This window comes from Nicotiana tabacum, chromosome 14 (assembly GCF_000715075.1).
Source record: "Nicotiana tabacum cultivar K326 chromosome 14, ASM71507v2, whole genome shotgun sequence".
NCBI lineage: Eukaryota > Viridiplantae > Streptophyta > Magnoliopsida > Solanales > Solanaceae > Nicotiana > Nicotiana tabacum.
This window is the reverse complement of record NC_134093.1, coordinates 67,523,565-67,595,653: the sequence shown is the minus strand read 5'-3', so window position 1 is coordinate 67,595,653 and position 72,089 is coordinate 67,523,565. Positions and strand designations below refer to the sequence as shown.

The 72,089-nt window shown below is 40.0% G+C and overlaps 1 protein-coding gene across 1 annotated transcript; it reads left to right on the top strand.

Annotated features, from left to right (window-relative positions):
* Nucleotides 1-24,327: 24,327 nt before the first annotated feature.
* LOC142168972 (uncharacterized) lies at nt 24,328-24,867 on the top strand. Its single transcript, XM_075230159.1, has one exon. It carries the CDS (start codon nt 24,328-24,330, stop codon nt 24,865-24,867), a length of 540 nt encoding a protein of 179 aa, XP_075086260.1.
* The last annotated feature ends 47,222 nt before the right edge of the window (nt 24,868-72,089 follow it).

Below are 72,089 nucleotides of genomic sequence, written 5' to 3'. Positions count from 1 at the left end.
TTTTAGGATTAATATAAATAAAATTTGTTTCACTGTATTCTTTAATCTTGTCTACTTGTTGTGATTTTATTTTGTTGGGCCTCATGTTGGTTTCACTAATTATCATCTTTATCTCTTTGTGGTCATGTTTGAATTGGGGCCTGCCGAGTTCTTTGGAACTCAAGCCCAAATTCCAATCTATGACCCATTTGCTGAATGAAGTCTGCAGCTGCTTGTAGATCTACTAGGCCTGATCCACTAGCCCAATATCGAGAGTCTAGTTCCTTTTTCCTTCTCACTTTTAGATGATAGATCTGATTGTTTATTCTGTGCATATGTTTGATACTAACACTATTATTGGATACTTTTGGTATATTTTGAATTTTTTAGGAACCTAGGCAAACCAGGCCCATAGGTAAACAAAAGAGAATCCAAGTTTAGCATTATGTTCACTATAATACATCGATGCATTGATCACTTATTTTTCTTAACAAATAAAATACTTCATTTTTTTTATCACTAACCACTTTCAATAAAGCTCTTGAGTTTGAACAGTTTTGAAAAGCGAACGATCTCTCTTTGGAAAAAATCAGAATCGAAATGATGTTTACAAGGCTGATTTTCAAGAAAAACAAAACTAACACGGCTGGTAATCGCGAACTAACAAACTTCAATGAGTTTTCCAACATAACTCCGATTGAAACTGATTTTCCCAAAAGGTACACCCATGACTAATGTTTTCTAGTGATCTTTTATCCCACAAAGTTACATGAACAACCACATTTTAAGAGATAAAGAGTTTAAATCTTCTTTCAAAAACATAGAAGTATTTCATAAGTCTTTCTCAACTTTTGTAGGTATGAACATTTCAAAATATCTTTCATAAGTTATAAACTTAGGCTAGATCTGAAATTTTGGGGATGAGAATCAAATTTGCCCCACAATTAAACAACATGGAAAACCTTTCAACACACTCATAACTCGGGACTACACACCACATCAAGACAGAAACCAAGCACCTATCAGTCCTTTTTACGCCTCAAGCAAACTTTTCTCCTCACATTCAGGTCATCTGAACACAGCCCGCAGTAAAATCCTACTCATCATTTAGTCATCCAACCACTCACCGACCACAAATTTCACTGACACTACCGAACGTATAAGACCAAAGGAACATGCACACACAACCGAAATTCCCGTGCTCAAGCTGCAGTCAAAACCCAGCCTTATGTCCTCCAGACTGACCCATCATCAGCACACAGAAATCACATCTCGCACCTCATCCATAGAGTCACAAGTCGTCGATGCACAGCCGATACCGAGCGCTCACATGCGCATACAAATGCGTGGAGGAAATTCAAAGAGTTACGCTTTAAGCTAAATCAATGTCGCACGATAAGGAAAGAAAGATGGAAAGTTTATCCTAAATGCACTGTAGCCTCTCGAAGATAGGTATGGACGTCATCATACCGATCCGCAAGACTCTACTAGACACTTGCTCATGACTCATAGAACCTATGAACCTAGTGCTCTAATACTAACTTGTTACGACCTAAAAATCACTAGTCGTGATGGCACCTAACTCGACCCGCTAGGTAAGCCAACTAACAGACAATGCAATCCAAATGAAATTATAGGAAAATAGTGAGGAATTATCTGAACATTTACAAATTAACCCAAGAACTGGTAGTACAAATCATGTGATTTTAAGACTTAGAATTTACAAAGCTGATACAAATATTTACACGATCTGTTTGAAAGCTACATAAACAGATTAACAAAATATAAAGCCACTAAGGACAAGTGGCAGTTATATTCGAAATTCATGAACATCTTCAGGGTCAACTCCCGACATCACCAGCAGCTCTGCTCCAAAAGTCTGCACGCAAGGTGCAGAAGTGTAGTATGAGTACAACCGACCCCATGTACCCAGTAAGTATTTTGTCTAACCTCGTCGAAGTAGTGACAAGGCTTTTTAGTAAAAAGATGCTCACTAATAAAAATCTGTACAGAAATCTAGCAATAGAACTATACTACAGTATAACAGTATAGAGTACACGGAACGAATGTACAAAACAATAATAGAGTACTAGAAGAGATCACAATTCAACAGTTTCCAATATCTCAACTACTCTTTTCCTTAGAGCGAAACCAATAAACCACAATAGTCACCCCATAACTTTCATAACGTGAGGAATATACGCTGATATCAAGTCAATTTCACGGCAACACCCTTCATGTATTTATCTCATCCTAACCAAATATGCATACAACAGTACCAACCGGATGGCAGAAATGCCGATAACAATAATGACAAAGTAGGAAATACGCAAGTAAAAATAATGAACGAGAATGTACATAAGGGCATCAGTAACAGACTAGGCGGAAAGCATAGAGGTGATGACAACAATCGGGAAAAGGAATGTAACTTCAACTAACTAGCATGGTGGAGGCATAAATACAAATATAACGAATAAGAGGGGAACACATGATATTTATGCATTAACAAGTAGAAGCATGAATGGCTAACACGGTAGAAGGCATGTACGAAGTGCAACCAAAATAGATACGACAAAGATACAATTATGATAGCAGGAAGTAGGCATGGTATTTGCAAGTTTAGCAAGTAGAAGGCATGAGTGACACAATAACAAATAAGATAAAGAACAAGAACATGGCATTAATGACAAGTCATATAAGAACCATAAATACAACAATAACAGCTCAATGTAACAGCATGAACGTATACATAAAGGAAAGATATCACAACACAATGCATGTCCCTTGTCCTCACCTGCACGAAAACACCCATTATGCCATGAACTCATGATAATTTAAAGCATGATAATATAAATGAAATGGCACGGCATCACCCTTCGTGCTTTTACTCACAAATGAAATGGCACGGCATCACCCTTCGTGCTTAACACTCTCCCTCACATGATAATGTATAAACAAAGGCACGACATCACTCTTCGTGCTTTACACTATTCCTTACCCAGCATATGTATATCAATGACAAACAAGGCAGGAAGCATAAATAACGTCAACGAGAGGGTTTAAACGAATATTTCAAATGAATCCCAATCACAACTTTCATAAACCCGCAATAACCTTATTATTCAAGTATTCCAACAAATCTCACAAATGATTTACAACACAAGTATAGAATCTAGTATCTCAAGAATATCGATCGTAGCAATGTAATAATGATTATGCATATTGATGACCGAATTAAACACACCAATGTATTCTCAGAAGTCCATCAAATTTGACCAAGTTATAATAAGCTAAGTCTTAGTTCTAACATTTAATACTATGTTCTTAGTATCTAAGAGTCAAGTAAGGCATGAGGCAAGAAGGTCACGTGATTCTACAAGACACAATTTATAACATAATTTACCCCCGAGCATGGTTAACCCTGGCACATGCATATAGGCTCATCACCTCATATATGTATCACCCCCGCATGTAGCAAACAATGTCAAATAGTAGGAAAAATTCCCTCAACCAAGTTAGGCAAGAAACTTACCTCAATTCGGCTAACTCAATACTCAATTTAGCTTTTCCTTTACAAATTCGCATCTTCTCGGCTCAATCTAGCCAAAGACGACTTAAATACATCACACAATGCAAGGAAAAACAATTTCAATTAATAAAGCTGTGATTTTTATACAATTTCTTAAAAAGTCAACAAAAGTCAACTCCTAGGCTCGCCTGGTCAAAACCCGGGTCCAAGGGTAGGTCTTGTCTACCCATAGCCTCACGAGTCCAAAGACGTATTTTATTTCCAAATCCGAGTCCTATTCGACTCTCAAATACCAAATTTTTATTTTTCAAAGTTTTGACAAAATCCCCAAATTTTTCTCTAGATTCTCGTGAATTTGATATTAAATCTTATGTAAAATCATGAAATGTAGTTGAGAATTGATTAGAGGTACTTACCCAATGATTTGGTATGAGAATCCCTTCACAAAATTGCCTCCCATCAAAGCTAGGGTTCAAAATATAAAAAAATGAAGCTAAGTCTCACAATTCTCAGCAATATGCAGGCTGCATATGTCGCATTTGCGACATGGGGTTCGCAAATGCGAACAGCTAATCGCAAAAGCGAAGTTTCGAAATTCCCTACTGCCTTCGCACATCCGAACACTGGTCCTTCGCAAAAGCGACCAGTTGGTCGTAAAAGCGAATTTGACAGACAAGTCATAAATACAGAAATGAACCTATACCGGGTTTCGGAATCAAAATACAGACCCGATATCAACAATTTCAAACATCGATAAAACCTTTAGATTCATTAAGCCTTTAACCTTTCAAATTTCAACAAAATGCGATAACTCGAGCTAGGGACTTCCGAATTCGATTCTGGGCATACGCCCAAGTCCCAAATCACGATACAGACCCATCGGGACCGTCAAAACACGGATCCGAGTATGTTTGCTCAAAATGTTGACCAAAGTCAACTCAAATCATTTTTAAGGTAGAGATTTCATTTTTTTATCAGTTTTTAACAAAAAAGCTTTCCGAAAAAACACCCAGACAATACACGCAAATTGAGGAGGGCTAAAATGAGGTATTTGAGACTTCAAAATACATAATTAGATTCTAAAACATAAGATGACCTATCGGTTCATCACATAATACATAATGCGGGGACACTTGTGCCATCAAACTACCGAGAAAAGTGCAAGTGCCCAAAATGACCAGTCGGGTCGTTACATCCTCCACCCCTTAAACATACGTTCATCCTCGAACGTGCCAGGAGTCATTCCAAAGCTATCAAATCACGGTGTAACCTTACTATGCATATACGTGGGGGTGATCCCACGTCACCCTGCCCCATATAAGCCTGCCAACGCAACATAACTAGAGATCCTTATTTCAACCTTGGTCCTTAAACCTTAAAACCCAATCTCTAACATCCTGAATTCATTACAAGACCCGAATCTCACATCTACACACTGTATAAACCTGAACATATTGTATTTGGTCATAACCATAACCCCAAGATGAAATCACATGGGATACCTCATAACTTAGACACTCGCAGCAGGAACTGCTGACCACCATTACTGCCCAAAAACAAATCCGGTGTCGGTAGCAAACCTCATATCTTTTAGAGCCTCGTTCAAAACCTTGATACCCTGCCGATGATGAAAGAAACACGCATAACCTCTTAATCACCCATCTGATCTATAAGACAAGAAACTCACTCGTCCAACCGGGGCAATTGCCCAAATCCTCAGCAGTATTTAGTATTATTCTTCCAAACCTTCCTCATCCCAATACAATAGTGCCATTCTCAAGTCTAGAAACCTCATCTCAGTCAATACAAGCAGCCCCACCGACAAGTAATAATTCCGGCATGACATATAACAGTAAGAGAGCTAAATAAGAAGACTACTAAACAAGTTAAGCAGGCAGGGAAATTTTAGCATTTTCCTATTAACTATTTTCAACAAGGTGAAAGCAAAACTACACGAAGTAAGCATCAGGAGTTATATTTCATCACAGTATCATTGCAGTGTGCAACCCGACCCCATCATATCAATCCGCATAGGGTACCCATCGAGCCATAATACTCGGGCTCACTGATCACATATGCGTCAATATCAAACACAATAGAGTGCACAAAATATAACTGTGAGAAAAATTATTAGGAACACACAATACTAAGAAGGACAAGCACAACTATGGTGCAATAAGCATATCAACATCACGAAGGCCATCTTGCCCATAGCACCGTGAGGCCTAAATTGAATTACAATATGCGTACGTAGAACCATATAACCCTCACAAGCCGTCATAGCATAAGAGAGGAGCACAAAACACAGACCAAGGCGTGAATAACATCTATTCTGCCCGATGATATACCTGTGGTAACAGCTGCGTATGAGTAATCAAATCCGATCTGATACAGAATACGCATCCTCATTCGGCCTACCAATGGGCCCCCAAATCAACTCTGGTCATCTCCAAACGGACAAATAGCCCTCCAAAAGTCCACAACCATGAAACAATTAGCTTCTGAGAACTCCCAGTCTCCAAATCCATAGAACACACAAATCATCCTATCTGATCCCAACTCCACCGCCCAAATGTCTAACACACCTCTCGTATACAATCATCCGGCGAGGAATACTTCTATAATTCTTCTGTGCCACATAACAAAATCTGAATCTTAGCAGTCAACTAACCAGGCGAGCACCACAATATCAATGCTGCATCCGTAAGTCAAAACACAATGCGTCTTCTGAAATGCACACCCTTCTCCGGTAACACCAAATAGTGATAGCATCCATCTAGACATCTGAAATCGTCTGTGCCGTCTAAGAATTCATGACCTTCCCTTCGAAACTGAACCATGGCCTTGCATGTGTAAAACTCAACCCCGATCGGTTAGAAACCTTCTATTTGATCTCGTCAGGGAGGAAATCCCAATACGCAACATGTTCCTCACACCAGTATGAAACATACACCTCGAGACGTGATAGAAATCATCGAGAACTCCTTGGAATCCATTTTCATATAATCAAGCTATCAGAACCGAATCCCTCTAACTCAACCAAGCCATGCAGTTGCAAAAAACCGATGAGCATTGCCACAAAACACCTGTGGAGACCCACCACATCATAAGTACCCAAAGACCGATCATACCATTATCGTGTTGATCCAATTTACTATCAAACTGCCCTGTTTCCTTCGAGTTCCTTCTAAATTACTCTCAAGTTGATACCCCTCCTTGATAGAACACCATGATCCTTACCCCAATGCTCGCCATAAGAGATTCTAGCATAAAAACCACACCGCCCTAAGGCCCATAAGCTGCTGTTTTTCCTCTAAGCACCCCAACGTACCACAACCGAGACACCCACTCTGAAGAGACCTTCTGTGAATCTAAAGCCATTTCCTCCACCACTTAGTCTTCCTGATACTGAAATGCATAATCCACAATGATATAAAAATACCACGAGCCTCGACACCATCCAACGTAAATCTTATATTCTAGCCACAACTTCTATGCCACCACTTAATCTTCTTGAGTCTGAACTCGTCAATAAGGCATGAGAATCAAATTCGCCCCACAATTAAACAACATGGAAAACCTTCCAACACACACATAACTCGGGACAACACACCATATCGAGACAAAAACCAAGCACCTATCACTCCTTTTTATGCCTCAAGCAAACTCTTCTCTTCACATTCAGGTCATCTGAACATAGCCCGTAGTCATATCCTACTCATCATTTAGTCATCCAACCACTCACCGACAACAAATTCCACTCATAGAAACACTACAGAATGCATAAGCCCAAAGGCACATGCACACACAACCGAAATTCCCGTGCTCAAGCTGCAGTCAAAACCCGACCTCAAGTCCTCCAGATTGACCCATCATCAGCACACAGAAATCACATCTCGCACCTTCTCCATGGAATCACAAGCCGTCGATGCACAGCCGATACCGAGCACGCACATGCACATACAAATGCATGGAGGGAATTCAAAGAGTTACGTTTTAAGCTGAATCAATATCGCACGATAAGGAAAGAAAGATGGGAAGTTTATCCTAAATGCCCTACAACCTCTTTAAGATAGGTATGGACGTCATCATACCGATCCTTAAGACTCTACTAGACATTTGCTCATGACTCATAGAACCTATGAACCTAGTGCTCTGATACCAACTTGTCACGACCCAAAAATCACTAGTCGTGATGGCACCTAACTCGACCCTCTAGGTAAGCTAACTAACAGAGAATGAAATCGAAATGAAATTATAGGAAAATAGTGAGGAATTATCTAGACATTTACAAATTAACCGAAGAACTGGTACTACAAATCATGAGCTTCTAAGACTTAGAATTTACAAAGCTGATACAAATAATTACACGATCTGTTTGAAAGCTACATAAACAAATTAACAAAAATCTATACCGAAATCTAAGCAATAGAACTATACTACAGTATAACAGTATAGAGTACACGAAATGAATGTACAAAACAATAACAGAGTACTAGAAGAGATCACAATTCAACAGTTTCCAATATCTCAACCAATCGTTTCCTTAGAGCGAAACCAATAAACCACAATAGTCACCCCATAACTTTCATAACGTAAGGAATATACTCTGATATCAAGTCAATTGCATGGCAACACCCTTCGTGCATTTATGTCATCCTCATCAAATATGCATACAACAGTACCAACCGGATGGCAGAAATGCCGATAACAGTCATGATAAAGTAGGAAATATGCAAGTAGCAATAATGAACGAGAATGTACATAAGGGCATCAGTAACAGACTAAGCGGAAAGCATAGAGGTGATGACAACAATCAGGTAAAGGAATGTAACTTCAACTAACTAGCATGGTGGAGGCATAAATACAAATACAACGAATAAGAATGGAACACATGATCTTTATGCGTTAACAAGTAGAAGCATAAATGACTAACACGGTAGAAGGCATGTACTAAGTGCAACCAAAATAGATACGGCAAAGATATAATTATGACAGCAGGAAGCAGGCATGGTATTTGCAAGTTTAGCAAGTAGAAGGCATGAGTGACACAATAACAAATAAGATAAAGAACAAGAACAGGGCATTAACAACAAGTCACATAAGAACCATAAATACAACAATAACAGCTCAATGTAACTGCATGAACGTATACACAAAGGAAAGATATCACAACATAATGCATGTCCCTCATCCTCACCTGCACGGAAACACCCATCGTGCCATGAACTCATGATAATTTAAAGCATGATAATATAAATGAAATGGCACGGCATCACCCATCGTGCTTTACACTCACATAACATGGCACGACATCACCCTTCGTGCTTTTACTTACAAATGATATGGCACGGCATCACCCTTCATGCTTTTACTCTCAATAATATGGCACAACATCTCCCTTCGTTCTTTACACTCTCCCTCACATGATAATGTATAAACAAAGGCACGACATCACCCTTTGTGCTTTACACTCTTCCTTACCCAGCATATGTATATCAATGACAAACAAGGCAGGAAGCATAAATAACGTAAATGAGAGTGTTTAAACGAATATTCCAATTGAATCCCAATCACAACTTTCCAAGCCAACAATAGTTCAATAAACCCGCAAGAACTTTATTATTCAAGTATTCTAACAAATCTCACAAATGATCTACAACACAAGTATAGAATCTAGTATCTCAAGAATATTGGCCGTAGCAATGTATTAATGATTATGCATATCGATGACTGAATTAAACACACCAATGTATTCTCATATGTCCATCAAATTTGACCAAGTTATGGTAAGCTAAGTCTTAGTTCTAACATTTAATACTATGTTCTTAGTATCTTGGAGTCAAGTAAGGCATGAGGCAAGAAGGTCACGTAATTCTACAAGATACAATTTATAACATAATTACCCCCGAGCATGGTTAACCGTGGCACATGCATATATGCTCGTCACCTCATATATGTATCACCCCCGCATGTAGCAAACAATGTCAAATAGTAGGAAAACTTCCCTCAACAAAGTTAGGCAAGACACTTACCTCAATTCGGCTAACTCAATGCTCAATTTAGCTTTTCCTTTACAAATTCACCTCTGCTCGGCTCAATATAGCCAAAGACGACTTAAATACATCACACAATGCAAGGGAAAACAATTTCAATTTGTCACGACCCAAATCGATGGGCCGCGACGGGCACTCGGCGCCTTACTCAACCGAGTACCAACATTACATATCATTCTTATCGTACTGTCATTAGCAAATGAACCAAACAGGCCGTCATGGATAACCACAATAAACATAAGGGAATACTCAATAACAGATGACCCAATCTGACATAAAAACATATACATGTGACATAGGGCCTATAAGACCAAAATTACACTGAACATAGGCCGATAAGGTCGTACAATCTTTCAGGTACACGATATATGTCTACAAGCCTCAAAGGATACATAAATATAATAAAGGTCAGGACAGAGCCCCACCATACCAATCAACACATGTCCTAATCATACTGACCAATAGCAACTCCGGAGCAAATGAGCGCACCAGCATCTTCCGCTGAGTTGATAGCCTACTTGGAGGACTCTCGACCTGTCTATCGGGACTTGCGGGGTATGAAACATAGCATCCCCGGGCAAAAGGTACGTCAATACAAATAATGTACCGTGTATGTAAGGAATGAAAATCAGTAAACAATAGGCATGAGAAAAACATGAAGTAAAAGACTCGACATGTATGTCTGAATAACTCTGGGAATCATTAATATTTACAATGTCATGCATATGCATATAAATATCATACCATGTTTAGGTGTATGCGTTCATAGCATCATCAAGCCTCTGAGGGCATCCCATTATATCATCTTGGCCACTGTGGGCAAATCATCAACGTATACCAGCTGATCAGGTGGTGGTGCGTATATAACGCCATAACCTTTTTCCATATCCCATATACATATAATATACACGTATATAATGCCATAACATTACGTAGTCTCGTATGGTTTTTGTAGCATAATTCATGTTGCTAACATTTTTTTTGAATGAGTTGCTATAGTATTGAGTAATATAACCCATATGAATGTTGCTGAAGGAAATCGTTTCTTGTAGCTTTTGCCATAAGCATCTCAATTTGCTATTTTGAGAGATCTTTGTTCCAATTGCTAATCTTGTTGAAGATACTATGAGAATCTTGTTGAATTTCTAATCTAATTGAAGATACCATGAGAATCTTGCTGAAAATTCTTATGAAAATCTCACGTTACATATGATCTCTCTTTTAAGGTAGAGATGACTTTTGTTAGAATAGATGTGGGCCCACCTTATGTGGTGTCATAACCACATACCCTTAATCTTGCCACATAAGACCTATGACTTAAGAGTCATAAGGTTTGGGATGGCTTGCTGCCACGTGGGGTTCTATTTATCCAAAGACTTTTAATTAATCTCCCACTAAAAATCTTTAATTACCCAATTATGCACATAATTAAGAATTATCTCATCTTACTTAAAATACTACTCACTTTTAACATACCTTATACACCTTACTATCATGGTCATGTGGTACTATCATTGTCATGATCCAAAATACGTATAAAGCTATGATTTTTATACAATTTCTAAAAAGTCAACAAAAGTCAAACCCCGGGCCCGCCCCGTCAAAACTCCGGTCCAAGGGTAGGTCTTGACTACCCATAGCCTCACTAGTCAAAATACGTATTTTGTTTCCAAATTCGAGTCCTATTCGACTCTCAAATCCCAAATTTTTATTTTTCAAAGTTTTGACAAAATCCCCAATTGTATCCCTAGATTCTCATGAATTTGATGTTAAATCTTATGTAAAATCATGAAATGTAGTTGAGAATTGATTAGAGGTACTTACCAAACGATTTGGTATGAGAACCCCTTCACAAAATCGCCTCCCATCGAAGCTAGGGTTCAAAATAAAACAAAATGAAGCTATGTCTTAGAATTCTCACCTATATGCAGGTTGCAAATGCGAACAACTAATCGCAAAAGCGAAGTTTTGAAATTCTATACTGCCTTCGCAAATGCGACCAAAAAGGTCGCAAATGAAAACACTGGTCCTTTGCAAAAGTGATACTTAGTCCCGCCCAGGCCTTTATCGCAAATGCGATACTTAGTCCGCAAATGCGAACTCAACAGGCTTCTCAAAAGTGGAATTTTTTTTGCAAATGCGAGTCCTTTCCCCAGCAGCCCAGCTTCGCAAATACGAGGCTGCTTCGCAATTGCGATAATCACATTTGCGACAAAAACATCGCAAATGCGATGACACCAGTACCAGCACTCAAGATTCTTACCAAAACACTCTGAAGCTAATTCGAAACTCACTCGAGCCCCCCGATGCTCCAAACCAAACACCTACACAAGTCTAAAAACATAACACGAACTCGCTCGCGCGACCAAATTGCCAAGATAACACTTAAAACTACGAATTGAGCACCAAATCAAAAGAAAGATCCAAGAAAAACTTTAAAACTTCCATTTCAACAACCGGACGTCCGAATCACGTCAAATCAACTCCGTTTCTCACCAAATTTGATAGACAAGTCATAAATATAGAAATGAACCTATGCCGGGTTCCGGAACTAAAATATGGACTCAGCATCAACAATTTCAAACATCGATCAAACTTTTAGATTCATTAAGCCTTTAAACTTTCAAATCTCAACAAAATGCGATAACTCGAGCTAGGGACTTCCGAATTCGATTCCGTGCATACGCCCAAGTCCCAAATCACGATACGAACCCATCGGGACTGTCAAAACACATATCTGAGTATGTTTGCTCAAAACATTGACCAAAATCAACTCAACTGGGTTTTAAGGCAGAGATTTCATATTTTTATCAGTTTTTAACATAAAAGCTTTTCGGAAAAATACCCGGACTGTGTACGCAAATCGAGGACGGCTAAAATGAGGTATTTGAGGCTTCTAAACACGGAATTAGGTTCTAAAACATAAGTTGACCTCTCGGTTCATCACATAATACATCATACGGGGATACTCGTGCCCTCAAACTACTGAGAAGAGTGCAAGTGCTCAAAACGACTAGTCGGGTCATTACAACTGTCATCACATTTTTCCTATCGAGTCTTGGCCGTAGACTATCACACACAAATGACTCGCGAGGATTGTCTTTTACACCCCTCCTAACCTTCTTTCAAAATTCTCTAGTTTCAAAGAATGGCATTGTCAGGTTAACTGACATAATGTCTCGCAATGTTCAGTCCAACTCTAAAATTAGGAAACACTCTACTCTAGAAAACATAAGTCATACTGCATAAACCTTTGGTGAGTCAATCTTAGGTATCTACTCACGATTAGGAAAGCCACCTTAATGTCATGGGTCATGCACCCAACGACATGCCTTTTGTGGAATGATGAACCGATCCAGATAAGATGCTAAAAATCCGGAACATACACTTACCAAAACTTTTCACTTCTTAGATGGAAATCAACTGGAACATCTCCGAGATTAAAATGGTCATGGGTGCACCACACAAGCTGAAGTAGTGGTGGAAAAATATTCGCTGGGAGCATGGGGATGATATCAGAATACACTTGGGAGTACTGACCGCTTTGATGAACATTCGAGCCAACAAAGTCCTTACTAGACGGCTGATAGAGTTTTGGGACCCAACTAAGGTGGTTTTAGAGTTTGTTGATTGTGAGTTAATGCCAACACTGGAGTAAATCATTATCTTCAAGGAGTTACTATTTTCCGGCCGAAAATCAATACTGCTAGTTGTCAGGCCTGACCGCAGGTTCCTTCATGCATTGGGTCTGATAAACAACAGAAATCTGAGAAATGTTGAATACAAATGGGTCAGTTTAGTCTATTTGTTCGACAGATTAGGACATCGAGAAAGTTACGAGTGGGACCTTGAAGAATTTAAATGTGATCGAACAACATGGGAGAGTCTCCGCCCCTTAACCTTTTCTCTTGGATTTTTGGGATTATTGGTCTTCCCGCAAAGAAAGGGACGAATCAAAATCAACATGTTGCCCCTGGTCTTGGCATCATTTTAGGCGAATCAGCATGTCACCCTTATTCCCATGATATTGGCAGAGATACTCCGGGCACTGCCAGCATGTCCCAGAGGTTGTGATTTTTTCAAAGGCTGCAGCCTACTACTAAAGTTATAGGCCACAAAACATTTCTTTCAGAAGGAGCCAACTATATTTTATGGGCATCAGTAACATGATCAGAAGCCATAACAAGAGGATGATAAACTGGGTGACACCGCACGGGCAATGGGAGCGGTGAGACATATTGACCCATCTGAGTGGAAAATGAGTGAACTGGATGCTTTCATGGTTTAGTGGCAGGGCAATCTTGAGGAGCCTGGGAAAATATTTCATTGAGTTAGTAGGACTTGAAGGAATTCAGTACGCACCACTGAGGGTTCTAAGGAAATTTGGTCTGATTTAGGACGTACCCCTCTGGTCGAGGACAACTTTGTATGAAGATGATTACAACAGACAAGTTCCGATCCCGAGGGTGAGGAGGCTTGAAGATTAATGGAACAACTTGATCATGATGCCATTGTGTAAGAATTCCTGGTGCATGCTTGAGTACTTCGTGTGGATAAATGTTGCTCCCAAACGCACACGCAAGTATACGCGGTCGACAAGTAATATAGGATTGTAAGTCAAGATATCGTACCCACAGGGACTTATGATTAACTATTTACTAAATTCAACTAAGACAATTAATCTATTCAAGCGATTCCTAAAGTATGAATATTTAACTACAACTAATCTAGAGTAGCAAACTAAGAAATTAAAGACACAAATTGGCAATATTCGAGACGAATTCAATGAGAGACAATATTCTAGAGCCATGGGTTAGCTAACAATCTCGTTGAGTTTTTCACTTAAATCGTCTAATAAATTTATCTGGTTTATTGGTTGACGGGGTTAATATTGCTCGTGGCCTTCTCCCGAAGTGCTACTCGCCTATTCAAGTTAACCTAATGCCTATATTCCTATGGAATTAGGATTAACAAGAATGCATTAATAATTCCCGTATAATAACCAAGCAAGGCGATTAGGTATAACCACAAATCTGTTCCCGATGCTCGAGTTCAAGATCTTGCTCTACTCAATCTTATATGCAATCTAGAATTCCCTCTCCCGAGTTCAATCCTAGATTCGTAGATAGTATTCAATTGGTGATCAAGCACTCAAATAATTAAGCGCAAGATAGAATAAATAAACCAATATAATAAAATAATAAGAACAATTCAAGCTTCAAACTACAACGTTCATGTAGCACCCAAAACTCTAGAACTAATGAACTATAAAATTAAAGGAAGAGAAGAAAAACTAGTTGAAAGCCTCCTCCAAGAGTGGTGTGTGTTCCTCCACGTGAATTCTCCTTCAAAGTATGTTTGTTCTCCTCCAAATTAGATTTAGAACCCCTTTTATACGAGTTGGGACCGTGTAGGACCAAAAATAACCTTGTCCCAGACGATATAGGAAAACAAAAATCCCTTTTCCAGCGTCCAGGGCAGCGCCTCGCGCTGGCCCTGGCGCAGAAAGCAGTATGTTTTTGCGAATTCAACTCTTTGACTTGAATTGTTTCTTTCTTATTTTTGTCTTCCACTTGGGGGGACAAAACCCAAAAGGTGTCCCCCCCCCCCTTTCTCCTCCTTTATTTATTCTTTTATTTTCCTTCTTTTTTTCTTCCGCGTTTTATTCTATTTTGCTCCAAATCTCTTCATCTTCACATCGCTTTATTCCTACACAATTAAAATATGATATTAAGAATTAAAATAATATAATTAATACTCAAGAGATGATTAAAAATACTAGAATATGGGGCAATAATGGTTAAATATATGCATTTTTGCTCGAACATCAACACCCCACACTACGACTCTTGCTCGTCCTCGAATAAGCATTAGAACCATTATCAATAAATCAAGCCTAGAAACACCACCACTTCATTTGATACTAATAGTTAGGCCATGTAGCAACTCAAACCATAAGATATACACTTTCCTTATTATCGTACAAAATATACAAGTCACAAACAAACAACAAACTTCTAACCTCCTAACCTTAGAGATGGACTAACTTATCAAATTTAAACCTGCTCACCTACTCTGTCAAAGGAGCTAATAACATCACCTATCTATCATGAAACAAGTGCCCTCACAAGAATAAATGGTCCATACACTCAAATCAAAGAATGAATATAATTTAAGGACTTAGCATGAAAGAACAACTCTCGCACTCACAAGAAATTCACATGTAAGTATTCTCGCACTCACAAGAAATTCACATGTATGGACAAAGAACCATAAGCTTGCCCATTATGTACATCTCTACTAATTAAGTATTCTCGAATAGAATCAAATAAGACTTTAACGGGTTGTAATATTGGATAAGGGACGGGTAGGAGAACTATACAATAGTGACTTACACATCTCTAAGCACTTTGCACTTTTAGAGTTCATCACCCATTATTTTCTACTCTTAATTTTATTTTTCAGGCCTTTCTTCATCTATTATTTCACAAGTATTCCCCTCATATCAAGAAAGTTTCATTTTTTTTCAAAGCAATTTTTTTTCTTTTTTATTTTATCATGTAACATTCTTTTCAAGAGGGCCTTTTCATTACTTTCAACTATCGTTGGTCACCATTTTTTTACTTAATCATCCCTTTCTTTAGATTTATCAATTAATATCACAGTCTAAGCAACAATGCTCAAGGAAGTAGTGTGCAAAAACTAGGGATTCAAAAAAATGAATCAAGGCAACAATACGGCTTCCAAACAAAAGGCTACAGGCTCAAAGGGCTAACTAGTGGTACAATATCTGAAAATGCTAAAATTTACAAGACATAACAAAGAAAGCCTATTATCATCTTCTAAACAGAGCAACAATTTTATTTCGCTTCAATAACATGCAGGGCAAGTTCTAGACTAAGATACAAAATATGGAATATATGTAAGAAATCCTCACCACACATGGCACAAGTATCAATCAAGATGGATCAATTCTACTCTAAGAAAGATAGGATCATAGAGAACGACCAAATACGAATAAGTTAGATACAGTGTCACAAACCTGAGCTTAGGTGACAGAAAGTCATTTATTTTATTCATTACTCAAGCACTAAGAGGAAAGTACTACTCAAGCTCAGGCCTAAATGTACTAGTATCAAACAAGTCACAAAGATTTTTCTTCTCCCTCTTTTACTACTCCTAAAACAAAGGAAAAATAATCTAATCTTAAAAATAAAAAAGTTTACCCGGTTCAAGTTACATCCCATGGAAGAGAACCGATGCAAAAAGAACAAACCAAGGGGGATTATTACCTAACTAAAACTAACTAGGACAAAAAAAATCTTTTTGTATTTTTTTATTGGACCTTAATCCCTCAAGAAAGCTGTCCAAAAAATCCATTATCAGGAAAAGTCCAAATATTCGAAGAAAATAATTCAAATTTTTTTTTTTACATTTTCTTTTGTTTTGCAAAAATACTACACTAAGAAAGAATACTACAATTAAGCTAGGGTAGCACAGAAAATCACCTAAACAATCTCCTTACCCCACACTTAAAATTGTGCAATGTCCTCAATGCACACTGTAAATAACAAGAGTGTAAAAGAGACTCCTTGGTAGGCCAAAGGCCGAAGTATTAGTAGCTCATGGGATACTCAGACTTCTCCCAGGTATGGTACTTTGTGCGGGTACCTCACACTCAATTTCAACCACCTGCTCGCTTTTGCACTCTCCTATTGGCTTTGACTCCATGCTCCTACTCCTCCCAACAAGCGCCTTATTTATAGTCGTGGCACGATGCTATCACTTTCACCACTTTTTCCTCCACTTTGAGGATATAAATTGCGCCCCCAATTTTGTATCAATTGTTCTGTCACGTTCCTGGGGGTAGTGTGAAAATAGAGGAACCAAGCAATAGATATCGCATCTTGCACTTCTTGGCCCTTAAGTGAGGGATGCTATTTTGTCTCCTTGGCATCACAAATTTAAGAATATATGCACTTTGTTCCCCATTCATTGACTCCTCCCTAGACTTGAATGGATCAATTCTCGTGTCACCAACCAAGCACAATATTGAAAAGTGTTTAGAATGAGGTCCAATACGCTCCAACCCTAGAATCGCTTCACTTTTAACATCCTCATTTTTGCATACTTCCTCAACCTTGTCATCATCAATAACATTGTGATCGAATAGTTGGAATTCCTCTTTCCGTTCTACAAGCTGGCCAGTATCCACAAAATTGGTTGTAGGCCATCAGACGCCTCAACCTTTTTATTCAATTGATCCTGCAGTTCATGGATATCTGAGCCAAATTGGTCTATCTCTTTCCTGAACTCAGTTCTTTTGTCGATTAACTGTTCTGCCATATTTGAAAGACCATCATGTAGAACCCCATGAAATTTTACCAGTTGAGCTTGTTCCTCTAGCCAAGATTGGCTCAATATATCTGCTTCTTCAAAGTTATCTTCTTGTGGGAACTCGCTCTCTTCGTCGAGTTGAGGTTCTTCTTGAAAATTGGCCATTAATTCGTCTATTCTAGCCTGCAATCCTTTGATCGCTACCACAGTCTTTTTGTGAATTTCATCTTGTTGCTCGGCTACTTGCCTCATCATGTCCATAATACAGGCAAGGCGTTCCATATCCTCCACTTCATTGCTCCTATCAAACTCATAAACATTATTAGAAATATCATAATAAGAGCTATGAGAAGGATAATGAGAATTAGGACAAACATCCCAATGGCCACCTTGACCACCACACATTCTAACCTCCTAACCTCAGAGATGGACTAACTTATCAAATTTAAGCTTGCTAACCTACTATGTCAAAGAAGCTAATAACATCACCTATCTATCATGAAACAGGTGCCCTCACAAGAATACGTAGTCCATACACTCAAATCAAAGAATGACTATAATTTAAGGACTTAGCATCAAAGAACAACTCTCGCACTCGCAAGAAATTCACATGTATGCACAAAGAACCATAACCTTGCCCACTATGTACATATCTACTAATTAAGTATGCTCGAATAGAATCAAATAAGACTTTAACGGGCTGTAATTTGGATAAGGGACGGGTAGGAGAACTATATAATAGTTACTTACAGTTTCCTAAGCACTTTGCACTTTTAAACTTCATCACCCATTAGTTTCTACTCTAAATTTTATTTTTCAGCCCTCTCTTCATCTATTATTTCACAAGTATTCCCCTCATATCAAGAAAGTTTCATTTTTTTTTTCAAAGCAATTGTTTTTTCTCTTTACTTTTTTCATGTAACATTCTTTTCAAGAGGGACTTTTCATCACTTTCAACTATCGCTGGTCACCATTTTTTCACTTAATCATCCCTTTCTTTAAATTTATCAATTAATATCACAGTCTAAGCAGCAGTGCTCAAGGAAGCAGGGTTCAAAAACTTGGGATTCAAAAAAAAGAATCAAGGCAACAATACGGCTTCCAAACAAAAGGCTACAGGCTCAAAGGGCTAACTAGTGGTACAATATCTGAAAAGGCTAAAATTTACAAGACATAACAAAGAAAGCCTATTATCATCTTCTAAACAGAGCAACACATTTATTTCGCTTCAATAACATGCAGGGCAAGTTCTAGACTAAGATGCAAAATATGGAATATATGTAAGTAATTCTCACCACACATGGCACAAATATCAATCAAGATGGATCAATTCTACTCTAAGACAGACATGATCATAGAGAACGACCAAATAAAAATAAGTTATATACAGAGTCACAACCCTGAGCATAGGTGACAGAAAGTCTACTATTTTATTTATTACTCCAGCACTCAGAGGAAAGTACTACTCAAGCTCAGGCCTAAATGTACTAGTATCAAACAAGTCACAAAGATTTTTCTTCTCCCTCTTTTACTACTCCTAAAACAAAGGAAAAATAATCTAATCCTAAAACTAAAAAAGTTTACCCGGTTCAAGTTACATCCCACTGAAAAGAACCGATGCACAAAGAAAAACCAAGGGGGATTATTACCTAACTAAATCTAACTAGGACAAAAAAAATCTTTTTGTATTTTTTTATTGGACCTTAATCCCTCAAGAAAGCTGTCCACAAAAATCCATCGTCGGGAAAAGTCCAAAAAGTCTATAAAAATAAATTTAAATTTCGTTTTTTTTTACATTTTTTTTGTTTCACAAAAATACTACAATTAAGATAGGGTGGCACAGAAAATCACCCAAACATTCTCCTCACCCTACACTTAAAATAGTGCAATGTCCTCAATGCACACTGTAAATAACAAGAGTGTAAAAGAGACTCTCTGGTAGGCCAAAGGCCGAAGCATTAGCAGCTCATGGGATATTTAGACTTCTCCCAGGTATGGTCCTTTGTGCGGGTACCTCACACTCAATTTCAACCACCTGCTCACTTTTGCACTCACCTATTGGCTTTGACTCCATGCTGGTACTCCTCCCAACAAGCACCTTATTTATAGTCTTGACATGACGCTATCACTTTCACCACTTTTTCCTCCACTTTGAGGATATAATTTGCGCCCCCAATTTTGCATCAATTTTTCTGTCACATTCCTGGGGCGGTGGTGTGAAAAAAAAGTAACCAAGCACTAGATATCACATCTTGCACTTCTTGGCCCTTGAGTGAGGGGTGTCATTTTGTCTCCTTGGCATCAAAAATTTAAGAATATATACACTTTGTTCCCCATCCATTGACTCCTCCATAGGCTCGAATGGATCAATTCTCGTGTCACCAACCAAGCACAATGTTGAAAAGTGTTTAGAATGAGGTCCAATGCACTCCAACCCTAGAATCGCTTCACTTTTAACATCCTCACTTTTTCATACTTCCTCAACCTTGGCATCATTAATAATATTGTGATAGAATAGTTCGAATTCCTCTTTCCGCTCCACAAGCTAACCAGTATTCACAAAAATTTGTTGTAGGCCATCAGACGCCTCAACCTTTTTATTCAATTGATCCTGCAGGTCATGGATATCTGAGCCAAATTGGTCTATCTATTGCCTGAGCTCAGTTCTTTCGTTTATCAGTCGTTCTACTATATTTGAAAGACCATTACATTGAACCACATGAAATTTTACCAGTTGACCTTGTTCCTCTAGCCAAAATTGGCTCACCATATCTGCTTCTTCAAAGTTATCTTCTTGTGGGAACTCGCTCTCTTCGTCGAGTTGAGGTTCTTCTTGAAAATTGACCATTAATTCGTCCATTCTATCTTGCAGTCCTTTGATCACTAAGGTAGTCTTTTTATGGATTTCATCTTGTTGCTCGGGTACTTGCCTCATCATGTCCATAATATGGGCAAGGCGTTCCATATCCTCCACTTCATTGCTCCTATCACACTCATAAACATTATTACAAATATCATAATAAGAGCTCTGAGAAGGAAAATAAGAATTAGGACAACCATCCCAATGGCATCCTTGACCACCACACACATTACAAATATTCCACTCATAAGATCGAGATTCACAATTTTGGCACAAGTGTGGTCCTCCATAATATGGACAAGGATCACCATTATAAGAATAAACAATATTCGATCAATTCTCATTCCAAGATGCCATGTCAACAAAGATAATAAAATATTAAACTAAGATAAAATAAATAAATAGAACTTGAATAGACAAAAAGTAAAAATCTAATCTGGTAAAATAGTTAATTTCTAAGTCCCCGGCAACGGCGCCAAAAACTTGTTGCTCCCAAATGCACACGAAAGTATACGTGGTCGACAAGTAATATAGGATTGTAAGTCCATATATCGTACCCATAGGGACTTGTGATTAACTATTTACCAAATTAAACTAAGACAGTTAATATTTTCAAGAGATTCCTAAAGTATGAATATTTAACTACAACTAATCTAGAGTAGCAAACGAAGAAATTAAAGAAACAAGTTGGCAATATTCGAGACGAATTCAATAAGAGACAATATTCTAGAGCTATGGGTTAGATAACAATCCTGTTGAGTTTTTTACTTAAATCGTCTAATTAATTTATCGAGTTTATTGATTGACAGATTTAATATTGCTCGTAGCCTTCTCTCAAAATACTACTCGCCTATTCAAGCTAACCTAACGCCTATATTCCTATGGAATTAGGATTAATAAGAATGCATTAATAATTCCCGTATAATAACTAAGCGAGGTGATTATGTATATTCCTATCCTAACCGAAAATATGTTCCCGATGCTCGAGTTCAAGATCTTGCTCTACTCAATCTTATATGCAATCTAGAATTCCATCTCCCAATTTCAATCCTAGATTCGTAGATAGTATTCAATTGGTGATCAAGCAATTAAATAATTAAGCGCAAGATTGAAAAAATAAACTAATATAATAAAATAATAAGAACAATTCAAGCTTCAAACTACAACGTTCATGTAGCACCCAAAACTCTAGAACTAATGAACTATGAAATTAAAGGAAGAGAAGAGAAGAAAAACTAGTTGAAAGCCTCCTCCAAGCGTGGTGTGTGTTCCTCCACGTGAATTCTCCTTCAAAGTATGTTCGATCCCCTCCAAATTAGATTTAGAACCCCTTTTATATGAGTTAGGACCGTGTAGGACCGAAATAACCTTGTCCCAGACGATATTGGAAAAATAATCCTGCCTCCAGCGTCGAGGGCAGCACCTCGTGCTGGCCCTGGCGCAGAAAGCAGTAAGTTTTTGCGAATTCAACTCTTTTCCTTGAATTGTTTCTTTCTTATTTTTGTCTTCCACTTGGGGGGACAAATCCCAAAAGGTGTCCCCCCCCCCTTTATCCTCCTTTATTTATTCTTTTATTTTCCTTCTTTTTTTCTTCCGCGTTGTATTCAGTTTTGCTCCAAATCTCTTCATCTTCATATCGCTTTATTCCTACACAATTAAAATATAATATTAAGCATAAAGTAATATAATTAATACTCAAGATATGATTAAAAGTACTAGAATATGAGGCAATAATGATTAAATAGCACCCATGAAGAGACTGAAGTAATCAACTTGGGGAGTAAAGAAGATGTGAAAGAAATTCAAATTAGCACCCATCTGAAGACGGCACAGAAGAAAAATTTAGTAGAGCTCCTCCAACAATACATCGATTTATTCACTTGGTCGTATCACGACATACCTAGATAATGTACTAGGAAGTAAAGAAGATGTGAAAGAAATTCAAATTAGCACCCATCTGAAGGCGAAACAGAAGAAAGAATTAGTAGAGCTCCTCCAACAATACATCGATTTATTCACTTTGTCGTATCACGACATACCTAGATAATGTACTGACATCGTCACACATCGATTGCCCACCGATCTTGCTAGACCACCAGTCAAGCAGAAACCTAAAAATTCAAGCCGGATTTGAGTCTAAGTATAAAAGAAAAAGTCACCAAGATGATAGAGGCGAATGTGGTGAGAGTCAACAATTATCCTACATGGTTGGCAAACATCGTACCAGTACCAAAGAAGGAGGGAAATATTAGGATATGTGTGGACTATCGAGATCTCAACAAAACCAGTCCAAAGGATGATTTTCCTCTACCAAATATTCATATCCTTATCGACAACTGCGTGAAGCATGAGTTGCAATCGTTCGTGGATTGTTTCGCCGGATACCACCAAATTCTGATGCACGAAAAAGACATAGAGAAAACAACATTGACCATGCCATGGGGGGTTTATTCTTATAGGGTCATGCCATTTGGTCTCAAGAATGCTGGTGCTACTTACGTGAGGGCCATTACGACCCTCTTTCATGACATGGTCCACAAAGAAATTGAGGTATATGTGGATGACATCATCATCAAGTCTCGGAAAAGTGTGGATCATCTTAGTGACTTAAGGAATTTCTTCGAACATTTGCGGAGGTACAGTTTGAAGTTGAATCCTATGAAGTGTGCATTCGGAGTCCCCACAGGAAAACTGTTAGGTTTCATTGTCAGCGGGAAAGAGATAGAATTGGACCCTTAAAAGATCAAGGCCATTCAAGACTTGCCACCACCCATAAGCAAGAAGGATATAATGAGCTTCCTCGATAGATGAAATTACATCAGCAGGTTCATAGCCTAGTCAACAGTAATTTGTGAACCTATTTTCAAGTTGTTGAATAAAGATGTTGCTACAAGTGGACGGAATAATGTCATAAAGCTTTTGACAGGATCAAGGAGTATTTGTCGAATCTACCAGTATTAGTTCCTCTTGAACCGAGAAAGACGTTGTTACTATACTTGTCCGTTTTGGATAATGCATTCGGATACGTGTTGGGACAATACGATGAGACTGGAAAGAGGGAGCAAGTTATCTATTACCTGAGCAAGAAGTTTACACTGTATGAAACTAGATACACCTTGTTAGAACCGACCTGCTGTGCTTTACCTGGACCGCTAAGAAGTTAAGGCACTACCTATCAACATATACCACATATATAATATCCCAACTCGATTCGCTTAAGTACATTTTCCACAAGCCGATGCCTAGAGGAAAGTTGGCCAAATGGCAGATTCTTCTCAGGAAATTCGATATTGTGTATCTGACACAGAAAGCTATCAAGGGACAAGCATTGGACGATCATCTTGCAGAGAACCCGGTAGACAAGGATTACGTGCCACTCACCACATACTTCCCATACGAAGAAGTGTTGTTCGCAGGAGAGGACATTGCAGAGTCACACCCGGGGTGGAGAATACTTTTTGATGAACCGGCAAAGATAAGGTTAGCATTACCCGACTTCGGCCAGGATAAGAATCCCTTGCACAGATAATATGGAGGAATATGAAGTATGTATCCTTTGAATCAAGATGGCAGTCGACATGAACATCAAGAAACTATTTTTCATAGGATATTCTGATTTACTGATACACCAAGTTCAGGGTGAATGGACCATCAAGAATGTCAAGATCCTTCCATACTTGCATTGCGTGAAAGAGTTGTGTAAGAAGTTCACCAAGATCAAGTTCAAACATGTTCCCATAATCCATTATGAGTTTGTTGATGCTCTTGCAACCTTGTCATCTATGATCCAGCATCCAGATATGAATTACATCGACCCCATCGAGATAGAGGTTCGAGATCAGCATGAGTACTGTTTTCATGTTGATGAAGAGACAAATGGTAAGCCTTGGTACTACGACATCAAAAGGTTCCTCGAAGTAAGAGAATACCTAGAGAATGCCACCAATGGTCAGAAGCGAGCACTAAGAAGTCTAGCAAATCACTTTTTCCTTAACGGGGAAGTCCTGTATAGGAGGACCCCGGACTTGGGTCTGTTAAGGTTTGTAGATGCCATTGAAGCAACAATCTTACTGGAAGAGATAGATGGAGGAACAGTTTCACTTTAGCCAAGAAGATTTTAAGAGCCAGATACTTTTGGACGACTATGAAAAGTGATAGTATTTGTTACATGCATAAGTGTCACTACTGCCAAATTTACGGGGATTGCATCCGGGTTCCACTTAATGAGCTGAACATAACGAGTTCTCCTAGGCCGATCGCCACTTGGGGCATAGACGTGATTGGACCTATAGAACCTGCCGCATCAAACGGACATCGTTTCATCCTGGTAGCCATCGACTACTTCACCAAATAGGTCGAAGACTCTACATACAAAGCCGTCATAAAGAAAGTAGTGGCAGATTTCATCAGTAATAACATAGTACGTAGATCCGGGATCCCAGAGTCAATCATAACTGACAATGTAGCCAATCTCAACAAATCATGAGGGAGATTTGTGAGAAATTCAGAATTGTCCAGCTTAATTTCACAGCCTACATGCCACAAATGAATGGAGTGGTTGAGGCAGCTAACAAAAACATCAAGAGGATCTTACGGAAGATAGTGGGCAATTACAGGCAGTGGCACGAGAAGTTGTATTCGCCTTACTAGGTTATCGCACCACTATGAGAACGTCCACTGGGCATTGCCATACATGTTGGTATATGGCACAGAAGTTATGATACCCGCAGAGTTCCAGATACCATCTTTGAGAGTCATTCAGGAAGCCAAATTAGACGACGCAAAATGGATGCAAGTCAGGCAAACACAACTCATGCTCATCGTTGAAAAGAGAAAGGACGAAGTATGTTGCGGTCAGCTGTATCAAAATAGGATAGCCAATGCATTCAATAGAATGGTGAAACCTCGGTAATTCACACTAGGGCAGCTGGTTTTGATGAAGATATTCCCTCATCAAGATGAGGCCAAATGAAAATTTGTGCCAAACTGGCGACGTCTTTACGTGTTCCATCGAGTATTTTCGGGAGGAGCATTGACCCTAGAAGAAATAGATGGCAGAGTCAGCACGAGGCCTATCAAATAAGATGTAATCAAAAGATACTACATTTGAAGATAGTAGAATTAAGGTTTGGTTATAAAAGAACTACGCCTGACCTGACTTCCCACAGTAGGATACGTAGGAAACCCACGAATGGTCCGATCTCCCTCTCCCCTTTGTATTAGAAAACCCAAATGTCATTCTGTATGTATTCTGAACTGCGCCACGACTTGATTTCCTTTGGTGGAAATACGTAGGCAATCCACGTCGGATTCATTCATCTATTGTAATTGAACTATTTTTTGGCCTTATTCCATTTGGATACGTAGGCAGTCTGAGTCAGACTCGGCCACATCATTTCAATTCATTACAACTTTACATCTATTGTAACCGAACTACATTTTGACCAGATTCCATTAGGATACATAGGCTTCCTGAGTCAGGCTCGGTGATTCTAACATAATTCATTCATCATCCTCGAACTACATTTAGACCTGATTCCATTCAGATACGTAGGCAACCTGAAAATGTTCAGCCATAACTCTAGGAGAGCCTTTGTAATGCATTTAGATTTAGGACATGATCGCGATGGCAAGAAGCTACATCATCAGGGACATCTCCAAAAATCATCATCAACGGGGTAGAATCACCCAGAAATGATACATGCGTCACATGGAACTACTAAACATATCATAATCTGGAACAACGACATTTGCCATGAAAATAAACGATTTTCAAAACATTTTTAAGAAGACTCTATGTTTCCACTTAGCGAACTTCGTGAAGTAATCCACCAGATCCGGGGCAAGGCAAGGCCTACAATCAATGCCCCCCCCCAACTAAGAAGTATTCTTTGAACGTAGGACCAATAGGAATTGAAGGATACTAGAGCACACTAGGAACAATGACGGACCCACTACAATCTCACGAGCCCTCATATCTCCTTCATTATTCAATTCATTTATTCATATGGTTAAGGACTAACTTTGAAATTCATTGCAGGTGTCCCCGAACCAAGTCTTTGATGCATTCAGAGCACCATGTATATAGCAAACCGTCTGCTCAATCAATCGGAGTACCTTGTACATATCGAAATGTCGGCCCCACCAATTGGAGCCTGGTATATAGAAAAACATCTGCTCAACCAAGTAGAGTGCCTTGTACATATCAAACTGCCACCTTCACCAATCAGATCCATGTATATATCAAATTGTTCGCTTCGCCAATTGGAGCATTTCACACAAATCGCACTGTCACTCCGTGACACGCCCCAAACCTAGGGAGGCATGGCCGGTACCCGGTGCCATACTCGGCCCGAGCGTACCACTCTATGACTGTAAACTCTTGAGGAGTAGCCCTCAACTTAGGCCAACGAGGCCTACCTGTAAGCTGCCAATACCAATCAAGATCGACGGGGCCATATTCTGAATCATCTGAAAATAAAGTCTCTCTCATCTAAGGGGTAAACATACACAAAAGCTCATATATATAATTGTGTAGGCCAACAAGGCTGCCATGAACATCTACTGATATACAAAATATACAAAACTTGTCTACAAGCCTCTAGAGATAACATAATTGTATCATGGTCAGGACAGGGCCTCGACCTACCCATCAAACCTGCATATATAAAATGGACTCTAAAGTCTAGACCTGGTAACTCTGGGGTAGCGGAGCTTACCAATCAAGCTGATATTTGGATCTATCTACTGGGAAGGTCTATCCATGTGTCTATCAGGACTTGCAGGCTTGAAATGCAGCGTCCCCAGCAAAAAGGACATCAGTATGAAATAATGTACTGAGTATGTAAGGAAATAGAATAACTGAACGGTGAAACTGAACAGATAATATAATAACTGAAAGCAACTGGAAGTTAAATATTATCTGAAGATATGCTTACCTACTGATACTGACTCAACTCTCTCAATATAGTAAGTAAAATAATTGCCCGGGCCCTATAAGGCTCGGTATGTGTAACTGCTTAGCCGTAGTAGGCTCGCTCATAGGTGCTCGGCCATACAAGGCTCGGTAACTCAACCATTTTGGGCTCGTTCATAGGTGCTCAGCTATAGTAGGCTCTATATATAACTTACCATCTGATTAGAGGTTGTCCAATAGGGACCTGCCCGCAGATTATAGCTTGGTGGTTGTGAAAATACTGTAATACTATATATATATATAGACCCTCTGCTCTCTTGACTGAAAGGAGACAATGCTTAACTGAATATAAAGTCCCGATAAGAGAGAATACTATAACTTACGAGACTAGGATAATGTACATAAATTCAGGAATATGAACTTTTTATATCTCGTTATCAAACGCATGTAGTTATAGGATCATGCCAAAATGAAGGAGAGATTTAGCCTTAACATCCCTTAACATCATCTGTCCAAAAACCACGTTGAACTTGTCTCTTCGCACCTTATACTACAACAAAGATAATATTTCTATCGTTATGCTATGAAAGGTACAACTATCGCACAACGAATGACAAGCTTATTTTATATTAAAATGGGCAGCATCTCCCATATAATCTTTACTTCCTCCCAATTCGAGATAACACCAATAACAACAAGAACACAGAAATAAAAACATATATACATTATTTTCCAACCTTATATCCATCACAAAATACCTTAAAACAACCCAACACACCCCAATCACTTAATACACAAAACGACAACCATACTAGTGTCAAACACCCGAAAATGTACGACAAACGACCAGCCAACCATCCCAACATTATGTGGTGTTTATCCACACCCTTTCTCCTCCCAAACTCCATAAAAACAATAGCAAAGCAGACAACCCAACAGTAACACGGAAAAGCCCACAAAACAGTCCACTACAAGTTGAACAACTCGAACTCACAGCTTCCGATCACCGTCTCGTGAGTTATTACTATTACGGAACGAATTTCTCTTCCTTTCCAGCAGAAAAAAAAGGATGAAAGAGGGCAGTATACTTACCTTATTTGGTGAAGATCTCAGCTCCTAACTTGGTTCTTCAACTCTTAGATTTTCCTTCAACTAGAACTTGAAAAAAAGAGAAAATAATTTAGGGTTTTGTGTTGAATATTTGGGAGAGGTTTGCTGGTGTTTATCTCTAATTTTTGCCTCTATAATGTGTGGAATACATGAAGGAAATAAGCCCTTAAAAGGGCCCTTTGGAAGATCCCAACTACCCCCTTTGTGTGGACTTATTTGGTCCTTTCATTTAAGCAAGTAGGTGACACACCTACTTGTCACCTATGCAGTCTGCGTAGTCTGAGCAGTCTTGCGAAAATACAAATATCTCTCTACGCTGGTGTCGTATCGACAAACGATTTAATGTGTTAGAAACTAGACGCTTAGATCTTCAATTTTGTAAAGGATCATCACATGATTCTAAGTATATTGGGAGAAAAGCTAGGCTACATTTGACCTAATGTTCAGCACATTTACGAATGTAACTAGTGATGACCTTTGCTAGCTTTTGTTCGACAACTCGCTTGACTTCAAAACATTACATATGACTATAATACGACTAAAATAACTCATAACATAACCTCCTTATCATGTTAAGAACCCTAGTCTCACCCCAAAAGTACATGTTATAACATTTCCAATTTGTCGACTTTCGACGAAACTTATTTACTTTAATTTGTTTAGCTTCTAAGCCTTCCAACTCTCTTGGTACTTGTTATTCATGGTCTTAAATATTTGTAACATCCATGGTAACATGATTAACTTAGTTTATGTACTTTCAAAGATGATATCATTTATGAACATACATCAATTGACTTACGATATACACTCACGTATGAAAACATGGGGTGTAACACTCCGCCATATCAGAGATTCCAAGTACATAGTTGGAAAATTCGTTGCCAACTCCGCCAATCGAAGAATTGACCATCCAATTCTGCCGATCGATGGCCGCAAATTAGTTCTGTAGTCAAGAGTATCTCTTTGGCGTGCTCCTTTATTTTTCTGCTTTATCTCGAATGTTTTGACGTTTTATTTATGCAGCTTACAGGCCTTTTTACATTCAAAGTCATCTACTCCCATCTCATGGAGAGACTCCCATTGTGTAGAGGTTTTTACATTTTTAAAGTCAACTACTCCCATCGCAAAGAGATACTCCCATCGCTTTGAGATCTAAAATGCTCTGATAACTGCATAATGATACACAACCCAGCTAACAATAAAGTCACATTAAAAGGCCCATCCCCGGCATCCCAAATAATGCTCTAGAGCTCAGAAAGTTCATATTAAAACATCATGTCACCTTGATCCCAAATAACGGCTTGCCGACAGCCAGACATCATCATTCATGCATTATTTACATGATATCTTAACGTATTTGCATTACGATATATGGGTATGTGCATATCTTCTTTTGTAGGATCAAACATTGCGACGTGGAACTTCTTCTAAGTAGCAAACCAAGCTACACCGCTATGAGGGACAACAAACTCATAAGCGGGCCAAGGATCCAAACTCCAATTTAATCTGATCAGTAGAACTCCAAATCGTCAAATCTTTCAAGTCTCATAATCAAGCTACAATCCGTGAAGTCATTCTAGGTTCTAAAATCTTCCCATCTTGCAGTATTGTCATAACACTATACTGGGGCAACTCCTGCAAGCACCTCTCTCTCCAAATCATCATTCCAGAACTACATGAGACCTGATCCTCATTAAGCCAAAGGTATGTAGGTGTCAAAGCAAAAATTTGGCCCCTAACCATTCCCTAATCTTACAACTCATAATCTTTCCCAAATTCATATGCCAATCGTACAATACATTCCTAGAGTCGGGACAAAATTGGTCTTGGGTCAATTTCCTTGCCCGCAAACACTTTCATCAACTTCGGTCAAAGAGGGGTAGCTGTTGACGATCAATTTTGAACCTCCCTTTTAAAATTAAATTATTTATGCCTAATAATTTGCAATAAATGTGGTAAAATATTATCTAATCAATAATACCTATTTTTATATAAATACAATAGAAAATTAGTAATTAATAGTGTCAAATTAATAATTCGGTATTAAATATTTATGAAATATATTACCCTTTCTATTTTGAAACTATTAAAATAACATCTATATTTTGATACACAAGTTTTACAATTAATTTAACAAATTAATCTTTGATCTTTAATTACATCGCTCATTATTTTAAATTAATCCAAAATTAGTTTTGTAATTTAGTAAATAAAGTGTTTCAATAGTTTATTAATTAATTAATTACAATAATTTATTATGTATTTAATTATTATGTTTTTATCATATTTAATTACCTAATTAAATACAATGTGGCTATTTGTTAAATCAAATACAGCCCAAAACACATACCCAACATGACTTGGCCCTTTTCGGAACTAGCCCTTATTATCCACTTTGGCATTATGTTCTAACTCATGAGGACCAATTTCATCATGCCACGTCCGACATCCTACTCACTCACAAAACAAGCACAATTGATCTGGGTCGTCAATCCAAATCATCGACGGTCCACATATAATCTTGGTTTTCTCTTATTTTAAACCTCTTAGTAGATTCTATTCCTACCGCTGGATCACACCTATCCAACGGTCCCCGTGTTTTCCCCTTTAACTATTTTATCGAATTTTATACCTTTAATTTTCAGGGTCATTGATCAAATGATACAATGGCCCAAAATTTATCTCCCACTTTAAACCTAAGAGACCAACCAAATAACCCCAACCCCAATCATTCTCACCTTCAATGGCTGCCTCCCTTTCCTCTTTTCCTCTCTAATCTCTCAAACTCTCATCTTCCATCAGTCATGAAACCTTGCACAAATTAGTGAAAGGTCAGGAATTTGAACCCTAGAACACTCAATATGTCCCCTACATTCGCAAATCTCGCCTGATTCTTTCCCATTTTATTACCCAAATTCAAATTCCTAATTTGAAGCCCTACACCTAAAAATGTGTAACCTATAAATATTTCAATTTGTCCTATATTCTGTCGGATTGGAGCATGCATAGTTGTATCTTCAACTTCATCATCAATATTATTTGTCCAGAGGTCAAACGCAGTGACCTCTAGATATTAGGGTTTGACCACTAGGTTGAAGAATTGAACGGTCGACCTTCTCCCATGCTCAAATAAAATCCATCACTGACTTCCCTTTTTTCCCTTATGATTTCATCTTCTCATTATCGTCATCATGCACTATCTTTCGAATTTAACTGGAACTCTAAGTCTTCAACAACCACTATAAATAGGAGCTTTATATATCTCATCGAACACGACCTAAAAGACACGAATATACCTAACACTATCAGCAAAAAAATTGAAAGATTTCAAAAGTTTAAGTCATTTTGGCTAACTTTTAAGTTCCAGTAGCTTTTCCTAACTTCTCTTTTCCTCTTGTTCATTTCTTCTCGAGTTTTGATCTCTGTACGTGACTAGTTATGGGTTTGGATTCCTAAACGGATAAACAAAGAGCTCTTGCTTGGTTTGCTGCCCTACAGAAGGTTAGTGTACACTGACCCTCATTCTTTTTTGATCAATTATGTTATTTCATGTATATGATGTCTTCTCTATTGATTATCTTTCGTTTGTGATATATATTGGTAGCTTGTGGTTGTGTTTATTCTGCATTCACATGCTATATCTTGCTGATTGAATTGATTATCTCCTGATAAGTTATGATTGTGTTAATGTTGCTGGAAATTTCTACCGTTAATGAACTCTATTACTCATGATTTAGATAGACAACAAAAGTCGTCTTGATAACTGATGCTCAGTAGAACAACTCCTATTGAACCCTTTTGGTAATGAGTTGAACTAAGTTAATGTTATGCATGCTCTATCAGTTGTACTACTATGTTTAACTAACTCATTTAAACTATGCTCTTAGACTTTGCCAAATGTCCTATTAAGAGTTCATCTGCTATAATATGCTATACTGATCCTATATTTGTAATTCCATGCTACAGTGTTTTGGTTCAATAGAATTAATCTTCATCATATTTTATGTTACACCTTTAACTTGTTTTCTTTGACTGAACAATTTATTATTGAAATCATGTCTGTTGTACACACTTATGAATTCATATGTCATTATAATCTAAACTTATGTAATGGATTCATTAGCTTAGTCATCATACTATCTGCTCATCTGATCATGTAACCTTGAAGCTCTGTGAAAAACTCATTGTATGCTGGTTAAGTGATCCTTAATGACCGTTATACTAGAGTTTATGCTCATGAACCTTTACCTACTTGTCATTTGAGAAAGTTTCATGTATAAACTACCATGTTCCTTATTTGAAAACTGTTCTGTCAAAGAAGAAGATTGAATCTTGCCTACTCTAATAACTTAACAACTTGAGCTATATATGATCTAAAAGGAGGCTTACTGGTGTAATTCGATCACTCATATTCTTAAGTAAACTCATTAAGGCATATTTATTCTATTATCATTCTCTAAAAATGAAGATCCATACTCATTGCCTCATGCTTGGTTTATGTCCTTGTCTAAGACATAATCATGAATTTGGAAGTAATGTGATAAACTAAGGATCATGTTGCTAAGTTTGAACTAGATCAAAACTAATCCTCCTACCTATATTGATACCTCTGCTGGTGTTGTTACTTTTTAGAGAACCTGAACAAGGTTGTAGTATAGGTATTTTGTAGAGTGAGGCATCAACTATGTGTGTATGTACTTCTGATTGTTTTGAAGGTCATTAAAATGACTGTTGAGGTACTGTGAACCGAGTTAAGGTCCTGAAATGTTAAGCCTTCAGTGGAATTAATGAAACTGGTGCATGTGTCTTCTCCTGTCATCCGCCATTGCTCATATCACACAATTAGGTATTTTTGAACTTGGATTAGTCTACTGATAGTTTGCCATTAATTCTCCTTATTTTACATATGTGTGACAGTTTCTTTAAATGTTCTGATACATGCTATGAATAATCATTGATATCACTGGATACTATAAGTATTTGCAGTAGTTTGCCTCCTTGTATATGGGTTCTGATCCTAAAATTAATGGTATGATTTTGGACTGTTCACGTTTCTACACTCTGATAATACTATTCTATATAGTTTTTGCAGAAATTTTGTGTGTCTATTGCTTCCCTCATGTTAATTACTAAGTGAACACCTTATTTGTGAATAAACCTCTAAGGAAGAGTAAGTGTGAGTGGTTAAGGGTATTTGGAGCGGGACCTGGTTTGTGGTTAAGAAGCCCTTTCCTGACACAAGCACTGCTCGGGGTCCATGAGACCCTTGTGATATCTGAAGTGCCAGGGATCTAAAGGGTATTTTGCCTTTAAGTAAGATTTTTCTCTAAGCCTCTAATCATTGACTCATATTAATCCTTTTAGGATTAGTACAAATTAAAGTGGTTTGACTGTTTTCCTTAATCTTGTTTACTTGTTGTGATTTTGTTTTGTTGGGCTTCATGTTGATTTCACTAATTATCTTATTTATCACTTTGTGTGTATGTTTAAACTGGGCCTGCCGAGTTCTTTGGAACTCAGTCCCAAGTTCCAGTCTGGGACCCCTTTGCTGAATGGAGTCTGTCGTTACTTGTAGATCATTTAGTTTTAGTCCACTTGCCCAATATCAAGAGTCTAGATCCTTTTCCTTTGTCACTTTAAGACGACTGATCTGATTGTTTATTCTTTTTATATGTTTGTCACTAACACTATTATTCGATACTTCTAGTATATTTTTATTTTCTTAGGAACCTAGGGAAATAAAGGCCCACAGGTAAATAAAAGAGAATCCAAGTTTAGAATCATGTTTACTATATTACTTTGATTCTTTGATCACTTATTTTTCTTAACAAATAAAAGACTTCATTTTTTTATCGCTAACCATTTTCAATCAAGCTCTTGAGTTTGAACAGATTTGAAAAGCGAACGATCTCTCTTTGGAAAAAATCAGAACCAAAAGGATGTTTACAAGGCTGATTTTCAAGAAAACAAAACCAACACGGCTGGTAATCGTGAACTAACAAACTTCAATGAGTTTCTAAACATAACTCCGATTGAAACTGATTTTCCCAAAAGGTACACCCATGATACATGTTTTCTGGTGATCTTTTATCTTAGAAAGTTACATGAACAACCACATTTTTAAGAGACAAAGCGTTCAAATCTTCTCTCAAAAATATAGAAGTACTTCATAAGTCTTTCTCAACTTTTGTAGGTATGAACATTTCAAAAGATCTTTCATAAGTTATAAACTTTGTAAAACCTATAACTCTTTTTTTTAAATATATATATAACTTTCTTTTGAAATAGTAGATTATAAACAAGATTTAGAATATGCTACAAATTCTAAGCACCCGACTAAGAAGAATATAGAGCGTTACTTCCCCGAACCTAGCCTAAGTTTAAGGAGCTACCTTAGGTAGATTTTAGGGGGTTCCTAATACCTTCCCCTTAGAATAACAAGAAACCTTACCCAAAATCTCAAACAACAGACCATTAGGATACTAATCTATTAAAACATACGTACCCTAATATACCTTAATTATTAGGTGGCGACTCTCTTTTATCAACATCAGAAGAACCACTAGTTGAATCTTATTTTGACCTATGCAAAATACGGTGCAACAACATGACGACTCTGCTGGGTATTTACACTTAGGTTCTAACCTTAGCAGACTTAGGCTAGATTTGAAATTTAGGGATTTTGGTTTATATGTTGATTTAACTCTGCAAAACTTTGCAAAATATGTGCTTACTTGTCTTACTTGTTTATATTTCTATAATCTGTCAAACATGTACTTATTTGCCTACTTTTAATATTGTTATTATTTTATACACCATCATCATATTTTTCCTATTGAGTTTTGGTCGTACACTATCACACACGAATGACATTCGAAGGTTGTCTTTTACACCCCTCTGAACCTTACTTTAGAATTGTCTAGTTTCACATAACGGCTTTGTCAAGTCAACTGACATAATGTCTCGCAGTGTTCAGTTCAACTCTAAAATTAGAAAACACTTTACTCTAGCAAACGTAGGTCATACAACATAATCCTTAGGTAAGTTGGTCTTTGGTATCAACTCACGATTAGGAAAGCCACTTTAATAACAACTGGTCATGCACCCAATGACATGCCTTTTGTGGAATGACGAACCAATCCAGATAAGACGTTAAAGATCTGGAGCAAACACTTACCAAATCTTTTCACTTCTTAAATGGAAATCAACCGAAATGTCCCCGAGATTAAAATGGTCATGGGTGCACCACACAAGCTGTAACAGTGGTACAGAAACATTCGCCGGGAGTGTGGGGATGAGATAAGAATACACTTGGGAGTACTGACAACTTTGATGAGCATTCGAACTAATAAAATCCTTACTAGACTACTGATAGAGTTTGGGAACCCAGCTAAGGTGGTTGTCAAGTTTGTCGACTATGAGTTAATGCCAATACTCGAGGAAATCCCTAGCTTCACGGAGTTATCGTTTTCTAGGCAATAACCTATACTACCAGTTGTCATGCCCGGCCATAGGTTCCTTCGTGCATTGGGTCTAACAAACAACAGAAATCTAAGAATTGTTGAAGATGGATGGGTGAGTGGCCAGTTGTTCGACAGATTCGGATACCGGGAAAGTTACGAGTGGCACCTTGAAGAATTTCAATACGATCAAGAAACATGGGAGAGTCTCTGCCCCTTAACCTCTTCTCTGGCATTGTTGGGATTATTGGTCTTCCCGTAAAGAAAGGGACGAATCAACATCAAACTGATGCCCATAGTCTTGGAAACCTTTCGAGGAAATCTGAAAGTCACCCTTGTTCCCATGATATTGGAAGAGACACTCGGGGCACTGTCAGCATGTTCCAGAGGATATGATTTTTTCAATGATTGCAACCTACTACTCCAGATATGGGCCACAAAACATTTCTTTCAAAGGGAGCCAACTATTGATTTTTTTGTGGGCATTAGTAACATGATCAGAAGCCACAATGAGAGGATGATACACTAGGTGGCACCTCACGGGCAAGAGAAATGGAGAGACATTTTGACCCATCTAAGTGGAGAATGGGTGAACTAGAAGCTTTCATGATTAAGTGGCAGGGCAATCATAAGCAGCCCCAAAAAGTATTTCATCGAGTTATTGGGACTTTAAAAAAAATCAGTTGTATGCACCCCTGAGTGTTCTATGGCAATTTGGTCTGATTCAGGACGTACCCCTCTAGTCGAGGACATCTTTGTATGAAGATGATTACAACGGACAAATTCTCATCCCAAGGGTGAGGAGGCTTCAAGATGAATGTAACGCCTTGATCATGATGTCGATGGGTAAGAATTCCTGGTGCACGACTGAGTACTTTATGTGAATTAATGAGGAGGATGAGTTGGCCAGACCTAGCAGAGAAGGGTTGACTAGACTAGAGGATGCAGCAGCACATCTGTAGATATATCATAAGATTTTGCCCCACTATCACGTTACCACCGCCATGCATCAATAGGTTGTGCCAGGGTCGGTCGACCACATGTTGCCACCCCCAGATGATGACAACCAGGTGATTGAGCACATACAAATTGAGTCAGAGATAGAGTCAGCGGAGGATCCCGAGGAAGAACTAGAGTACAACAATGATGAGGAAGAAGAAGAAGAGGACCCTGAGGAGGAGCCTGAAGATGAAAGCTTGGGAGGTGACTCCGGGGACGATTATTAAGTGGCTGGTTGATTTCCCTTACTTGTACCTTCTTTTCATTTCCCTAAGCGTGAACCTATGAGCCCATGTAATATTTTTAACTATGAAAATAATGTTGTAACCACCGCTCCTATCTATTGTAATCCAAAGCCTATCAATGAAAAAAAAACAAAGTTTGCTCCAGATCAAAATGTGTCGAAATCCGATTGTTCGTCAAACATTCGCGACATAGGCATACTCTGGCAAAGAAATATCCTTCGTATCTTAGGAAACGTGCTTACCTGAATGCGTGAATTAATTTCTCTATGTGCCTATATTTGTGCAATCTCAAAAACTAACTTCTACTTTTCCTTATTTTCTCGCTTTATTGCTTTATTTTATCCCCGAAAATAGAGGTTGGTTTGTGTGGATACATAAAACTAGGTAAACCACCGTACAATCTGAGATCTAAGGGAATGATGTCTGTAACCGATGAACCAATCAAAAACTCTCTAGTAATAGCCGATAACCCAGGGAAATTAGGGGAAAAGGACGATACCCGAAATGATGAGCACGTTGCCTGAATGGCACAGGAAATGGAATCGTTAAGAGAAGAAGTACAACATATCGGGGAGCTGGCGCATTTGGTCGTGATGATGCATCCAAAACCATCCCACTTCCCTTCCTTAGATTCAATCCCTGATCATTTTCCTTCAGCACCCCGACAAACAAGCAGTACCCCAACCACAGTCACTACAAATCCCACAATCCAAGTTGTGCCACCAGTAACCCCCGCAAATCCGCCAAATCCCCTCGTGCATACACCTTATGTCACTATTTATGTCCAAACACCATCCAATCAACCAGCCACCACCTACTTAATTCACACCCCTCCTCATTACAACATCACGTTTTCCAACAACCAGACCTAACACATACCTGAGGCACACACCGCCACACATGAGCGGTATGTTCCACCTGTATATATCACCTCTAAACCTACTTTACTGCAGCTGTCACGGTCAGAGTGCCATATGAGATCGATCAATATTCTGAGATGGAGAAAGAAGAAAAGTATAAGGAAGAGGAATCAGTTTTAGAACAGCTGCAAGTGTTGAGAAAGCAGATGAAGAATCTACAGGTTGCTCGAGGGAGGGAGAGCCTGGATTATGAGTACTTGTGTATACATCCTGATGTTGATATGCCCGCGGGGTATAAGCCTCCAAAGTTGACATCTTCGATGGAATGGGTGATCCCCACACGCATTTGAGTGCCTACTACGACAAGTTGGTTGGGGTGGGAAGAAATGATAAGCTAAGAATGAAGTTGGTTATAAGGAGTCTGACGGGAGAAGCGCTTACTTGGTGTACCCGACAAGATCCCAGGAATTGGAGAGAGTGGGAAGACATGGTAGAGGATTCTATGAATTGCCGCAGATTTAATGCTGAGATCAAAGAAGATAGGTTTGCTTTGGTGAATTTGTAGAAGAAACTCTCGGAATCGTTTGAAGAGTACGCTTGCCGCTAGAGATCAAAAGCTTTCAGGACCCAACCCATACTTGATGATAATGAGTTAATCAACTATTTTATCAGGGCCTAAGAGGGGATCTATTTTGAAAAGATAATGGGTATGATGGCTTAGAAATTTCCCGAGCTGGTTAAAACGGGAGACTTCTTGGAAGAGGGTATCAAATCGGGCAAAATACAGTCAATGGCCGTGTTCCAATCTACCAAAAAGGCTATACAATCAGGTTTTATAGGCAGTGGGAAAAAGAAGAAAGAGGAAATAATGGGAATCGTCCCTTACTATCAGTCAAGTCCTCCTCATAGAAACAACTCCTACCCCATAACCACACATCCCTCACATCAACCCACCTACGTCCTAGTATATTACACCCAACAATAATACAATGCTCAACCTCAATACAACCCGCCTCGAGCCAATGTAAATCCAAACCCACCACAACCATATGCCCCAGTCCAAACCACCACCCACAAAAATAGACATGCCTATGCACCACATCCATGCCCAAACTTTGAAGAAAGAAATGCCAAAAACTTCACTCCGATCGTTGAACCCTTAACCCAGTTGTTTGAAAGGTTGAGGAGAGCCGAATTAATATCCCCAGTGGAAGGGAGAATCCCCAACCAACCCTGCAAATATTTTGACGCAACCAAGCGTTGTGCCTACCACTCTGATGTTCCTTGGCATTATACTGGGGACTGTTATAGACCAAAGAATAAGACCGAGCTGCTAATCAAAAGTGGAGCCATCCAATGTAACCCAGCTCCACCGGATGAAAACCGTAACCCATTGCTAAACCACAAAAATTAGGGAGCCAACATGATTGCATTGGATAAATTATGATCTTAAGGGGACCATCGTCACTACTGGGAATGTCGAAGCTGCTAGAGTACCACCATGAAAGATCCATTGATTATAGTACAGTTGAAATCTCCTATGATGGTTCAAATATACCAACATTCCACGGCCACTATTAGAAATGAGGAGAGTCGAGAATATAAAACAGTGCCATGGACTTACCAGTCAAAAGGAAAAGGAAAAATGACCAACTCCGCAGGAAGGTGTTACACTCCAGAAGAGGTGAACTGAGGAAACCCGAGTATAGAATAGAATCAAGGAAGAAACATAACAGACGCCGAGGCGGCGGAGTTTTGGAGGAAGATGACAGTTAAAGAGTATTCTGTGGAAGAACAATTGAGGAAGACCCCCGCTCACATATCGATCATGGACTTGTTGATGAGCTCCGACAGTCATAGGGATGTTTTGGTAAAGGTGCTAAGTGGAGTAAGTGTGCCAAACAACACTACCAACGAGGAATTAGATGCAACCATTGGAAAGATAGTCGAAGCAAACATGATTTCCTTTCGGAGGAATGAACTTCTTATGGAGGGCGTGGATTATAACAAGGCTCTGCATATCAAAGTCAAGTGTGGGGATAAAGTCATGTCTCAAGTACTTTTATACGGAGGATCCTGAGTAAGCATTTACCCGTTCTCCACACTGTGAGAATTGGGTATTCATTTGAGGGAAGTAAAAGAAAGCCATGTAAGAGTGAAGGCTTTCGGTGAGTCACAAAAAGATGTCATCAGGGAGATCTACTTGGCCTTATAGATTGGATCAGTTGAGCTCCCAATATTGTTTTAAGTGATTTTCACACAACCTGTTGTTGGGAAGGCCCTAAATACATATGGAAGGGGCAGTTCCTTCCACCCTCCATCAGTGTATGAAATTCGAGTGGGATTGCCAAGAGATTGTGATACACGGGGAGTGGAAACGGACACCTTACTTGGAACATGCGGTCCCTTTCATAGAAGGATTAGATGGGGTCGCCTTTCATGCGGTCGAGAACATACAAGCAATGGAAACGGAGAAAAGTGAGTAGAATCATGGTATGAAGCCACCATACAGGTCAAAGATGGCAATGCGAAAAATAATGAAGTGTGGGTATTGACCAGGGATCAGACTGGGAGCCCGATCAGATGGGATAATAGAGCCAATTGAACCGAAATAGCACAAAGGTACTGCTGGTTTGGGGTATCAACCTACAAGTGGAAAGAACTATTCCGGTAACCTTGGAAAGAAGGCCTTTATACTAGAACGTGTTTCAGATCCGGGTTAGAGCTCACCACTATAGGATGACATCGTTAGCTGAATGGGAAGATCATTCGTGACTATGATCGAGGAATGTTACGGTGAAGCTGATATCAAGACACAGACGATTCGGGATGCCGAACCAAGAGAGACCTTGCAGAATTGGACTGCAAGTCCATCTCTAGTTCACCAGGTGTCTTGGTAGTGTGGAATTGTAGTAATTTTGAAAATAATGCACGGTCAATTGAGTCATGAACTCTGCCTTCACTTTTTTGTTAATTGCCTCTTTGAACACTGAGACATTCCTTTTGATGAAATAAAAAGAATTATTTTTCCTGAAACCATTGCAAATGATATTTTGGCACTTATTTATACTCATTTTTCCTTTTCAGTAATCAAATTGATAAAAATCCACATTCCGCGATTGTGACATGTAACGAGAACCTTGAGCGAAACGAACCAAACTACGAAGAATATGATGAGAGCATGATGCCTGAGAATACATCGATGTAATCGCTTGGTCGTATGATGATATGCCTGGACTAAGTACTGACATCATCTTACACTGATTGCCCACCGATCCTGCCAGATCGCCAGTCAAGCAGAAACCCAGAAAATTCAAGTTAGATTTGAGTCTAAGGATAAAAAAAAGTCACCAAGCAGATAAAGGTGAATGTCGTGAGAGTCACCAATTATCCTACATGGTTGGCAAACATCGTACCAGTACCAAAGAAGGATGGGAAGATTAGGATATGTGTGGACTATCGAGATGTCCATAAATCCAGTCCAGAGGATGATTTTGCTCTACCAAATATTCATATCTTTATCGACAACTGCGTGAAGCATGAGTTGCAATCATTCGTGGATTGTTTCTTCTAATATAACCAGATTCTGATGCACGAAGAAGATGCAGAGAAAACAGTGTTCACCATGCCATGTGGAGTTTATAGTGATAGGGTTATGCCATTTGGTCTTAAGAACGTCGGTGCTACCTACATGAGGGCCATGCCGACCCTCTTTCATGACATGATCCACAAACAAATTGAGGTATATGTGGATGACATCATCATCAAGTCTCAGAAGAATGCAGATCATCTGAGTGACTTAAAGAAGTTCTTTGAACATTTGCAGAGGTACAATTTGAAGTTGAATCCTGCGAAGTGTGCATTCGGAGTCCCCGCATGAAAAGGTTAGGTTTCATCGTCAGTAGGAAAGGGATAGAATTGGACCCTTCAAAGATCAAGTCCATTCAAGACTTGCTACCTCCCTAAAGTAAGAAGGACGTGATGAGCTTCCTCGGTAGATTAAATTATATCAGCAGGTTCATAGCCCAGTCAACAGTAATCTGTGAGCCTATTTTCAAGTTATGGAAGAAAGATGTTTCTACAAAGTGGACGGAAGAATGTCAGAAATATTTTGACAGATCAAGGAGTATTTGTCGAATCCACTAGTGTTAGTTCCTCCCGAACCTGGGAAGTCGCTGTTATTATACTTGTCAGTTTTGGATAATGCATTCGGATGTGTGTTGGGACAACACGATGAGACTGGAAAGAGGGAGAAATTTATCTATTACCTCAGCAAGAAGTTTACACGATATAAGGCTAGATACACCTTGTTAGAACGGACCTGCTACACTTTGACCTGGACTGCTCCAAAGTTAAGGCACTGCTTGTCAGTATATACCACACATCTAATATCCCGACTCGATCCGCTCAAGCACATCTTCCAGAAGTCGATGACTATAGGAAATTTGGCCAAATGGCAGATTCTTCGCAGCGAATTCGATATTGTGTATGTGACACAGAAAGCTATCAAAGGACAAGCATTGGCCGATCATCTCGCAGAGAACCCGGTAGACAAGGATTACGAGCCACTCACCACATACTTCCCAGATGAAAAAGTGTTGTTCACAGGAGAGGACATTGTAGAGTCATACCCGGGGTGGAGAATGTTTTTCGACTTAGCAGAAAATTCTAAAGGTGTAGGGATTGGGGCAATCCTAATTTCTGAGTTAGGACAACATTAGCCAGCTTCGGCAAAGATAAGGTTCCCTTGCAAACATAATATGGCTGAATATGAAGCATGTATCCTTGGAATAAGCATGGCAGTCGACATGAACATCAAGGAATATTTGGTCATATGAGATTCTGATTTACTGATACACCAAGTTCATGGCGAATGGACCACCAAGAATGTAAAGATCCTTCCATACTTGCACTGCGTGAATAAGTTGTTTAAGAAGTTCACCAACATCGACTTCAAACATGTTCCCAAAATCCAGAATGAGTTCGTTGATGCTCTTGCAACCTTGTCATCTATGATCCAGCATCCAGACAAGAAATACAACGATCCCATGTAGATTGAGGTTTAAGATTAGCATGCGTATTGTTTCCATGTGGATGAAGATCCAGGTGGTAAGTTGTGGTACTACGAAATCAAAAGGTTCCTTGATGTAAGAGAATCCTATAGAATGCCACCAATGTTCAGAAGCGAGCACTAAGAAGACTAGCAAATAACTTTTTCCTTAACGGGGAAGTCCTATACATGAGAACCCCGGACTTGGGTCTGTTAAGGTGTGTAGATGTCGTTGAAGCAACAAGATTACTGGAAGAGATGCATGCAGGAACATGCGGGCCTCACATGAACGGCTTCACTTTAGCCAAGACAATTTTAAGAGCTGGATACTTTTGGATGACCATGGAAAGTGATAGTATCTGTTATGTGCAGAAGTGTCACCACTACCAAATTCACGAGGATTTCATCCGGGTTCCATCTAATGAGCTGAACGTAATGGGTTCTCCTTGGTTGTTCGCCGCTTGGGGCATGGACGTGATTGCTATAGAACTTGCCGCATCAAACGGACATCATTTCACCCTGGTAGCCATCGACTACTTAACCAAATGGGTCAAAGCCTCTACATACAAAGCCGTCACAAAGAAAGTAGTAGCAGAATTCGTCCGTAGCAACATAGTCTGCAGATTCAGGATCCCAGAGTCAATCATAACTGACAATAGAGCCAATCTTAACAGCGATCTCATGAGGGAGATTTGCGAGAAATTCATAATTGTCCACAATAATTCCATAGCCTATAGGCCACAAATGAATGGAGCGGTTGAGGCGGCCAACAAAAATATCAAGAGGATATTACGAAAGATAGTGGACAATCATAGGCAGTGGCACGAGAAGTTGTCCTTCGCCTTACTAGGTTATCGCACCACTATGAGAATGTCCACCAGGGCAATGCCATACATGTTGTTATATGGAACGGAAGTTGTGATACGCGTAGAGGTCGAGATACCATCTTTGAGAGTCATTCAGGAAGCCAAATTAAACGACGCAGAATGGATACGATTCAGGCAAGAACAACTCATGTTCATCGATGAATAGGGAATAGACATACTATGTCATGGTCAACTGTATCTAAATAGGATGTCCAATGCATACAACACATAGATGAAACCTCAGCTATTCACACTGGGGCAGCTGGTTTTGAAAAAGATATTCCCTCATCAATAAGAGGCCAAAGGAAAATTTGCACTGAACTGGCAAGGTCCTTATGTGGTCCATCGAGTATTGTCGGGAGGAGCATTGATCCTAGTATAAATGGATGGCAGAGTTAGCACGAAGCCCATCACATTAGACGCAATCAAAAGATACTACATTTAAAGATAGTAGAATTAGGGTTTGGTTGTAACAGAACTACGCCCGATCTGACTCCCCGTAGTGGGATACGTAGGCAACCCACGTAGGGTCCAGTCTCCCTCTCCCTTTTGTAATAGAAAACCCAAATGTCATTTTGTATGTATTCAGATCTACTCCACAACTTGATTTACTTTGGTGGGAATACGTAGGAAATCCACGTCGGATATAGTCATCTATTCTAATTGAACTACGTTTTGGCCTGATTCCATTTGGATACATAGGCATTCTGAGTCAGACTCGGGCACTTCATTTCAATTCATTATCGCTTTGCATCTATTGTAACCGACCTATATTTTTGACCTCAAACTGCGTTCAGACTCGGTCATTCCATCATAATTCATTCATCATCCTCAAACTGCGTTCGGACCTGATTTCGTTCGGATATGTGGGCAACTTGAATAGGTTCGGTTAGTATCCTAGGAGAGCCATTATAATGCATTTAAATTAGGACACGACCGCGACGGCAAGAAGCTACGTCATCAGAGGCATCTCTAGAAATCATCATCAACGGGGCAAAATCACCAAAAAATGATACTCGTGTCAAAGGGAACTTCTAAACATGTCATAATCCGGAACGACGACATTTGCCATAAAAATAAACGATTTTCAAAACGTTTTTAAGAAAACTCTATCTTTCCACCTATCGAACTTCGTGGCGTAATCCACCTGATCCAGCACAAGGCCAAACCTACAATCAATGCAAACCAACGCCCAACCCCCCTACTAGGATGATTTCTTTGAACGCAGGACCAATTGGAATCAAAGGATACCGTAGCACATAAGGAATAATGACAGACCAACTACAATCTCATGATCCCTCATTTCTCCTTCATTATTCAATTCATTTCTTCATTTGGTTAAGGACTAACTTCGAAATTCTTTGCATGTGTCCGGAAACCAAGTCTTCGATGCATTCAGAGCACTCTGTATATAACAAAATGTCTGCTCAATAAATCGGAGCTCCTTATACATATCGAACCATCGGCTTCACCAATCGGCACCCTGTATATAAAAAACGAGTGCTCAACCAAGTGGAATGCCTTGTACATATCAAACCGTCTGCTTCGCCAATCGAATCCCTGTATATAGCAAACTATTCGCTTCGCCAACTGGAGAATTTCACACAAATCGCATCATCACTCTACCATATCAGAGATTCCAAGTAGATAGTTGGAACCTTCGTCGTCAACTCCACCAATCGAAGGATCGACCATCCAATTTTGGCATACTTTCTGCCGATCGACGATCGCAAATTAGTTCTGCAATCAAAAGTATCTATTTGGCATGCTCCTTTATTTATCTACTCTATCTCGAATGTTTTGATGTTTTATTAATGCATCTTAGAGGCGCTTTTACATTCCAAGTCATCTATTCCCATTGTGTGGAGAGACTCCCCTCGTGCAGAGGTTTTTCCATTTGTAAAGTCAACTACTTCCATCGCGTGGAAATACTTCCATCATGTGGACACCTAAAATACTGTGACAGTTGCGGAACGGTACACAACCCAGCTAACAATCAAGTCACATTCAAAGTCCCATCCCCGGCGTCCAAATAATGCTCCAGAGCTTGGAGATTTGAGATTCAACGTCTCATCGCCCTGATCCCAAATAACGGCTAGGCGAAAGCCAGGCATCATCATTCCTACATTATTTACATCATACCTTAAAGTATTTGAATTATAATATATGGGTATGTGTGTATCTTATTTTACATGATCAAAGATTGCAACATGGAACTTCTTCTAAGCAGAAAAACAAGCTACGCCACTATGAGAGACAACAAACTCATAAGCAAGCCAATGAGCCAAACTCCAACTCAATCCGATCAGTAGAACTCTAAATCATCAAATCTTTCAAATCTCATAATCAAGTTACAATCTTTGAAGTCATTCTGGGTTCCAAAATCATCCCGTCAAGTAGTATCGTCATAACACGATACTGGGGCAACTCATGCAAGCACCTTTCTCTCCAAATCATCATTCCATAACTACATGAGGCCTAATACTTGTTAAGCTCAAGGTATGTAGGCGATTCAAAGCCAAAACTTTGCCCCTAACCTTTCCCTAATCTTACAACTCATAATCTATCCCAAATCCATATGACATTCTTGCAATACATGCCTAGAGTCGGGACAAAATTGGTCTTGTGTCAGTTTCTTTGCCCGCAAACTCTTCTATCATCTCCGGGCAAAGAGGGGTAAATGTTGACAATTAATTTTGATCCTCCCCTTTAAAATTAAATTATTCATGCTTAATAATTTGCAATAAATGTGGTAAAATATTTTCTAATCAATAATACCTATTTTTATATAAATATAGTAGGAAATTAATAATTAATTGTGTTGAATTAATAATTCGGTATTAAATATTTATAAAATATATTACCCTTACTATTTTGAAACTATTAAAATAACCTCTATATTTTAATACACAAGTTTTACAATTAATTTAACAAATTAATCTATGATCTTTATTTACATCGCTCATTATTTTAAATTATTCCGAAATTAGTTTTGTAATTTACTAAGTAAAGTATTTCAATAGATAATTAATTAATTACAATAATTTATAATGTATTTAGTTATTATATTTTTATCATATTTAATTAGAATTAGATAAGTTTAATTAATTTAATTTTAAAGGGGTTAAAATATTTAAAGGCTATAATTGCAATTACCTAATTAAATACAGTGTGGCTATTTGTTAAAACAAATTCAGCCCAAAACACAAGCCCAATGCGACTTGACCCAGTCCCTATATTTTTCCCTTTAACTATTTTATCGAATTTTATATCTTGAATTATTAGGGTTGTTGATCAAATGATCCTACGGCCCACAATTCATCTCCCACTTTAAACCTTAGAGACCAACCAAATGACCCCTAACCCTAATCATTCTCACCCTGAATGGCTGCCTCCCTTTCCTCTTTTCCTCTCTAATCTTACAAAATCTCATCTCCCATTAGTCATGAAACCTTGCACAAATTAGTGGAGGGTTACGAATTCGAACCATAGAACACCCAATCTTTCCCCTACATCCACAAATCTCACCCGATTCTTTCCATTTTAATCAACTAAATTCAAATCCCCAATCTGAAACCTTAGACCTAAAACTGTGTAACCTGTAAATCTTTCAATCCGTCCTATGTTCCGTCGAATTGGAGCATGCATGGATGTATCTTCAGCTTCATCATCATTATTCTTTGTCCAGAGGTTAAACACAGTGATTTATGGACATTAGTGTTTGACCACTGGGTTGAAGATTTCCCCTCTTTTCCCTTCTGATTTTACCTTCTCACTATCGTCATCTACCTTATCGTCATCATCCACTATCGTTTGAATTTAACTGGAACCCTAAGGCTTTAACAACCACTATAAATCGGAGCTTTCAATGCTCTCATCGAACACGACCTAACAAAGACGAATATACCTAACACTATTAGCAAAAGCAATTAAAGATTTAAAAAGTTTTAAGTCTTTTTGGCTAAGTTTTAAGTTCCAGTAGCTTCCCCTAACTTCTCTTACCCTTCTTTTCATTTCTGCTCGAGTTTTGATCCTTATACATGACTAATTTTGGGTTTGGATTCCTAAATGGCTAAACAAAGAGCTCTTGCTTGGTTTGCTACCCTACAGAAGGTCAGTATACACTAGCCCTCCTTCTTCTTTGATCAATTTTATTGTTTCGTGTATGTGATGTATTCTTTGTTGATTATCTTTTGTTTGTGATACATATTAGTAGCTTGTGGTTGTGTCTATTCTGCCTTCACATGCTATTTGTTGCTAATTGAATTGATTATCTCATGTTAAGTTATGATTGTGTTAATGTTGCTGGCCAATTTCTACAGTTAATAAAATCTATTTCTCATGATTTAGATAGACAACAAATGTCGCCTTGATGACTGATGCTCTGTAGAACAAGTCCTATTGAACCCTTTTAGTAATGAGTTGGACTAAGTTAATGTTATGCATGCTGTCAGTTGTACTACCATGTTTAACTAACTCATTTGAACTATGATCTTAGACTTTGCCTACTGTCCTATTAAGAGTTCATCAGCAACACTATGTTATATTGATCCTATATTTGTAATGTCATGCTACACTATTCTAGTTCAATAGAAGTAATCTTTATCAAAGTTTATGTTACACCTTTGACGTGATCCTTAATGACATCTATACTTGTGTTTACCAAGTGATGCTCATGAACCATTACCTGCTTATCAATCGATAAGGCTTCATGTATAAACTACCATGTTCCTTATTTGAAAACTGTTCTGTCAAAGAAGATTGAATCTTGACTGCTCTAATAACTTAACAGCTTGAGCTATATAGGATTTAAAAATAGGAGGCTTACTGGTGTAACTTGATCACTCATATGCTTAAGTAAACTCATTAAGGTATGTTTGTTCTGTTCTCATTCTCTATAAATGAACATCATCAACAACAAATACAACTCAAATCAAGATGTGTAGTACACATGTGAGCAATTTAGAGTCTAAGGCACATAGAGATATATTTCACAAAATTTGGCATAATAGCCTTCATTTGAACTTGACTTAAGGTCGAAAAATTATTAATGCACAATCCATATTTTAACACATCCTCAATTTGTAACATAACATGAATAAAGCATTTAGGATGCTTGTTGAATATATATCTTTCAACCCAATCTTATTTGGAATGGCCAATCTCATAATGAATTACTCAGGACTTATATAATTTACATGAATATCGTGGGATTCAATTCTAAGAGAAGAGTTTAGACAACATACCTCACTTGAGCTTCCTTACACTCTAAATGTTCCGAAATTCTTAGCAACTTCAATCTATTGTAGAAATATAAAAAATTGAATCAAAATTAAGAAGATGATCATGGTTCGAGCTCATTTGAGCATTTTATCAAACACTAAGTGTGCATTAAGGTTCCAAGGTCCTTTTATGGAGAAGTCCATCATCCCACAACCCAATCTTTACCATTTTTAGCTCAACAATCTTCCTACACCCCCTGATAACACATGCATGTAAAGTAAACAACTCTCATGCCCAAAAATAATCTTGCTAGTTACCCATTTTCAGAAAATTTCGAAATTAGGGTTTAGGGTGTAGAATCTTACCTCTAGGATGAAGATCAAGTGAGCTTCCCTTCTTAATCTTCCAAAACATGAGCAAGAATTGAAGAAAAATTATTGAAGAACACCTTCTCACTCTAGGGCACTCTCTCTCGCTCTAGAATATCAGATTATGTCTAAAAACGGCCCAAAGAGTGTATTTAACGAAATAGGGTCGGGTTTTAAAAACCCAAAAATGGAGTTCCGTAACAACGTATGCGATTGCATATGCAATCGCATAACCGATATGCGGACCGCATATCGGTCACATAATTGGTTACAAAATAGCCAAAAGAACTGTCTGTGAATGCGGTCACTATGCAGTCCGCATAACTGTTATGCGGTCGCATAATGCACCACATAACAGTTATGCAGTTGCATAGTCGACCGCATAGTTGCTTCCAACTAACCCAATTAACTGCCACACTCTTCGGCCATTATGCAGTCTGCAAAGTGGTTCTGCAGTCGCATAATGGACCGCTGAAATGCATTTTTTCGCCAAAAAATTTCCTTTACTTTCCGGTGCATTGTTCAACCCAAAAAGCCCGAGCCGCGAAGAATTTCTACAATCCTCAAACACGTAAGTCTAGCCCGTCACCATAAAATATTTTTTTCTTTGTAAATTTTACCGGGCTTTACAATTAAGTACATCGAAATTTTCCGGGGTGTTACATTCTCCCGCGCTTAGGATCATCCGTCCTCGAATGAGGGTAAAAATCTGTCACTAGCATCTTATGCAACTCAGTTTGTTTCATACCACTTTTGAGCAGCCCCAAATTTGACTAACTCCCAAAATTTCCAAAAATTTCGCCTGCAATGGATTGTTGTATTGTTTCTCTTTGACTTCCACAACAAGCGATGATTCAGCCCTATTTTGCACAATTACCCCTCGTTTACTAGAGTCCGCAAGACAAACTCCCAAACTAGCCAATCGGTGAACTTCTTTGGTCAATGGCCTTTGATATGCCTCCAAGTGTGCTAAGCTACCCATAGATTTTTGGCTAAGTGCATCCGCCACAACATTAGCCTTCCCCGGATGGTATAAAATGTCAATGTCATAATCCTTGAGTAATTCAAGCCATTTTCTCTGCCTCAGATTTAATTCCTTCTGTTTGAAAATATATTAAAGGCTCTTATGGTCCGTGAATATATCCACATAGACCCCATATAAATAATGACGCCAAATTTTCAATGCAAATACCACTGCTGCAAGATCTAAATCATGTGTTGGATAGTTCTTTTCATGATTCTTGAGTTGCCTAGAAGCATACGCTATCACCTTCCTATGTTGCATTAATACACACCCAAGCCCGATTCTTGAAGCATCACAATATACCACAAATCCATCTATACCCTCTGGTAAAGTCAACACTGGTGTCGTAGTCAATCTTGCTTTCAATTCCTAGAAACTCTTTTCACAAGCATCTAACCATTGGAACTTAATTGCCTTCTGCGCCAATTTATTCAATGGAGAGGCAAGAGTAGAAAACCCCTCCACAAACTTTATGTAATATCCAGCTAAGCCTAAGAAACTGTGAATCTCTGTTGGAGTTGTAGGCCTCGGTCAATTCTTCACAGCTGCAATTTTCTAAGGATCAACCTTAATTCTTTCATTAGAGACAACATGACCCAAGAATATGACCGACTCGAGCTAAATTTAACATTTTGAAAACTTTGCATATAATTTGTGCCGATGCAGGGTTTGCAGAAATACCCTGAGATGGTCAGCATGGTCCTCCTGACTTCGTGAATATACAAGAATATTGTCAATGAACACTATCACAAAGGAGTCGAGGAATGGCTTAAAAATGCGATTCATAAGATCCATGAAGGCTGCTAGAGAATTTGTTAGCACAAAAGACATTACTAGAAACTCAAAATGCCCATACCGGGTTTTAAAAGCTATTTTCGGAATATCCCGCTCCCTGATATTCAATTGGTGATACCCGGATCATAAATCGATTTTGGAGAAGTACCTGGCACCTTGCAATTGATCAAACAAGTCATATATCCTTGGGAGTGGGTACTTATTTTTGACTGTTACCTTATTAAGCTGCCGATAGTTAATACACATTCTCAATGACCTATCTTTCGTTTTTACAAAAAGGACCAGTGCGCCCCAAGGCGACACACTTGGCCGGATAAAAGCCTTTTCTAACTAATCTCTCAATTGTTCCTTTATCTCCTTCAATTCTGTCGGTGCCATTCTATAGGGTGGAATAGATATAGGATGCGTGTCTGGCATCACATCAATCCCTAAATCAATCTCCCTATCTGGTGGGATCCTAGAGAGTTCATCCGGAAAGACTCCTAGAAATTCATTCACAACAGGCACAGACTCAATTGTAGGTGCCTCAGCATCGGTGTCCGTAACCCGGACCAAATGGTAAATATATCCCTTGTTGATCATTTTCATGGCCTTTAGGTAAGAAATAAACCAACACCGAGCCATATACTCCACTATATCTTTCTTCATTCTTCTCCACCAATAGTGTTGCCTCAAATCCTGATACATCTTGGTGGCACCCGGATGGATGGAATACCGCGAACTGTGGGCCTCCTCAAGAATCAACTCATGCAACCGATACACATTGGGCATACAAATCCGACCCTACATCCGCAACACCCCCATCATCTCCAATAGAAACCTCTTTGGCATCACTGTGCTACACTGTGTCCTTAAGGACAAGAAAATAGGGGTCGTCATACTGACACGCTCTGATGCGCTCATACAAAGAAGACCGAGAAACCACACAAGCAAGATCCCGGGTAGGCTCCGAAACATCTAACCTCGCAAACTGATTGGCCAAAGCCTGAACATCCAATGCTAGCAGTCTCTCACCAACTGGAATATAAGTGAGGGTTCCCATACTCTCAGACTTTTTGCTCAAGGCATTGGCCACCACATTGGCGTTCTTGGAATGGTACAAAATGGTGATATCATAGTCTTTTAACAACTCTAACCATCTCTGCTGCCTCAAATTTAGATCCTTTTGCTTAACCAAGTGTTGTAGACTTCGATGATCTGTTTATACCTCACAAGACACGCCGTAGAGATAGTACCTCCAAATATTTAATGCGTGAACAATAATTGCCAACTCTAAATCATGAACGGTGTAGTTCTTCTCATGGGGCTTCAACTAACTCGAAGCATAAGCAATCACCCTACCCTCCTGCATCAAGGCACGTCTGATGCCAATCTGCGAAGCATCACAATACACTACATATGAACCCGATGCTGACGGCAAAACTAGAATTGGAGCTATGGTCAAAGCAGTTTTGCGCTTCTAAAATCTCTCCTCACGCTCATCAGACCACCTGAATGAGGCACCCTTATGTGTCAATCTAGTCAAAGGTGCAGCAATGGATGAAAAACCCTTCACAAAACGGCGATAATAACCTGCCAAACCCAAGAAGCTCCAAATCTTAGTAGCTGAAGACGGTCTAGGCCAACTCTGAACCACCTCAATCTTCTTCGGATCTACTTTGATCCTCTCACTAGACACCACGTGTCCCAAGAATGCCACCGAGTCAAGCCAAAACTCACACTTGGAGAATTTAGCATATAGCTTCTTCTCCCTCAAGGTTTGGAGTAAAATCCTTTGATGCTACTCATGATCCTCCTGGTTGCATGAGTACACCAATATGTCATCAATGAACATAATGAAGAATGAATCAAGATACGACTAGAATACACTGTTCATCAAGTGTATGAAGGCTGCTGGGGCATTGGTCAGCCCAAAAGAAATCACAAGAAACTCGTAATGACTATAGCATGTCTTGAATGTCGTCTTCAGAATATCAAAATCCTGAATCTTCGACTGATGATACCCTGACCTCAGATCAATCTTCGAAAACACTCTAGCACCCTGAAGCTAGTCAAATAATTCATCAATGCACGGTAGTGGGTACTTATTCTTAATTGTATCTTTGTTCAGCTGCCTGTAATAAATACACATCCGTATAGCACCATCCTTCTTCTTCACAAATAGAACCGACGCACCCCAAGGTGACACACTGGGCCTGATGAAACCCTTATCAAGAAACTCTTGAAGTTGTTCCTTTAACTTCTTCAATTTCGTTGGTGTCATGCGATATGGTGGAATAGATATAAGATGGGTGCCCAACACCAGATCAATACCAAAATCAATATTCCTATCGGGTGGCATGCCCGGTAGGTTTACAAGAAACACATCCGAAATGTCTCTCACTACCGAAAAAGACTCAATGGTAGGAGTATCAGCATCAACATTCCTCACAAATGCCAAATAGGCCATACATCCCTTCTCAACCATTCGTTGAGCTTTCAAATATGAAATCACTCTACTAGGGACATAATCCAGGGAACCTCTCCACTCCAACCTCGGCATCACTGGCATCGCCAATGTCACGCTCTTTGCGTGACAATCCAGAATAGCTTGACATGGTGACAACCAATCCATGCCTAAAATCACGTCAAAACCAACCATGCTAAGCAGTAAAAGATCAACTCTCATCTCCAATACCCCAATAGTCACCACACACGACCGATATACATAGTCCACAATAATAGAATCACCCAACGACGTAGATAAATGAACAAGCATAACTAATGAACACGAGACATATACAAATAATGAGCAAAGTATGACGACACATATGAATAAGTGGAACCAGGATCAAATAATTCTGAAGCATCCCTATGGCATACTGAAACAATACTTATGATCACAACATCGGAATCAACTGCCTCTAGTCTGGCGGGAAAAGCATAGCAACGAGCCTGACCGCCACCTGATCGACCTCCCCCTCTTGGGCGACCCCAAACTGCCTGAGTCCCACCCCGAGCTGGCTGAGCCGGTGGTGAAGTAACTGGTGTCGAAGTAGTATCCTAAACTCTCTACTGAAGGGGACCTCTAGTAAGATGGGGCAATACCTCCTCACATGCCCCAACTCCCCACACTTGAAGCAACATCAATCTAGGGATGACGGGGCTTGAATCGGACCTCGAGAACTAGAATAACCACTGGAAGAACCCGGTGCTAACAAACCTTGAACTGATGGAGCACGGTACGAAATCTGAGCTGGGAGTACACTGAATAATAAATAAACCGGATGAGTACCGTAGGAACCATGACTAGCTAATGCACCATGATGAACAGGGTGAGCCATCTGTGTGGGCCTATAGGAATGACCCCTGCTGTGATGTGACGGTCCTCCAGATGAGGTACTACTGAAACCACCTGAAACATGAGGCATCTTGCCCTCCCGCTCCTCCCGCTCAAGCCTTTGAAACTCCAAGCGCCTAGAAATCTCAACCACCTAGTCGAACTTAACATCTGTCTCGGCCTCTCGAGCCAAACTGAAGCGTAGGCCATAGTTGAGGCCATCAAAGAACCTCCTGATCCTCTCTCTCTCTCTCTCTCTCAGTAGGAACCAACCACACTGCATGACAAGCTAGATTTGCGAACCTCATCTGATACTGAGTCACTGTTATACCCTCATGACGTAGCTGCTCAAACTGCCTACGCAACTCCTCCCTGCAAGTCTGTGGGATAAACTTCTCTATGAAGAGAATTAAGAACTCATGCCACGTAAGTGGTGCTGCACCGGCTGGCCTGCTCAACTCATAGGCCTGCCACCACATGTAGGTCGCCCCTGTCAACTGAAATGAAGTGAAGACTCCAGTCTCTTCTGCTCCTCATCACTCGTAGGTGGGCCAACCTCGGCCTAAGCAGCAACATAAACTAGGTATAATAATCAATGGGTAATCAATATTTAATATCAAAAGTGATTAAACTTCACATACCTCTTCAATTGTAGCCAAACCCTCTCAAAAATTGCCCTCAGTCGTGTCTCAAAACTCTCCAAATGAGAAAACCCACGAAACCCTTCAAATATAACTCTGCCGGTGAAACGGCACCTGCGGTCACTTAACTGCATCTATAGTACTGCTTATATAGAAAAGTGACCGCATCTGCGGTCCCAGACCTTCCAGCCAACATCCGCTTCTGCGGTCACAACTGCGCTTCTGTGCACGCGGACATGCGCCTCAAAGTCTGCATCTACAGAAAACCATGACCACACTCCACTTCGCTTCACTTCCCCATCGACGAGCTCGCAGATCCGGACCAACATTCGCACCTGCGCATTTTACCAACCCCAACATATGCGATTGCCTGACTGCTTCTGCAGTGTCGCACCTATGATCAAATCCTCGCAAGTGCGATTGCACCAGAACTTGAAATTCTCAACATTTCTACTAAGTCCAAACATGGTCCGTACATCATCCGAATCGCACTCGAGGCCCCCGGGACCCCATCCAAACATACCAACAAGTCCTAAAATACGATACAAAATTAGTCGAAGCCTCAAATCACATCAAACAATATCAAAATCACGAATCGCACACCAATTCAAGCCTAATGAATTAATGATTTTCCAGCTTCTAAAACTAATGCCGAACCATATAAACACAATTCTAAATGAACTTAAATTTTGCATGCAAGTCCCAAATAACACAAAGGACCTATTTCAACTTCCGAAATGACAATCCGAACCTGGTATCAACAAAGTCAACTGTAACACCCCAGAAAATTTTGAAGTACTTAAGTGTAAAGCCCGATAAAATTTGCAAAGAAAATAATATTTCATGGTGCCGGACTAGGCTTACGTGTTTGATGATTGTAGAAATTCTTCGCGGCTCGGGGTCTTTGGGTTGAACAATGCACCGGAAAGTAAAGGAGAAAATTTGGCGGAAAAGTGCATTTCAGCGGTCCATTATGTGATCGCAGAACCACTCTTTGGACCGCATAATGGCCGCAGAGTGAGGCAGTTAATTGGGTCAGTTGGAAGCAACTATGCGGTCGACTATGCGACCGCATAACTGTTATGCGGTGCATTATGCGACCGCATAACAGTTATGCAGACCGCATAGTGACCGCATACACAGACAGTTCTTTTGGCTATATTGTAACCAAATATGCGACTGATATGCGGTCCGCATATCGGTTATGCGATCGCATACCTTGTTCCGGAGCTCCATTTTTGAATTTTTAAAACCCGACCCTATTTCGTTAAATACACTCTTTGGGATATTTTTGAGACATAATCTGATATTCTAGAGTTAGAGAGAGTGCCCTAGAGTGAGAAGGTTGTTACACCCTATATTTTCGTACGTAAAAATGCGTCGTAAGAAAACTAATGTAGGACCAAAAATGAGATAATATTTAAAAGTATATAAAGCAAGTTAATCATGTTACCTTTGAGGTTACAAATATTGAAGATCATGAACAACAAGTAAAAAGAGGGTTGGACAGTTCAGAAGCTAAAGCAATTAAATAAAATAATGTTTCGTCGAAAGTCGACAAGTTGGGAATGTTATAACATGTACCTTTGGGGTGAGACTAGGGTGATTAACATGATAAGGAGATTATGTTATGATTTATATTAGTCGTATGACATCCATGTGTTATCTTGAATTTGGAGGAAGTAAGGATTATAGGGGAGATGCTGCCCGTTTTAATACAAAATAAGTTTGTCGTTCGTTGTGCGATAGTTGTACCTTTCGTAACTTAACGATAGTATTATTATCGTTCTTGTAGATTAAGGTGCAAAGAGGTGAGTTCAACTTGGTGATTGGAAAGATTGTGATAAGGTATGTTAAGGCTAAGCCTTCCTTCATTTTGGCATGATCTCGTAGCTACATGTGTTAGTAATGAGACAAAAAGAGAAGTTCATATTCATGAATTTATTCACCCTATTCTAGTCTCATAAGTTACAATATTATTCCTTATCGAGATTCTATATTCAATTTAGTATTGTCTTCTTCCAGTCAAGAGAGCAACAAGCCTATATATACAGTATTATAGTATTTTCATTACCATCGAGCTATAATCGATGGGCAGGCCCCTATTGGGCAACCACTGAACAGATGGAAAGTTATATACCGAGCCTACTGTGGCCGAGTGCCTATGAGCGAGCCCAGTATGGTCGAGATACATAGCCTAGTATGGCCGAGCGGCTATGAGCGAGCCTACTATGGCACAGTAGTTATATATACCGAGCCTTATAAGGCCGTACAATTATTTTACTTACTACATTGAAGGAGTTGAGTCAGTATCAGCAGGTAAGTATATCTCCAGATCATCTTTGACTCCCAGTTACTTCCAGTTATTATATTATCAGTTCAGTTTCGATTTTCAGTTATGTTATTGCCTTACATACTCGGTACATTATTTCGTACTGACGTCCCTTTTCCGGGGATGCTGCATTTCATGCATGCAGGTTCAGATAGACAGACGAGTAGATCTCCTCAGTAGGTGTTTCCCGAGTTCAGCCTGATCGGTAAGCTCCACGCCTTTCGGAGTTGCCAGGTCTAGAGTGTTGTGTACATCTTATGTATATCTGTATATATGTTATGGGTAGGTCGGGGCCCTGTTCCGATCATAGTACATCTATCAGTAGAGGCTTGTAGACATATCCTGTTGGTTAGTGCAGTATGTTGGGTTTGTAGGCCTGGTATGTATAATTTGGTGGTTTGTCAGCTGTAAGTAGCTATGACGGCCTTTTCAGCCTAGCTTTATATTGATGTTTAGTTAGCGCTAGTTTCCATTCAGTTTTATATTTTGCTTCGCAAATTGTCTTGCAAGGTGGCCCCATGGCCAAAGTATGACATTATGTGTTCAGAGTCCTTTAGTCGCAATTTGGTACGCCAGGTTAGGTGAGGCACCGGGTGCTTGTCTCGCTCCTAGGTTCGGGGCGTGACAAACTTGGTATCAGAGCAGATCTATCCTAGGGAGTCTACTGTGTCTAGTAGAGTCTTGTTTATAGATGTGTTGTGCACCACATTATATAAGCAGGGCACTACAGGGCATTTAGGAGTTGGTTACCCTTCTTTGAAATCTAAATCGTGCTATAGAACTGAGTTATAGGAAATTTGAATTAAACATATGTGTTGGTGTTTGCATGCACAGATGATGGTGACTAGGAAGACTACGGCTAGCCAGAGGAGAGATACAGTAGTAGGTGAGGGGACCAGCAGGGTACCCCCAGTAGATGGGGCCCAGTCTGAGGCTCAAGTTGAGACCCCTACTCAGCCATTACCGGCTCCTTCACCAACTACGGAGATTCCTAGGGAAACGGCACATCCAGTTCCCCATCCACTTCTATCAGATCGGGACTTAAGGAGTGCGGTGCATTTGTTGACACAGTTGGTAGCTACCCAGCAACTGGCTAGGGCATCAGCTAGTGCAGGAACTTCTAAGGGGTCTGGGAGTTCAAGGGTCCGAGAGTTTATTGCTTTGAGTCCCCCAGAGTTCACGGGGACAGATCAGAGGGAGGACCCACAGGATTTCATAGATCAGCTTCACAGGATCTTTCGTGTTATGCATACCACGGAGAAAGAGGCAGTTGAGCTAGCAGCTTTTCGACTCCGAGATATAGCCATCCTTTGGTATGAGGGATAGGAGAGGTCCAGGGGATGTGATGCACCTCCAGCTATTTGGGAGAATTTTTTAGATGCCTTCCTTGACCAGTACTTACCACGGGAGATCCGACAGGCTCGAGTCGATCAGTTTCTAGCCCTCAAGCAGGGTAATATGAGTGTTCGATAGTATAGTCTCCGTTTTGACTCATTGGCCAGATATGCACCATCCATAGTTGCTACTATGCAGGAAAGGATTCACAGGTTTATAGCAGGGTTAGCCCCAGAGTTAACCGAGGCATGTGCCACCGCTGCATTGCAGGATAGTATGGATATCTCCCGGATTCAGGCATTCGCCCAGAATATAGAAAGGGGTAGGCGTCGGCAGCAGGGTACAGAGAGGGCTGAGCAAGGGCAACGTAAGAGGATGAGATTTCCCAGGTCTCAGGAGCAATATCAGGGTAGTTATAGGACCCAGTACTTCGGACGGCCACCTAGGCCTCTGCTACCTCAGTTACAGGGTTACAGGTATGACTGTTATACTAAGTCAGGACCAGGTGAGAGCTCACGGGCGTCGGGTTTGCAGCGACAGTGAGGATCTGCGCAGACATGGTCATTTCCTCCACGGTGTGACATCTGTGGTATAGGACACTTGGGCCAATGCCGAGCAAGTTCTGATGCTTGTTATACATGTGGGCGTCCAGGGCATATGATGCGAGATTGCCCAAATAGATATTCGGGGGGAATGGCACAACCAGCGAGTTCAGCAACAGGATCATCTATGTCAGTGCATCCTTCAGGGCGCGAGTCTCAGTCTTCGGCTGGTAGAGGTCGGGGCAGAGGTAGAGGTTCCAGTTCAAGTGGTAATCAGAACCGTATCTATGCTTTAGCGGGTCGACAGGACCAGGAGTCTTCACCAGACGTTGTGACAGGTATATTAACCATTTGCTCTCACGATGCTTATGCTTTGATAGACCCAGGATCTACTTTATTGTATATTACCCCATTTGTCGCGAGGAATTTTGGTATAGTGCCTGAAATACTAAGTGATCCTTTTGCGGAATCGATTATTGCTAGACGGGTTTACCGAGGTTGTACGGTGACAATTTGTAGTCGTCAGACCTCAGCTGACCTAGTTGAGCTAGAGATGATGGATTTTGATGCTATCATGGGCATGGACTGGTTGGCAGCTTGCTATGCCACAGTTGATTGCCGAGCAAAGGCAGCCAAATTTCATTTTCCGAGTGAGCCAGTCCTTGAATGGGTAGGTAATACACCAACACCCAGAGGTAGGTTTATTTCCAATCTGAAGGCGAGGAAAATGATCGCAAAAGGGTGTATTTATCATATTGTGCGAGTTAGAGATGCAGATGCTGAGATACCTACACTTCAGTCTATTCCCGTAGTCAAAGTGTATGCAGATGTGTTTCTAGATGAGCTTCCAGGTATTCCTCCAGAGCGAGAGATTGATTTTAGCATCGATTTGCTTCCAGGAACTCAACTAATATCCGTCCCTCCGTATAGAATGGCACCTGGCGAATTGAAGGAGTTGAAGGAGCAGTTAAAAGATTTGCTGGAGAAAGGTTACATCAGGCCCAGTACCTCACCTTGGGGTGCACCAGTACAATTTGTGCGGAAGAAAGACGGCTTGCTGAGGATGTGTATCGATTATAGGCAGCTGAACAAGGTAACTATTAAGAATAAGTATCCACTTCCAAGGAACGATGACTTGTTTGATCAGTTGCAGGGGGCTAGATGCTTTTCAAAGATAGATTTGAGGTCGGGGTACCACCAGGTCAGAGTTCGGGAAAAAGATATTCCGAAGACAGCCTTCAGGACCCTATATGGCCACTTCGAGTTCCTTGTCATGTCCTTCGGGTTGACTAATGCACCCGCTGTATTTATGGACTTGATGAATAGCCTATTCCGGCTATTTTTAGATCTGTTCGTGATAGTATTTATTGATGATATTCTGGTTTATTCCTGTTCAGAGGATGAGCATGCGGACCACCTGCGAGCGGTACTCCAAACCCTCCGTGATCATAAGTTGTATGATAAGTTTTCTAAATGTGAGTTCTGGTTGAAGTCTGTAGCATTCTTGGGGCATATTGTATCAGATGAAGGGATAAAGGTGGACACTCAGAAGATTGAGGCCGTGAAATATTGGCCTAGACCTACCACTCCGACAGAGGTTCGTAGCTTTCTAGGCTTAGCAGGATACTATCGGAGGTTCGTAGAGGGTTTTTCTTCCCTTTCGGCACCATTGATGAAGTTGACACAGAAAGAAACTAAGTTTCAATGGACAGAGGTTTGTGAGCGGAGTTTCCAAGAGCTTAAGAACAGGTTGACCTCAGCTCCAGTTCTAACACTTCCAGAGGGTCTAGAGGGTTATGCCGTGTATTGTGATGCATCAGGTGTCGGGTTAGGATGTGTCCTGATGCAACATGGGAAGGTAATTGCGTATGCTTCAAGGCAGTTGAGGAAGCACGAGAGGAATTATCCGACCCACGACCTCGAGTTAGCTGCGGTTGTCCATGCACTTAAGATATGGCTGCATTATTTATATGCTGTTCATGTTGATGTATTTACTGATCATAAAAGCCTACAATATATCTTCAATCAGAAAGAGTTGAATTTGCGACAGAGGTGATGGCTTGAGTTATTGAAAGATTACGATGTTAACATTCTCTACCATCCAGGGAAAGCTAATGTTGTAGCAGATGCATTAAGTCGTCGATCTATGGGTAGCTTAGCACATGTAGATCCCGAGAAAAGACAATTAGCTAGAGAGATTCATCAATTGTCTTCGTTGGGGGTTCAGTTAGTAGATTCTGAGGATGGTGGAGTTGTACTCCAAAACACTACAAAATCATCCCTCATAGCGGAAGTCAAGGAAAGGCAGTACGAGGACCCAGAGTTGGTCGAGCTGAGAGAGCGAGTTCCGCAGCAAAAGAAACCACTGTTAGATCTAAAGGGAGATGGGGTTCTCAGATATAGGGGTCGTTTGTGTGTTCCAGATGTAGCAGGGCTACGAGACAGGATTATGTCAGAGGCACATTATTCATGGTATTCCATCCATCCTGGGTCGACGAAGATGTATCATGACATTAAGGATGTGTACTGGTGGAATGATATGAAGAAGAACATTGCTGAGTTTGTCGCCCAATGTACTAGTTGCCAGCAAGTGAAGATAGAGCACCAGAAGCCTGGAGGGCTAATGCAGACTATAGAGATCCCGACATGGAAATGGGAGGCGATAAACATGGACTTTATCACCGGTTTACCTCGTTCTAATCGTAAGTTCGATTCCATATGGGTGATAGTCGATAGGCTCACGAAATCAGCTCACTTCCTACCGGTCAGATCTACATATACAGCAGAAGATTATGCCAAGTTATATATTAAGGAGATAGTGCGGCTACACGGAGTACCAGTTTCTATTATATCTGACCGTGGGGCTCAGTTTGCAGCACATTTTTGGAGGTCATTTCAGAGAGGTCTAGGGACTCAGGTGAATCTCAGCACAACTTTTCATCCACAGACTGATGGACAAGCCGAGCACACAATTCAAACGTTCGAGGATATGTTACGAGTATGTGTATTGTATTTTAAAAGAAGTTGGGATGAACATCTACCTCTTGTCGAGTTTGCATATAATAACAGTTACCACTCCAGTATTCAGATGGCTCCGTACGAGGCTTTGTATGGGCGTAAGTGCAGATCTCCTATAGGGTGGTTTGATGTTGGGGAATCTGGGTTATATGGGCTAGACTTGGTTCAACAGGCCATAGAGAAAGTAAAGCTTATCCGGGAGCGACTGTTGACAGCTCAGAGTCGTCAGAAGTCATATTCTATTGTGCGGCGACGAGACTTAGAGTTCAGGATTAATGACTGGGTATTCTTAAAGGTATCACCTATGAAGGGCGTGATGAGGTTTGGCAAGAAAGGCAAGCTTAGCCCACGGTATATTGGGCCTTATAGGATCATTCGGAGAGTGGGCCAAGTAGCTTATGAGTTAGAGTTGCCCTAAGAATTGGAGTCTGTCCATCCGGTTTTTCACATATCTATGCTACGGAAGTGCATTGGCGATCCTACCCGAGTGGTGCCCACAGATGATGTACAGATTACAGAGGACTTGTCATATGAGGAAATTCCAGTTGCCATCCTAGACCGACAAATCCGCAATCTACAAAATAAAGAGGTAGCTTCCGTAAAGGTTTTATGGAGGAGCAAGAATGTAGAAGAGATGACGTGGGAATCGGAGGAAGAAATGAAGTCTAAATACCCCCACCTATTTCAAACTGAAGATATGGTTCGAGATGGGACGCTACAACATAGCTCTATGTAGGCTAGCAGGTCATCAGGTAAGCTTTTATTTTTCACTTTCAATATTTATGATTTACGGTCGGTGAGGCAAATTGCTGCTATTTATAAAGATTGGCCATATGTGGCATGCATAGTATGTTTCTGGCTACGTGCAGGTTGGTTTTAACCTAGTGTACGAAGGATACTTTGGCAAAATTTTCCAAAGTCTCTAAGAGTAAACATTCGAGGACGAATGTTCCCAAGGGGGAGTGATGTTACACCCTATATTTTCGTACGTAAAAATGCGTCGTAAGAAAACTAATGTAGGACCAAAAATGAGATAATATTTAAAAGTATATAAAGTAAGTTAATCATGTTACCTCTGAGGTTACAAATATTGAAGATCATGAACAACAAGAACAAAGAGGGTTGGACAGTTCAGAAGCTAAAGCAATTAAATAAAATAATGTTTCGTCGAAAGTCGACAAGTTGGGAATGTTATAACATGTACCTTTAGGGTGAGACTAGCGTGATTAACATGATAAGGAGATTATGTTATGATTTATATTAGTCGTATGACATCCATGTGTTATCTTGAATTTGGAGGAAGTAAGGATTATAGGGGAGATGCTGCCCGTTTTAATACAAAATAAGTTTGTCGTTCGTTGTGCGATAGTTGTACCTTTCGTAACTTAACAATAGTATTATTATCGTTCTTGTAGATTAAGGTGCAAAGAGGTGAGTTCAACTTTGTGATTGGAAAGATTGTGATAAGGTATGTTAAGGCTAAGCCTTCCTTCATTTTGGCATGATCTCGTAGCTACATGTGTTAGTAATGAGACAAAAAGAGAAGTTCATATTCATGAATTTATTCACACTATTCTAGTCTCATAAGTTACAATATTATTCCTTATCGAGATTCTATATTCAATTTAGTATTGTCTTCTTCCAGTCAAGAGAGCAACAAGCCTATATATACAGTATTACAGTATTTTCATTACCATCGAGCTATAATCGATGGGCAGGCCCCTATTGGGCAACCACTGATCAGATGGAAAGTTATATACCGAGCCTACTGTGGCCGAGCGCCTATGAGCGAGCCCAGTATGGTCGAGATACATAGCCTAGTATGGCCGAGCGCCTATGAGCGAGCCTACTATGGCACAGCAGTTATATATATCGAGCCTTATAAGGCCGTACAATTATTTTACTTACTACATTGAAGGAGTTGAGTCAGTATCAGCAGGTAAGTATATCTCCAGATCATCTTTGACTCCCAGTTACTTCCAGTTATTATATTATCAGTTCAGTTTCGATTTTCAGTTATGTTATTGCCTTACATACTCGGTACATTATTTTGTACTGACGTCCCTTTTCCGGGGACGCTGCATTTCATGCATGCAGGTTCAGATAGACAGACGAGTAGATCTCCTCAGTAGGTGTTTCCCGAGTTCAGCCTGATCAGTAAGCTCCATGCCTTTCGGAGTTGCCAGGTCTAGAGTGTTGTGTACATCTTATGTATATCTGTATATATGTTATGGGTAGGTCGGGGCCCTATTCCGATCATAGTACATCTATCAGTAGAGGCTTGTAGACATATCCTGTTGGTTAGTGCAGTATGTTGGGTTTGTAGGCCTGGTATGTATAATTTAGTGGTTTGTCAGCTGTAGTAGCTATGACGGCCTTTTCAGCCTAGCTTTATATTGATGTTTAGTTAGCGCTAGTTTCCATTCAGTTTTATATTTTGCTTCGCAAATTGTCTTGCAAGGTGGACCCATGGCCAAAGTATGACATTATGTGTTCAGAGTTCCTTAGTCGCAATTTGGTACGCCAGGTTAGGTGAGGCACCGGGTGCTTGTCTCGCTCCTAGGTTCGGGGCGTGACAAAGGTGTTATTCAATAATTTTTCTTCAATTCTTGCTCAAGTTTTGGAGGATTAAGAAGGGAAGCTCACTAGGTCTTTATCCTAGAGGTAAGATTTTAGACCCTAAACCCTAATTTTGAAATTTTTTGAAAATGAGTAACTAGCAAGATAATGTTTGGGCATAAGAGTTGTTTATTTTACATTCATGTGTTATCAAAGGGTGTAGGAAGATTGTTGAGCTAAAAGTGGTAAAGATTAGGTTATTGGGATGATGGAATTCTCCATAAAAGGACCTTGGAACTTTAATGCACACTTAGTGTTTGATAAAATGCTCCAATGAGCTCGAACCATGATCATCTTCCTAATTTTGATTCAATTTGTTATATTTCTACAATAGATTGAAGTTGCTATGAATTCCGGAATATTTAGAGTGTAAGGAAGCTCAAGTGAGGTATGTTGTCTAAACTCTTCTCTTAGAATTGAATCCCACGATATTCATGTAAATTATGTAAGTCCCGAGTGATTCATTATGAGACTGGCCATTCCGAGTAAGATTGGGTTGAAAGATATATATTCAACAAACATCCTAAATGCTTTATTCATGTTATGTTACAAATTGAGGATGTGTTAAAATACGGGTTGTGCATTAATAATGTTTCGACTTTAAGTCAAGTTCAAATGAAGGCTATTATGCCAAGTTTTGTGAAATATCTCTCTATGTGCCTTATACTCTAAATTGCTCATGTGTACTACACACCTTGATTTGAGTTGTATTTGTTGTTGATGATGATAATGATATTTGAAATTGATAAGGTGAGCATGAAATACTGAATATGGCCAACGTGCCAAGAATGACCTTATAATTATGGCCATTAGTGCCAATGAAATGAAAAGATGTGAAAGTAATATGAAATGCGATGATTGATATAAAAAGGTTGATGTCTCAAATAAGATAGCCTAGCCGGTCAGGTCGTGATCGGACACCATGCCGCACACATGATGGTGATTGTGCTGGAAATTATAATTAAAATTGTGATTGTGGTCGATGCCCCTAATGGATAGCCTAGCCGATCGGGTCGTGATCAGACTCCGTGTTAAAGACAGTGGTATTGATATTGATAGAAAATGTGGTTGATATCTCTACTGAGATAGCCTAGCTGATCGGGTCGTGATCGGACTCCGTGCTAAGAGTACAGTGGTACTAGTTTTGTGAATAATGGTATTGTGAATAACAGTATTGGTATGGTGAATAATGGTACTGGTATTGTGGACAATGGTATATCGATACTAAAAATCTCCCAATGTGAGATATGGAAATTAATTTGAACAATGTCTTGATCCTAAATTGAGGTTTGATGTTGATTAAGGCTTTCATTGACATTATGATAATCTTGTTTGTATTATTTGTCATTCTATTGAGAGGATGTTTAGTTATACATACTAGTGCTATTCGACGGTACTAACGTCCCTTTTGCCGGGGGCGCTGCATCTTTCAATGGATGCAGGTGGTTCCACAGTAGGAGATATTGATCAGTGATAGCAGTGCACTTTTTTCCCAGCTGACTTGGTGTGCCCCACTTCATCCCGGGGTCATGTATCTTTTGTACTTTGCGTATTCGGTTTGAGGCATAGCCGGGGCCATGTTGCTGGCTTTATCATTGTACTCTTCTTTATCTATAGATGCTCCGTTGACATAGTGTGGGTTGTGTATTTGTGCTGGGCAAAGACAAACTATGTTATGTCGTGGATGTATTACTTATCCATTTGATACTTTAAAAATGATGAAACTATTGGAGATGAATTGGTATTGTGGACATGAACACATTTTCGTCTAACTAATGATAATATGTATTATCTCTATTCATAGATGAGTTTGGGTAGAATGAAATCTAACAGGGTTGCTCGGTCGGGTTCACTCAGTTGAGCGCCGGTCGCGCTCCTCGATTTTGGGGTGTGACAAACCTGGTATCAGAGCCTAAGGTTTTAAAGTGTCCTAGGATGTCTCATAGCCGTGTCTAGTAGAGTCCTTATTATCGATGTGTTGTCGACCATATCTATAATTAGGATGCTACATGGGCATTTAGCAATAATACCCTTCTTTCATGTTCTTGATCATGCGATAAAGCTTGTTGTAAGATTGTTCCTCCTTTAACTCCTGAGTTGCTCTAATTTTCAGTACATGGCACCTAAGAAGAAGGCAAGAACTGGCCAAAGAGCCAATGTCACCCCAGGAGTGACAGTTGATCGTATAATTGATAATGCGGGTGAGCACCCGAGGAGTAAGAATATTCCTCCAGTTACTACACTGCCCGACTCTATTATAACTGATTAGACCGCACCTGTCCCTACACCTACTGAAGGTGCAACAGTTCCCCTAATTGATATACCGGTTCCACCTCCAGTTCCAGCTTCTGATTCTGGTGTTTCTGATGTTGATCTTATTGGAGCCATACAAATGTTGGCTCAAATAGTGGCTTCCCAGACCCAGAGGTCAAATGTTGCACCCACTTCTTCCAGTCAGCCAGCGGATTCTACTGGTTCTGGGGTGAACAGGTTTCTCCAGTTGGATCCTCCAGTGTTCACGGGTACTAACCCAGAGGAAGATCACCAGGATTTCATTGATGAGATGCACAAGACTCTCAGAGTTGTGCGTGCTACTGAAATAGAGGCAGTGGAATTGGCCTCCTACCTCCTGAAAGAGGTGGCATATTCTTGGTTTGAACTATAGGAGGAGTCCCGTGAAGAAGGGAGCTCTCCAGCGAGGTGGAATGAGTTTGCCGATGCCTTCATTGATCATTTCTTGCCTGCCGAGACTAAGGAAGCCCGTGCTACTGAGTTTGAGAACTTAAGGCAAGGTAGCCTGAGTGTGTGGGATTACCATATGAGATTCGCGTACCTGTCTAAATATGCTATTTACATGCTGCCCACTATGGAGGCTAGAGTTCGCCGATTTGTACAGGGCCTTAGTCCCTTGGTAATTAATGAGGCCGCTACAGCAGCCTTGAATTCTGATATGAACTATGGAAGGATGGTGGCATTATCTCAAGCCATAGAGACCCGTAAATTAAGGAATAGAATGGAGCGAGATGGTAGTAATAAGGCCCGATCTACGGGCAACTTTGGTGGTTCTTCAGGTGGCGGCAAGTCAACATTCAGAAGAGGGTCGTCAGGGCCATCACAGTCCTCTACTCAGCCTTCTCTAGTGCACCGCCATCAAGGCCTAGTCAGCAGCAGCAAGCCATTTTAGGCCCAGTCAGGGCAACGTGGGATCCAATCAGCAGGGTCGTCATAGTGGTAGATTCTAGTAGCAGAGGAAGCCCCCATGCTCTAGGCGTGGAAAGATGCACCTAGGAATATGCTACATGGACTTACCCTTATGCTACAGATGCGGATTGAGAGGTCACATTCAGAGGGATTGTCGTTTGTCCCGCCAGGGTGCGAGCAGGGGCATGGCACAGCCATCCAGTTCTCTAGCTACTACATCTGCAGCACCTCCTCCAGCTCGAGGCACTCCAACACCCGTAGGGCGTGGTGCATCTAGGGGTGGAGCACAGAGTTTGGGAGGATCCAGCCGTTTCTATGCTATGAGGGGTCGTCATAATTCAGAGGCTTCTTTAGATGTTGTCACGGGTATATTGACTGTCCAATATCATGAAATATATGCTCTTATTGATCCCGGTTCCACTTTGTCATATGTCACACCTTATGTTTCTATGGAATTTGGGATAGAACCAGAACAGCTTTATGAGCCGTACTCTGTATCTACTCCGGTTGGTGAGTCTATTTTAGCCATATGGGTTTATAGGTATTGTGTGGTTACGTTGCGTGGTCGGGACACCTTGGCCGATCTTATTGAATTGAGAATGGTCAATTTTGATGTGATAATGGGGATGGATTGGCTTTATTCTTGTTTTGCCAAGATTGATTGCCGAACCAGAACTATTAGGTCTGAATTTCCAAATGATCCAGTTATTGAGTGGAAGGTTGATGATATAGTGCCAAAGGGTAACTATCAGCAGGTGAAGTACGAATAACAGAGGATGGGCGGTTTGCTTCAAAGACTTGAGATTCCCAAGTGGAAGTGGGAGCGTATTACCATGGATTTCATTGTTGGGCTCCCACAAACTTTGAAGAAGTTCGAAGCAGTGTGGGTTATTGAGGATAGACTGACGAAGTCTGCACACATCATTCCGGTAGTGACTACCTATTCTTTAGAGCAGCTAGCTCAGATTTATATCCAGGAGATTGTTCGTCTTCACAGTGTGCCAGTGTCTATTATCTCCGATCGAGGCACGTAGTTCACATTGCATTTCTAGAGAGCTGTGCAGCGTGAGTTAGGTTTGCGGGTTGATTGAGTATAACACTTCACCCCCAGACGGGCGGGCAGTTTGAGCACACTATTCAGATCTTGGAGGAAATGCTACACGCCTATGTTATGGATTTTGGGGGTTTATGGGATCAGTTCTTACCGCTTGCAGAGTTTACATACAACAACAACTACCAATCAAGTATTCAGATGGCTCCTTATAAGGATTTATATGGGAGGCGGTGTCATTCTCCAGTTGATTGGTTTGAGCCTAGAGAGGCTAGGTTGTTGGACACTAATTTGGTTTGGGATGCCTTGGAGAAATTCAAGTTGATTCAGGATAGGCTTCGTACATCACAGTCGATACAGAAGAGTTACATTGATCAGAAGGTTCGTGATGGTGCATATATGGTGGGTGAAAAGGTGTTGCTCAGAGTTTCACCCTTAAAGGGTGTGATGAGGTTCGGGAAGAAGGGTAAGTTGAGCCCTCGGTATATTGGCTCCTTTGAGGTGCTTGAGAGAGTTAGGGAAGTGGCCTACAAACTTGCATTGCCACCAAGACTATCGAGTGTTCACCTAGTGTTTCATGTTTCTATACTTCGGAAGTATTATGGTGATCTGTCACATGTTTTGGACTTCAGCACAGTTCAGTTAGATGGGGATGTGATTTATGACATGGAGTTGGTGGATATTTTGGGTCGGCACGTTCGAAAGTTGAGATCAAAGAATATAGCATCAGTGATGGTGAAGTGGAGAGGTCAACTAGTTGAGGAGGCTACATGGGAGACCGAAGCAGGAGATGCGGAGAAGATATCCACACCTATTTGAGACTCCAGGTATGAATCTAGAGTCGTTCGAGGACGAACGTTTGTTTAAGAGGGGGAGAATGTAACGACTTGAACTGTCATTTCGTGTATTGTAGCCTTGTTCCCCTATTTATCGCTTCTTCTATGTTCATTTGTAATTATGTGACTTGCCGAGGCAGTTGAATTGGCTTCGGAGAAGTTTTGGGGTGAATGGGACACTTACTCTCAAGGTTGAAGGCTAAAGTTGAAAATAGTTAACCATAGTTTGACTTTTGTGTAAATGACTACGGAATGAAGTTTTGAAGGTTCTAATAGCTTCGTATGGTTATTTTGGACTTTAGGGGTATGTCTGGGTATTGATTTGGAGGTTTGTAGGTCATTTTGGATTGAATTGGCAAAAGTTGGAAAGTTAAAGATTTGGAAGGTTGAGACGTTTGACCGAGAGTTGACTTTGTGGTTCTGTAAATTGGAATAGGTCCATTGTGTCATTTGGGACTTGCATCCAAAATTTGAGGTCATTCGGAGTTGTTTTGATATGTTTCGCCATTAGTTTTAGAAGTTGGAAGATCATAAGTTCATTAGACTTGAATTGGGGTGCGATTTGTGATTTTGATGTTGTTTGATGTGATTCGAGTCTTCGACTAAGTTTGAATCATGTTTTAGGACTTGTTGGTATGTTTGGATGGGGTCCCGGGGGCCTCGGGTGCGATTCGGATGATGTGCGGACCATGTTTGGACTTAGTAGAAATGCTGCAAAATTTCAAGTTCTAGTGCAACCATACCTGTGAGGATTTGGTCGCAGGTGCGAGACCACAGAAGCGCTCAGGCCATCGCAGGTGCAGAATATACTGGTCCACATCTGCGAGCTCGCAGATGCTGGAAGTGGAGCACAGAAGCGAAGTGGGGTGTGGTCAGGGTTTCTGCAGATGCGGACTTTGAGGCACAGATGCGCATGCGCAAAAGCGCAGTTGTGGCCGCAGAAGCGGATGTTGGCTAGAAGGTATGGGACCGCAAATGTGGCCACTTTTATGCAGAAGCGGGACTGTAGATGCGGTTAAGTGATCGTAGTTGCAGTTTCACCTATAAAGTTATATTCGAAGGATTTCGTAGTTTTTCTCATTTGGAGAGTTTTGGGACTCGGCTAAGGGCGATGTTTGAGAGGGTTTTGGCTATAATTGAAGAGGTAAGTGAAGTTTAATATCTTTTGATGTTAAATATTGATTATCGATTGATTATTACACCTAGTTTATGTGAATTTGAAGTAGAAATTGGGAATTTTAGACTATGTTGTTGGAGAGGAATATTTGAGGATTTGAGGATGGAATTAGATGACATACTATGGTTGGACTCGTAATTGAATTGGTGTTCGGAATTTGTGAATTTTGTTGGGTTTCGGGGTGCGAGACCAGGGTTGACGTTTTAGGTTGACTTTCTGATTTTGATTAAAGATTCTAATTTTATCATTTGAGATTGTTTCCAATGGTTATTATTGATGGTATGAAGTTGTTGTGACTAGATTCGAGTCGTTCGGAGGCTGATTCACGAGGCAAGGGCTTG

Excerpts from the sequence above, each read along its gene's own strand:
- LOC142168972 (XM_075230159.1), top strand. The coding sequence starts at position 24,328 with ATGGCAGTCGACATGAACATCAAGAAACTATTTTTCATAGGATATTCT.